General features: G+C 39.5%; 2 protein-coding genes across 4 annotated transcripts; both read left to right on the plus strand.

Moving 5' to 3' along the window:
• The first annotated feature begins 10,246 nt into the window (after positions 1 to 10,246).
• Positions 10,247 to 39,629, plus strand: LOC131416611 (myosin-2). 2 transcript variants are annotated; one of them, XM_058559260.1, is made up of 38 exons: positions 10,247 to 10,450; positions 10,541 to 10,684; positions 12,356 to 12,512; positions 13,626 to 13,653; positions 13,737 to 13,845; positions 13,932 to 14,024; positions 14,245 to 14,308; positions 14,433 to 14,531; positions 15,183 to 15,286; positions 15,818 to 15,956; positions 16,320 to 16,438; positions 16,527 to 16,676; positions 17,814 to 17,984; positions 18,110 to 18,424; positions 19,047 to 19,112; positions 19,902 to 19,989; positions 20,080 to 20,197; positions 21,322 to 21,445; positions 21,534 to 21,670; positions 29,193 to 29,448; positions 31,047 to 31,289; positions 31,381 to 31,557; positions 31,640 to 31,785; positions 31,865 to 31,955; positions 32,042 to 32,431; positions 33,090 to 33,216; positions 33,898 to 34,016; positions 34,158 to 34,354; positions 35,051 to 35,234; positions 35,312 to 35,477; positions 35,569 to 35,693; positions 35,864 to 36,172; positions 36,260 to 36,463; positions 37,010 to 37,135; positions 37,226 to 37,396; positions 37,480 to 37,584; positions 37,705 to 37,800; positions 39,477 to 39,629. In XM_058559260.1, exons 1-38 carry the CDS (start codon positions 10,247 to 10,249, stop codon positions 39,627 to 39,629), a joined length of 5,814 nt encoding a protein of 1,937 aa, XP_058415243.1. The 2 variants fall into 2 exon arrangements, with proteins under 2 accessions (XP_058415243.1, XP_058415244.1); XM_058559261.1 differs by having other exon boundaries at positions 18,110 to 18,419; positions 19,045 to 19,112.
• Positions 39,630 to 44,215: 4,586 nt separating this feature from the next.
• Positions 44,216 to 68,073, plus strand: LOC131416612 (myosin-1). 2 transcript variants are annotated; one of them, XM_058559262.1, is made up of 38 exons: positions 44,216 to 44,423; positions 44,522 to 44,661; positions 44,777 to 44,933; positions 45,485 to 45,512; positions 46,267 to 46,381; positions 46,467 to 46,559; positions 46,693 to 46,756; positions 47,425 to 47,523; positions 47,616 to 47,719; positions 47,872 to 48,010; positions 48,222 to 48,340; positions 48,429 to 48,578; positions 50,466 to 50,636; positions 51,444 to 51,758; positions 51,850 to 51,918; positions 53,034 to 53,121; positions 53,204 to 53,321; positions 53,621 to 53,744; positions 53,833 to 53,969; positions 54,067 to 54,322; positions 56,469 to 56,711; positions 56,803 to 56,979; positions 57,807 to 57,952; positions 58,032 to 58,122; positions 58,210 to 58,599; positions 59,186 to 59,312; positions 60,914 to 61,032; positions 61,190 to 61,386; positions 62,645 to 62,828; positions 63,099 to 63,264; positions 63,354 to 63,478; positions 63,891 to 64,199; positions 64,287 to 64,490; positions 64,950 to 65,075; positions 65,166 to 65,336; positions 65,607 to 65,711; positions 65,834 to 65,929; positions 67,921 to 68,073. In XM_058559262.1, the coding sequence occupies exons 1-38, from the start codon at positions 44,216 to 44,218 to the stop codon at positions 68,071 to 68,073; spliced, it is 5,823 nt and encodes a 1,940-aa protein (XP_058415245.1). The 2 variants fall into 2 exon arrangements, with proteins under 2 accessions (XP_058415245.1, XP_058415246.1); XM_058559263.1 differs by having other exon boundaries at positions 44,216 to 44,419; positions 44,518 to 44,661; positions 51,444 to 51,753; positions 51,851 to 51,918.
• Positions 68,074 to 71,549: the final 3,476 nt, after the last annotated feature.

A 71,549-nucleotide genomic window follows, 5' to 3' on the forward strand; every position in this document is an offset into this window, starting at 1 on the left:
CTGCCTCTAGATCTTAGGTGAAATGAGAATATATTTGCTTCTTTTATTAACAGAGCTTTTAAAATATTTTGATAACCATATTTCAGTATAACTTTATTTCTTTTTAAATCTTACATGTTTCATTATATGCATTTAAAAACATTATTCTGGGAAGGGGTCTATGGCACAGAAACAGGTGGAGACAGCATTAACAAGGTACAGTGGTCAAGTGAAGTAGAGAATGCATGGAAGACAGTGAGCAGGGTGTAGGGTTGAAGATAAAAGTAAATTAAGTTTGGATTGGTTGGGTGGGGCCTTAAAATCCAAGGAGAGAATCCATAAGGTTTGGTGGATTAGTTGTCATCCAAGAAATGTAATTATCACCCTCATTTCTGACTAAAGAGCTACATCGGGGCTTCTCAAACTTTAGTGCAAATAAAAATCATATGGAGAGCTTAATGAAAACACAGATTCCTGGGCCCCAACTGCAGAGATTCTGATTCAGTAGGTCTTGGGTGGGGGCCCCAAATCTGCATTTCTAATAAGCTCCTAGGTGACTCTGATGCGTCCTGTCCACACAGACCCACTGTGATTATCTCTGAGGTACTTAATGACTTACACACAGAAAAATCAAGTTCAGAGACAGCTCTACGCTGTGTTAACACTTTCCTGCATTTGGCATTATGGTGCAAGTACAAAATGAGAAGGAAAAAAGTCCCATGGCTAAATATGTGGAAAGAGAACAATAAAGTCAGACTTAACGCTAAGACGCTTTATCATGCCAATGTGCACAGTCACTCTTCAGGAGAAGGGTATAGCATACAGGGTGTCCCAAGCTTATGTGACCACAGAATCTCTTTATCATCAGTCATGCTGGACTAAGTGTCCAAAGGACACATTTTGAGTAAAGCTGGTCTGTGGTCCCTCTAGAAGAATTCCCCCAGGAGGAGAATACCAAGAGACCATTAAAAGCAGTCTACAGATGAAGACTGTTTTGCTCATAAGCCTTTGCCCACGGGTCCTGAGTAGCTCAACCAACATTACAAGATTCAATTGAAGACAGTTTCTAGGAGTTCAATTTCCTTATTTCACCTACATTATTGGTTTTCCTGAATGCCAACTTAGAATAATTTGTTCTAGTAAGACCTAGGGGGGAGGTCCCATCTAAACACCCAGCTACCCCTTGATGAGTCTGAAGCATCCAAGAATGATGAGTGGCTCTGTCATTCCTGTCTTTCTCCTAACTGCACAGGGCACTTTATATTAAGCACATGCATGCATGCTGGGCACACATAAACACACACCGCACCCACACGTGTGTACACACACAGGCATCTAATCTTTAATCCATCACTTCTTCACACAATTTTTACTTTGAGGACTGTTCAAGATTGGCCAGCTAACATTTTCCCCTGATGATATGACATATCTTGAGAGTTTCAATGGTTATTTTTGTTCTTATTGCTCAAGAGGGAAAGAACACAGAACATGAGGCTTGAGCCTCCCACAGGGCAATCAAAACAGAGTAAATTCCTGTGTTCATTGACAGTTTTTAAAAGGGACAAAGAATGAGAAAATCCACTCAAATTTCTGCCGTCAAGTTTTTTGGATAGACCAAAAGAACAACCAGGTCTCCACAGAGTTTGGTTTCTTGAAGCTTGGCCCTTGGTTGCATTCCTTTTGAAGTATGCTTCTCGAGTCATGCCAAGTCCCAGCTTCTGCACAGGACTAGTACTTTGGATGACATTACCATCCTTTCCTTCAAATAAAAAAAAAGCCTTCTTCCTTGAGACCTAAAAATACTCCTTAGCCTTGGAGTGCAGCCTTGTTTTTATCATCACCTGTCCACTGGACCAGTTGCTTGACTGGGACAAGCCAAAAGCAAAAAGAAAAAGAAGCAGATTTGAGGAAGCTGACCCACATTTGGGTCTCCTTGAAATGTCCAGCTCACAGAAACAGCAAAAGTCTTTCCTCCTTCAACCATGAGAATTCCACTCCCATACCGAACTCACACTCCTCTTTTTCTTTTCTCTTTCAAGGTTTTTTTTTTTTTTTTTTGAGGAGGAATGATCTTGACAAGACAGAATAAAAATTATTTTGATTGAGTTTTTATTCTTGGAGCTAGGATAAAGAAAATAGGATTGGGTTAATTGAAAACTTTTTCCAGTCCTAAAAATTGACTTAAAAAATCTCATCATAGTCAAATAAAATAAAATTTTCTCAGAGAAACATTAGGTGGATTTTATGCTAAACAACGTAAGAGATGATTTTAGAGCTCAACGGTATTGCATTTTAAATTCATGGAAGTGTTGTTTTGGTCAGTAGTCCCATATTTGGGGGCTTGAATATTTATTTTATTCAAGTCAAACTCTTGTATCTAGCATTCAAGGCGCTTTGCTGTCACATGCTGCGAGTGGGCTTGGGAGGGCAGCATAGGTGCTGGGTAGAAGTCACAGCCGTTTCCAGCTTCAAGAGACATCAGGGGGAGGAAGGACTGGGTCAAGGAAGGGGGCAAAGGGTTAGGTGCTCTGACAGTATGATCAAGTGTGGTCAAGGAAGAGGTCAAGGGCAGAAGAGGAGTCCAACAGTGGAGAGGCCATTATGGTGAGTGTGGATATGGGGGATGGAAAACCAATTAGAGTGCAGAAAGGGGTGAAACATAAGGAAACTAAAGGATCAACAGTCTGGGGACAAGGGCAAAAAGCTCCTGCAGCAGGTGCTCTGGTCAGCTTCATTTGCAGTTTTGGGACAAGACATTTTGTTCTTAATGAGTTAGTCACAGAAATGGCTTCTGACACATCTAGTCTCCATCTGTCTCCCTAGACTTCTCCCTTACATATATGTTAGACTCTAGTCAGACAAGACACCTCCCCTCCCTCTTCCTCAGATTTCAAACTTTCCCTCTTCCCACCTTTATTCATTCTGTTCCTGTTCTTGCACCTAGAACTTCTTTCTTCCTGAACCTCCACCTGTTGAATCCTACCCATTCCTTCATGTACCATTTCAGATGTCACTTCTATGAAGCCTTCCCTGATCCTTCAACTAGATGCCTTCCTTTCATTAAAGAAATGTGTATGTACTGTCTCAGTCGGTGCACTAATCTTAAGGCGATTGAGAGGATAAGGTAGCAAAGGGTTAAGAGGGAGCAGCTATTCCATCCCATCTCATCTGGGGCTCCACACTTAAAATGTTCTGCATTCCAGAATAACTACTGGTATATTTGTATTGGTATATCATCTTACCTTCCCCACAATATTGTAAGACGTCTGTTCAAAGCCAGCAATTTACTAACTCATATCCTAATGGTCAACCTGGAGGAGTTAAAGCAATTCTGGAATGAACAGCACTCAGAGTTACATATATTAGGCATTAAAGCAATGTAGAGTGGAGCAGGAAATCTTTATCTGAGTTCCATTCTGATTAGGCAAGCCATTTCTCACCCCTCTGAATCATGGCTTCTTCAAATATAAAATGAGGAGAGTTTATCTATCTTTTTTTTTTTGAAAGAAAAAAATGAGATAATGCTCATAAGATATTTATAGGCTATAAAATGCTATGGAAATAGTGGAATTATCAAAATAATGTTCATTTATTCCTTAGTCATTCAACTAACATGTGTTTATGCCTACTATTTAATAAGTAGGAGGATAATAGAGACCATATACCCACTGATTACATACCTCTTAATTGCATAATCAAACTAACCTGATACAAGCTGTAAGTGAATGTTAGGATGTCCAGAAGTGAATGCATTCTTCTCTACATCACCAATTAAGAAATAATTTCTTTTGACTTTCACTCTTTTGTTGTTCTTTTTCCAAATTTCTAGAATATCCATATACCTATATTACTTTTATAATTAGGAAAACAAACAACATTGGTGTAGTCTTATGGGAGTCAATTTTGCTTCTCTCAAATTTCTCTGTGAAGAGTCACCAACCTCCCCTTATCTACACACAGATTATGTGCTTTGTGCTGGTAGAACTGCTGGGTGTTAGACACCAAGTATGGTCCATCTTCCTCTCTCCTAAGCACTTAATAGGAAGCTTTACATACAACAAGCCTTTGGATTCTTATATTTTAGTATGGCACAGTTCCAGCAGCTTCCTGAACAATTCTACCCATGAGTGCTCACAGATACAAGCTTTCCCTCTCCTGCATGTATTTCAAATTAGGACTAAATAATGTAGTATTTGAAAGCTCAATCTGCAACTACAAAAAAAGAGCCATGTGATATATGACAAAACCAAATTATAAATGGCTTTTGAATGATTCTCACCATCTCTCTCAATAACTTCAAATTATGAGCACTCCCATAGGCCTCTTGCTAGCCATTTTCTTTCTTCTTTGTAAAGCAAATTCTCAGGAAATTCTATGACTGGACATTCAGAAGTGTAGATTTCTACTGATGGGACTTCATACATGTGGGTTGCTGGTGCAAAGGTATCAAGTTTGGACCAGAATACCAACGCATTCCTAGAAAATGACATCAGCACCCATAGTTTTCAACATGTAGGTTGATGGACCTGGAGTCTAGTCTATGAAAAAGAGAGAGAAGTGGCCACTGGGAAACTTACATCTTGGATCCTGCTCCTCTAGGGCTTAATCTCTCATCTCTAACGCTGTGGTCCTATTTTTTTCAATTCCACCTATTCTTTTCTTTCATTTTTTAGAGGGATCCTCTTTTGACAAATCATCGTTTTTTATTTTTAAAGCAGTAATACATGCACCCAGCACAAAATTCAAAAGATACAAAAGGATATAGTGTGAAATGTCAGTCTCCCTTCAACCCTGTTACCAAACATTCAGTTTCCCTCCTCAGAAGTTACCAGTTAACCAATTTCTTGAGCACTCCTTCTTTTTCATTGCCACCACCAACTCCCTAGACCAGGCTCTCATTTCTTCATACCTATCTTAACAGCTTACACCAGTTCGTGTCTTCCCAGGCCAAACTACCCTTCCTTTACCAGTAGAATAGCCAAGAAAAATGTCTGGGTAAGACCTGAGCTGGATGTTGATATACATAAGACATATTCATGATACGAAAGAGAGGAGGGCATTCCATGGTGGCAGTGGGGAGCTTACGTAAGATCCTGGCATATAGTAATGCTCTGTAAATGTTCACTGGGTAATTGAAATGATCAATGAAGCAAGTATGTCTTGTTATAGGAATCAGAAAGGAAACTACTTCACTGCAACAGAGAATTCAGAATAAGAACTAGCAAAAGATGGGGGCCATAGTAATCACAACTGTTAATATCTATTGAATTAGTAATGAGTGCCAGACACTGTTCTTATCTTATTTATTCCTCAAAAACTCTATGACATATCACTTCATTATCGATTCTATAGATCATGAAACAGAGTCTTGGGAAGGTTTAGTAAATTTCCAAGGATACCCAGCTGGTGTGTAGTCAAAAGTCAAACCCAGGATCCAATTTCAGTTGTCAGGGACAAGAGTGATTAGGATAAAGAAACCTGGAGCATCTGGAATTTGTAAACTAGAATTTGGGGGACACTTTCCATATGTTCACACCATCCTAGCTGTTGATGAAGATCAAATAGATGCATAAAATATGGCTCCTTCCTTGCAAAGAACTTGTACACTGTATTTTTTTAAACCTGCCATCACATTGTTTTGAACGTGACCTGAGCCACTTCATTCGTGCTCTCTTGGTTTCCCAGTTATATTATAACCTCCTGAAGACAGGGTCAGTGACTGATATTCCCTTTGAACCTCCTTGCACTACACAGATCAGTATTCACTCTTGAATTCCCTCTATTCCCGAGTTGTCACTAGACTTAAATGTGACAGATAACCCAAGGGGTAAGCAATGGAAAGTCAAAAGCCCCTGATTCTTTTTTTTTTTTTTTTTTGTGAGGAAGATCAGCCCTGAGCTAACATCCATGCTAATCCTCCTCTTTTTGCTGAGGAAGACCGGCTCTGAGCTAACATCTATTGCCAACCCTCCTCCTTTTTTTGTTTCCCCAAAGCCCCAGTAGATAGTTGTATGTCATAGTTGCACATCCTTCTAGTTGCTGTATGTGGGACACGGCCTCAGCATGGCTGGAGAAGCGGTGCGTCAGTACGCACCAGGATCCGAACCCAGGCCGCCAGTAGTGGAGCGCGTGCACTTAACCGCTAAGCCACAGGGCCGGCCCAAAAGCCCGTGACTCTTTAGAGCAGTGGTCAAAATATTGGTGAAATCAAGAAAAATGCCTGAAGTGAATGTATACCTTTGACTTGTTCGCAGAGTGGAAAAGCAGATTATTCTGACTGACATATGTCTTAAGCCCTAGTTCTCAGAGAACATTTTACCAGTAGCAAGTTATGAGTCTCAAGTCCCCAGGTGGCATAGGGAACAATTAAGGTGTATTTTTCAACCATTGGGAATGAGGCTTTGCATTTTCTTCTTTACATTAAAAAAAATTAGACCATTTCTACCTTTAAAGATAGTATTCCCCGAAGGAGTTTACAAACTGAGGAAGCAGAGTATGTAACCATGATATGACTTAAAAGTGAAAAGATACTTTGTAAAGAAGATAAAACAAGAAATATTTAATGAAGCATAATGAAAATGCCGATGGGCATCAGGAATTGAACAAGAGACTATCAAAATATTGCTTTGGGCACTAAAATGGCCGCTTAGTATGGGGAAATAGAAACGCAGCTCACCTTAAAGCAGAGCTGCTCAACCAGTGTGTCTTGGGATCGAAAAGGTTATAGATGTGCCATAAAATGTTGATCCCATCAGTCTTGAGGTTGCTGGATGGGTAGGGGAGGCCAGAGCCTTGGGATGTGGTCTCTAGCTGTGAGAAGCCTAACCAAGGGTTCCTCAGAGGGTGGCCCGGGCTGAGTTAGAGTTTGACAGTGTACTCTACAATCCCCAAAGGAGGCGAACACAGTGGTGGCATTTCCCATGTGCTGAGTGGAACCAAAGAGGGCACTGATTTCAGCAGCCAGCTGAGTGTGATGTTGCCGGCTGTAGACAAGAGACCCCTGGAATTTCTGGGATGATTGGTGTTTCAGGATGCCTGGAACAGGGCTTGGTGTTTCAGGATGCCTGGGACACGGCGTGCAGCCAGAGTGCAGCCAGCCAGCATAGGGGTGCTGGAAGGCCAAGTAAGTTGTCCTGGTGGAGACAGCTAGGACTTTGAATATTTCAGGCGCTCTGTGGCTGATGTCCCCTTTTAGTGGTGACTAACCAAGCTGCAGGGTGACTCCTTTAACACGTGGACTTTTTGAAGATTAGAGCTTCATCGCCTCTTGAAATATTTGACATGAAAAAAAAGAGTTCAAGTGAATTCCAAATTTATTCTCATCATCCTAGAAATTTCAACATTATATTTGTCAATGAAGGAAAAAGAAGAGCTGGTAAATTTTTAAAATATAATTTCAACAGTTGTAAAAAAAAATATGGTTTTACTTTTTTATTGCTTTCTTGTGCAAAGTTTCCCCTGATGGTAATTATCAAGAATGCAAAGACTGTATGCCATCATTTTAAAAATTTGATCAGGAAATGTGTGTCATTATTTCAAGTATAAAGCCAGATATAAACAAGTTTTTGTTCCTGGAATCTAGCTGAAATTTCTCCTTAAAAGTTTAAAACAGATGTTATTTGGAAGTTTTAGACATATTCAGTATTTAATATTTTCCTTAATTTTGTATATATTTATTATATTTGTATCACATAAAGAAACATAAAGAAATATAAAGAAATGTTCTCACCAGCCCCTTTATAGATATAGCCAAATCACTTCCACATTACTCTAGCGTACTACGCTAGTAACATTTTTTCTCAGTGTGCTGACATGAAAAATGTCGAGAAGCACTCGCTAAAAGTACCTTTTATCTCTAAAAAATCTTCAGCCTTTCTTCTTGCGGGCAAGTCAAATGAGTGGGTGGACAGGAGAGAGTGTGCTGTGTGGAGGACCAGCTTGGGCAAAAGCAAACAGGGAGAGAGTAAGTATATTTCCGAAACGACAAGAATATTGGAACAAAGAGAGGACTTTCTTTCTTTTTAAATTGTTGAAGGCACATAGCTTCATTTCACAGGGCTGGAAAGAAAGGATCAGCAGGTGAAAATTAACCCTCACAAAATTAAAATAAATATTTGTGTTTGACTCCTATCATTTAATATGTTAAATATGAAAAGTGGTGCAAGGCCAGCCTGAATGGTGTGCCCAGCAAGGCCAGAGAGGATTTATGAGAGAAGCCAGGTATTCTGGCTGCCCAGCCACTGCCTTTATCCACCAGGCTGAACTTTCCTTTCATATCATCTTCTCAAATTATCCATAGAAGATTTATCCACATACTCAATAAGAAAAATATGTCTAATTATATCCAACCATTCTTAATATGAATGAGAATTATGCAGGGACGCAAGACTGCCAAGACTTTTTTTGCCAAACAATTCCTTTTGACTTAAGAAAGAAGAGGCAGCTGCATTGTTTCCATAGCTATCCATATAAAAGGGCCCTTGGAATGAGGCTGACTTGTCCTTCTTTAAAAAGCTCCAAGGTAAGTGGGAACACGACTGGACTTCCCAGAGGGACACTGGCCACACCGCCCGGTGCTGGCCACAGCTGCTCATTCTGGTACTGCTTCTTCTGAGACTGCACGTTATACACCTTTGTTACCTACTTTTGTTACGTTCTGTTTACCACAGCGAGTAAGGCTGCAAACGGGATTGGTTTTGTCTTGTTTTTGGTTAACTAATTAAGTGCTTTTCCCTTTCCTTTCACAGAACTGTCTCACTTCCAGGCTACATCTCCTCGCTTGCTAACAAGGTAAGATTGGACTAACCAGTCCCTGGAGGAGAATGCGAGAGCCTCTGAGATGGATCTGTGTCACTTAGCAACCTTTGAGAAAGTGCTTGTCTCAGTAGATACCTTAACAACTGTGCTTCAAGAAAGGTGCTGGAGAGAGAGAAGGAGGACTTGCCTTGTAGGACAATGCGCATATCCTCAGTTAGGACTCAAGCACTGGTAGGGTGACATTTCAGCAAGAGAATAGTTGTTAAGAGTATTATTCTGTTTCTGTAGGAAAAAAGCCTGCACTAAGATTCCCTTGTTAAAAATCTCAGATTTGATAAAAATGTATCCTGCTATTAGAATTCATTTAGTAAACATGATATCTAACAAACAAGAAAGGAAGTACCTAGGAAAATGCTTCCTTTAAACTTCTTTTAAAAAACTTTAAAAAATAAAGTTACCTTACCCAATACTGAGTGTTGTATGAAACCAAAACACTGAAATTTTTGTTACATATATAATGAGGGTATTAGTCTGCCCCACTATTACACACTGCATTTCTAAAGAGAGAGACTGGTGGATAGCTGATTAAAACGTTTCAAGTAATTTGATCACATAATGACTGCAGTAGCATCTTTGCCAAACCTTTCATTCTACTGATACCACGGGCAACCTGCAGATAACAGAATGCAGCAACCCTAACCTGCATCTGCGGAAGGAAATTTGGAATAGCAAAGGGAGCTCTTCAATGCAGAAGAATGAGGATAACATTTGCTATGGCTTATATCCTCAATTAGTTTAACTGGGTTAAACTGATTAACTGGATTTAACATGCAAAGAAATTATGATAGGGAAACTCTACTAAGCACCCAACCAAAAAAAAAAAGGTAAACAAATTTATAATCCTAAAAAATCCACTGAACGTGAGCACTTCTGGCTGAATATCTAAAGAAGGAAATCAAGTTCTCTTACATTATATGGCTAGAAATGAAAGTTTGCTACATTATAATAAATGACATTTTATATATAAATGGTACCCTGAAAGATTTCAAATTGCTTTCTCAGTTATCATTTTAATTTTTTCAAAGTGTCTTCACTATCTCTCATGGGTTGCGAATTAAGAAAGGTAGATATTGTAATCCCTATTCTAAAGAGGCAGACATCGGGGCTCAAAAAGATCAAGTGCCTTACCCGAGGTCACAAGCTCCTTAGCAGCATGCTGAGACTCCAACCTATCTCCCTGGTTAGAATGCCAGTCCTGGAGGATAAAAGAACATAATGGACGCAAGGCCCCAAGTACAATGTTGGGTACAGTGACTTCCAATGCATCTGAGTCCTTGTGATTATGTTTGTTTTAATAACTCTAGCATAGTGTACAGTGGACATACCCAGTGGAATTTCCAACTGGGCCCATGAAATATCATCAATATAGAGATTTATTGATATACATGACAGTCCAGAATCTCTAGTGTGAAATGTTTCATCTCATTTAGGACCTCTGAGTTCAGCAGCCATGAGTGCAGACCAAGAAATGGCTGTTTTTGGGGAGGCTGCTCCCTACCTCCGAAAGTCTGAAAAGGAGCGCATTGAGGCCCAGAATAGGCCCTTTGATGCCAAGACATCTGTCTTTGTGGCGGAGCCCAAGGAATCGTTTGTCAAAGGGACTATCCAGAGCAGAGAAGGAGGGAAAGTGACGGTGAAAACGGAAGCAGGGGCGGTGAGTAGAGACCCAGGAGCCAACCACATTTTATTGATTTTTCTTGTTTGGTCACTTAATTGACATAAAGTTATCTTTCCTGTTTACCAGACTCTGACAGTCAAAGAAGATCAGGTTTTCCCCATGAACCCTCCCAAATATGACAAGATCGAGGACATGGCCATGATGACCCACCTGCATGAGCCTGCTGTGCTGTACAACCTCAAAGAGCGTTATGCAGCCTGGATGATCTACGTGAGTGCCTCCCACTAAAGTGGCCCCTATCATCATCACCATGGACCCTGCCAGCCCATTGCTTCCACTGTTGTATAAAAGGGTCACAAGTAGTGACCCATTTTGCTTTCACTAGTAGTGTAACTAGTTAAGTTTCACTGTTGCCATTGTAAAGCATAACCCAACAGCCAGCACTTCATCTTTTGTCTTCTCAACCAAAGCCAGTCAAGGCCATTGTCCACACGGACTGGGTTTGCCACAGATCCCTTGAACAAACATTGAACTAGCTACTACTTATGCCTATTACCACATGCCTACAATGCCTACATCTCCCCCACCCAATTCCAGCTGCAGAATCACCCAGAGGGAGAAGATAAACTTGTTTTAACACCTAAAAATGTTTTTGGTTTTTTTTGCTGAGGAAGATTTGCCCTGAGCTAACATCTGTTGCCAATCTCCCTCTTTTTGCTTGAGGAAGTTCGCCCTGAGCTAACTTTGGTGCCCATCTTCCTCTATTTTGTATGTGAGTCACCACCACAGCATGGCTGCTGATGAGTGATGTAGGTCCGCGCCTGGGAACCGAACTCAGGCTGCTGAAGTGGAGTGCACCAAACTTAACGACTAGGCCGTGGGGCCAGCCTCTTAAAAATAATGTTTTTAAAGATCAAATTTCACTCATTTTCACTCCTCCAAAATAATAGCAATTTGGATCTGTATATTCTGGTTCTTTCTATGTGGAATGCCATCCCCTTGATGAAACCTTTCCAACTTCCCCAGGCAGAGTTGGACGTTCTGTTCTGTTGTTTCTATCCCTGCAATAACAGTGATCACATTTTTCCACCATCATTCATTTACACATCTGTCTCCTACATAGACTGGGAGTTCCTCAAGGAATATCGTCTCATTTATGTTTCACTTCTAGTGCCTCGCAGAGGCCTAAAACACCATACATACTCAGCAGATATTTTCTAATGGAATCTGTTATGTTACATTGGTATTTTTGTATAGTTTAGCCAGTGCTGATATTCAGCTGGACACCTCTACAAGGTACCTGGTATTTAGAATCAGCGTCCATTCCGATTGGTTGGTGTGTGACTTAGACCAGTTGTCAAAGATTTTGAAAATCCGCCTATTGTAATCATAATGTGTTTACATCATCTTGTGTTCTGTTTCTTTATAACCGAATAGCATTTTGCAATATTTCCTCAGTCTTGCTGCATACTTTCATGTTTACCTTTTTAAATGCCTGCATCATGTTGTCTTAAGAACATTGAACATAGTTCACCTAACCATTCTTGTATTGCTGAGCACTTAGGTTGTGTCCAAATTTATGTTCATGAATTTGAACTATCTTAATGCTACAATGGAACTACATGCTTATTTCCTAAAATACAGTAAAATGTCTCATACTACACATACAAAAGAAAAACTTTTGGAGCTCCTGCTATGTGAAAATCACTGTGACAAATCCCAAGGGGAATAATAAGAAGGCTAAATTATAGTCCCTTCCCTCAAGGATTTTCCTATCTCACTGTTGAAACTTCCAACTAGTTTTCATGCTGTTGCCTTAAAGAAATGTAGAGTATTTACTTAAATTAGTGCTCCTTTTAGATAAAATTCATTTAATAAGTGAATTGCACAAATAATAAGAAAAGCATTTGGGTAGTTATTCTTTCTTATTCCCTTGCACAGACCTACTCAGGCCTCTTCTGTGTCACTGTCAACCCCTACAAGTGGTTGCCAGTGTATAACGCCGAGGTGGTGACGGCCTACAGAGGCAAAAAGCGCCAGGAGGCCCCGCCCCACATCTTCTCCATCTCTGACAACGCCTATCAGTTCATGCTGACTGGTGAGTGGAATGCTTTACATGTGCATCTTTTTACAGCAGAACCATAGGAGAAAGAGACTCTAACCATCTCAACGCATTCTTTGAAATGGTCCCCTTTAGTCAAGGCTGGTGTATTTGTGAGGGAGAAGGTCCAGGAATGAGAGAGTATAAAAGATGAATTGCAATCCCTAGTATTATATAAATGCTAATTATCTCTTAAACTTTTAAAAGTCAACAGAGATTGGCCATAGTTACATAATTTACTTTTGAATGACTCAGAAACTAAATAAGCTTGAGCAAAACTATAAACATATCTACATGTGTCTGTACACATGCACACATTCATACACACACAATCACACATACAAACTGTGTTTCCAATACCAAGAGGCAACAAACAAAAGAGTAAAATTTGCCCCTGTGGCCTTATCCTCAATATCAGAAATTGTGACCAATGAACAGTCTCTCTCTATTAAGGATGGCATAAATGCTCTTGCCCTTTGCCCAGAACCAACCTGAACACACTCTAGATTTTAACCTGTATCTGGTGTTAAAACAGTTACACCATGAATCTTCTTCCCAGAATATTGTCTCAGCTAGACCAATCTAAGGTACTATGGCACCTTGAAAAAAGGGCCTAGAGAACTGCCCTTCAGAGAGTAAAACACCCAAACACACCTTTACCTTTCCCTAAAAATATGACTAAAGCCGTGATTACTTCCAAAGCTACCACCTTTACTATATTTACTTCTTCTCACACAGTGAAAATATCTCCAATGCCTATTTTTCATTACTTTTTATACCTACAAGAAATATGTCACTCACTTAAGTTGTCATCTAAATCCAACTGAAGATTCAAATCCACTTTTGATATTTATTTAGTATAGAGTATGAAAAGAAAAAGTCTGGTGCTTCCTTGCAGTGTTCTGTTTAAATGGTTGCATGTACGCTAAAGTCAGGGGGAAGGGAGCCATAGGGAGCCAGAGGGAAGGATACCAGAAAAGGTGGTAGCCCTAGGGCCCACGAAGCCCTAGGGAGTGCTGAAAAATACTAAGTTCATTCCATTTTACTTTACTTACCATTTACAAAAATACAAGAAATCAGTATTAAGTGTCTATAATTTCTCTTTTGTAGACCGAGAGAATCAGTCAATCCTGATCACGTAAGTAGATTTTATGATTTCTTTTCATGGCTGTGACAGCTGCGAGCTTTGGGACCTCATCTGACTTAGTTTTTGTTTGACAGTGGAGAATCTGGTGCAGGGAAGACTGTGAATACCAAGCGTGTCATCCAGTACTTTGCAACAATTGCAGTCACTGGGGAGAAGAAGAAGGAGGAAAGTGGCAAAATGCAGGTGAGTCTGACTGCCATGGTCAGACTCTGGCTCTCAGGTAAGAAGTCCCTGAGCCCCACATGCGAGGACTGCTCTTGCCTTTGCAGGGGACTCTGGAAGACCAAATCATCAGTGCCAACCCCCTACTGGAGGCCTTTGGCAACGCCAAGACCGTGAGGAATGACAACTCTTCTCGCTTTGTAAGTCTCTTGGACACTATTATGGACACTGTTCACTGTTTAAAATTTACGGGATGTTTGTGAATACATTCTCTGAATAGGAGATACACCTTTTTCTACCTGATACAAATAGTCTCTGAATTGATTTAATATTAAAGCATTAGCATTTCAAGTGTTTTGACTTTCTTAAAGATGTAATACGATTTAAAAACAAAGTAGTAATATTAGCTTTCCTTTCAAGGGTAAATTCATTAGAATCCACTTTGGCACTACAGGAAAACTGGCTTCTGCTGATATTGAAACATGTAAGTGCTTGGATATCCTTTACAATCATTTCTGTTTCTATGACCTATAAAATAGGCCAAAACTAAAATTTGCATCTCACGTGAATTTTTACCTTCTTATTGTTTCTTATTTGTTTCCTTCCAGATCTGTTAGAGAAGTCTAGAGTTACTTTCCAGCTTAAGGCTGAAAGGAGCTATCATATTTTTTATCAGATCACATCAAACAAGAAACCAGAGCTAATTGGTAAGAAATGTCACAACTCCTCTACAGAATTACTGCATCAGCACCTATCAATGCATGGTCCAACCTAGTAGTCCATGACTGAATTCCGTCAATTTTATATATCATCTTGATTCTGAAAATAGCTTTGTAAGTTTGGTAAAAATTTGTGTGTGTGCATCAAAATTCAAAAGGAAAACTGAATATAACACCTCCAAATCCTATCACTATGAAATAACCACTATGAACACTTGGATGAATATCATTCTAGTCATTTTCTGTACATATATCCTTACAGACAAATACATAGATACAGTAACTGGAATCATAGTTACATGCCCTCTGTAATCTACTTTTTTGATTGAGCAATAATGTATCATGACTTTTTCCAAGTCAACAAATATAGCTCCACATTATTATTTCTAATGGTTGCATAATGTTACATTCTAGAGATAAACATAATTTATTTAACCATACCCTTTTAAGGATATTTAGGTTGTTTCCAATTTTGTACTTTAAATAGTCAACACTGTTGATTATCCTTACAGATATAACTTTTCCCAATATGTGATCATCTTCTTTGGCACCATATAATGGCTTAGAATTTGTCTAGAAATCTCTTGCCTTAATGAAGAAGATAATTCTGTTTACCTTTGCTCTGTTCCATGTACTTAGAAATGCTTCTGATTACCACCAACCCATATGATTATCCATACGTCAGTCAAGGGGAGATCAGTGTGCCCAGCATTGATGATCAGGAAGAACTGATGGCCACAGATGTAAGTTGAACACAAGAAAATCAGAATGATTATGTTGGGTCAGAGCAGTGGTCCCTCCAGACAGATATTCAGTTTCTAATAGAAATAGCAAAAGAGGATTCAAGGATGAGCATAGATGTGCCACCTGGAGTCAACTGAAAAGATTAAGATGTGCCCCTACAACATTTTACTTTCTCTTAACAGTCTTTTAAAGATCTATCGTTTCTGAATTTACCTAAACCATTTTTAATAAGCTACTTACATTAGATCCATACCACTTCTCAAAATAACAAGTTCTTTAAGTCTACTATCCCTGTTCTCTATCTTAAGCTCACTTTTAATCTTCAGGGGGTATGCACCTGTAATTCTAATGCTCTGTGCTGGTCTTTTGTTGACCAACTCCCAGTACACCCAATCTAAGGAGTTCCTTGCCCCCCATCAGTACTGGTAGTTTCCTCAGTTTGACCAACAAGCCAGGAATGAGAATGTGAACTATTAATAGTAACTGTGTGGATCATAACCTAACAGTTATCCTATTGGTTATATTGGCAGAGTGCTATCGATATTTTGGGCTTTACTAATGACGAAAAGGTCTCCATTTACAAGCTCACGGGGGCTGTGATGCATTATGGGAATCTAAAATTCAAGCAAAAGCAGCGTGAGGAGCAGGCGGAGCCAGACGGCACCGAAGGTACCAACTGAGTCATGCACCTGATTTCATGTTCGTTTGAAAATCACATTTTTAACTTGTTACCCTTGAGTTTTCCTAGGAAGACAAATTCATTTTTAAGAATTGAGTATTAAAGTACATCTAGATAATATATTATGTGAAGCATGGCTATTAGATGGATGTTCCCCATAATTTCTGAAGTTCTTTAGGGCACACTACCCATAATCAAGGTCTTGAACTTTGCCAAAAAAAAATGGGCAAGGATACTCAAAAAGATATTCTTAAAACACTGCACAAAATGCCTGTAGCTTAAAAAAAATTTTTTTTGAGGAAGTGGGTTGCTTTGGGCCATAACAACATTGTTCTTTCCTTTCTTCCTTTCAGTTGCTGACAAAGCAGCCTATCTTCAGGGTCTGAACTCTGCTGACCTGCTCAAAGCCCTCTGCTACCCCAGGGTCAAGGTTGGCAATGAGTTCGTCACCAAAGGCCAGACTGTAGAGCAGGTAGGCGCATAATTCAAATTCACCACCAGGGACGCAAGCATTTTATAGTCCTCCAATAACCTCAAGAGATATATCTTTGTCTTTCAAGGTGTACAATGCTGTGGGTGCTCTGGCTAGAGCCGTCTATGATAAGATGTTCCTGTGGATGGTCGCCCGCATCAACCAGCAGCTGGACACCAAGCAGCCCAGGCAGTACTTCATCGGGGTCTTGGACATCGCTGGCTTTGAGATCTTTGATGTGAGTTGGTAGCTAGTTGGTAAGGGGATTTTACAATAAGGCAATGAAAATATCAATAAGAAGAAATTTGTGAATATTATGACCTTTTCTTACCACTGTCAAAAAGTTATGCTAAGACTTAAAAGAGAGTGATTGGGCAGCTACTAATCATTTATTATAGTGGCAATTCCACTTCTATAAGAAATAATGCACTTAATGAAGACTGTTTAACTTGCTACATGATCCAAAGGGAATTAGGAATTAGCTTGGCATAGTTCCTGGGGGGGGGGGGTGTCCTAAAAATCCCACAATGCAAAATGAAGTTAACATAAAAATATCAAAGTAAACCTGTGCAACACATGATATGCTCTGAATATATGGTAGAAGAATCATTCAAAACTACTTAGGCAAATAATAAGAGCTGAGAGAAGGTTAGTAATTTAGACTCAGCATTAATAAACTCAATGCAATTAACTCAATTCTCATTAATGCGATATCATGGGATAAAAATTCATATTTAATTATGAAATACATTTTTCCTGTTTATAGTTTTTAAGAAATTTATCTTTTTCTTTCTAATTATAAAAGCAAAACTTGGGCGTTGCAGAAAATATGGAAAATCAAGGAAAAGAATTCCACATTAATTCTGCTATTTATATCTAGCTAATGTTAACATTTGGGCATTTTTTTTAAATACAAGTGCATGTTAACATACCGTACATAATATTTGCTATCTTATTTTTTTTCATTTCACATTAAGGAAGAACAAGGGTGACAATTATTGTTCACTTCAGTGCTGACCATGATAACTTCCACACAACATTCAACTCCTCCCAGCCAGCTTCTAATGGGTTGCAAATTAGCTCTTAAATGAGTCAACCAAAAATGCAGAAGATAATGGGAACAAATATGGAATGATTAAGTAGGAACTCAAAAAAATACCTGAGTAAACTTAAGCAAGTACAGGAAAGAGTAATTTTAATGATTTAGGATTTTGTATAAAATGGTAGCAGAGCAAACAGTACATTTCACAGGCCCCCAATGATTTTGATATCTATAATCTAAAGGCTAGTCAACATGTATTTTTAAATTAAAAAGTCCTACATTTAAAAATGCTCAATTTGCTAAAGAGAAAAGTAAACATATCTATTTATTTAGTTCAACAGCCTGGAGCAGCTGTGCATCAACTTCACCAACGAGAAACTGCAACAGTTTTTCAACCACCACATGTTCGTGCTGGAGCAGGAGGAGTACAAGAAGGAAGGCATCGAGTGGACGTTCATTGACTTTGGGATGGACTTGGCTGCCTGCATTGAGCTCATCGAGAAGGTCTGTTTTGCATTTCGGAAACTATGTTTTGTGCAAACTAAATTATTCATTGCATCTTAATTTAACTCTATGTACAGAAAAAAAAGTTTAAAGACAATTATAACTGTGTTGTGGTCTGCTTTTAGCCTATGGGCATCTTCTCCATCCTGGAAGAGGAGTGCATGTTCCCCAAGGCCACAGACACTTCCTTCAAGAACAAGCTGTACGAACAGCATCTTGGAAAGTCCGCCAATTTCCAGAAGCCCAAGGTTGTCAAAGGCAGAACTGAGGCCCACTTCTCACTGATTCACTATGCCGGGGTTGTGGACTACAACATTAATGGCTGGCTTGACAAGAACAAGGATCCCCTGAACGAGACCGTGGTCGGGCTGTACCAGAAGTCTTCAGTGAAAACTCTGGCTCTCCTCTTCTCTGGGGCTCAAACTGCTGATTCAGGTAACGCTCAAAATCCAACACTTTCTCTAGGTATTACAAAATGTGATGTTATATTGAGGCTGGTGATCTCATAGCTCTGGCAGAAGGGTTGCAAGGCCAAACCCACAGTACCCAAGTTTTGAGGAAGTAGGCTGCTTTGTAATTGTACACTTGTGGCTCATTCCAGCACTGACAGAGGTCCTTCTACAAAGGGCCAGAGAGGAACTATTGGGATCTTAACCAATGAAAAGCCTTGGCTTCTATGATTCTCTTCTGCTTCTTCCTCCACATCTGCTGGATATTGAGTATCTGGGGGTATTTAATGCAATATAGTGACAAACTTCTGCCTCTTGATTCTAACTTCTATTGATGTTTTAAGATTATTGTTTCCCCAAATGTCCTAATATTGAGGAGTCCATCCCTACACTGTGAAGTGAATGCCCTTCACTTCATTTCCTAATGGAGAAAGAAAACACAGAAAAGTGAACGCAAACTTAGTTGACAGATAAGATTCATTCAAACTCATACAGAGAGGCCAGTAGTGTCAAAAAATGCTCTACTTGAACAGAAAAATTAGCAAAAAGGCAAGAAATAGCCCTTTCAATTCAAAACTATATTTGAATGACACCTTTTATTTTTTCTCCAGAGGCACCTGTCAAGAAAGGTGGTAAGAAGAAGGGCTCTTCTTTCCAGACCGTGTCTGCCCTTTTCAGAGTAAGGAAGAAACTGTTGTTGACACTCCCCTGTTACTTTGGGAATTTGTTTTTAAAAGCACAGGCTCTTCTTTCCACAGTCGTTTAGGAAAGGACCGACATTAACTAATGACTTCTGTTAATTTAGCTTTGGAAAGAAGAGCTTTCAATTACTCAGGAATTATTAGCTCATCTTTCATGCTAAGCCAAATAATCAAGAATATTTTAAAATAAGCAATAACATGTACTCAGAGAGACTAAATCATCAGTAAACTAATGAAAATCTTAACAGCTAGCCTATAAGGAACCTAATATGGTATCCTTGTTCTTAATCCAGTCGATTCTCACTTATAAACTGGTAGGATGGGTTCCCTTATAGATAATCTTTATTCCCTGAAAGTTGATAGAATTGGAAAGGGGGAGCTATCTTTAAAAGAAAAAGCCCAAATGTGGTGCAGGCTTGCATTGCCTTATTGGAGAACCATGGAGTTTAGTAGAAAAAAGTAGGACCATCTAGCACGGGAGGGCAATGATGTTGTAAATATATGTGGGTGGCCAGGGACCAGGGTAGGAAGGGGGTGCTTGTATACACTAAAAGGAATCACGTGTCAGGCTGCTTTATATGTGTAACTGTTGCCAACTCAAGTGGAGAACAAGGTACCGAGAAAGAAACCGCATCTCAGGAGAAGCCTATCAAGGTGTTAACTTAAGTAAAAGTGGTCCATATTAGTCATTCGACTCAGCTACAGACACCATCAAATGCTCATAACCATGTCTAAAGTCTGAGATAGGATTTTGTCTGATTTTACAGGAGAATTTGAACAAGCTGATGACCAACCTGAGGAGTACCCATCCTCACTTTGTGCGGTGTATCATCCCAAATGAAACAAAAACTCCTGGTAAGAAGTTCTAGACTGACAGCTCAAAGCATGACTGCTATACCTCCTTTTTACAAAACTCTGTAGTGAAATAAATATGTATTTATTTAGGGGCCATGGAACATGAACTTGTCCTGCACCAGCTGAGGTGTAATGGTGTGCTGGAAGGCATCCGCATCTGTAGGAAGGGATTCCCAAGCAGAATCCTTTATGCAGACTTCAAACAGAGGTCAGACTCTCCTAATTATAGCGTATTGTAAAGTTTAGTATAAATATATTTAGTGCTAGCAAAACAATTTAGTGAAAAATATGCCTCTATTATTTTTAATTTTCCACAAAAAAGGGTAAAAAACTATAAGCCTCAAAACACCTTTAAAATATAGACATACCACATATTAAGCACTCCACAGACTTTTCTTTGGATTTGCCAAGCTCCTGGCTTAGCTCATAAATGTACACACTAACTTCAATTATTATGAGAACTACCATTTTTGAGTGCTTAATATGTTTGGATTATCTCATTTAATCCTTACAAAAACTCAGAAGACGTCAGTTCTATCAATATCTCATTTTATAAATGAATAAGCTGAGGCTCAAAGAGATTAAGCCACTTGCCCAAAGTCACATGGTTATTAAGTGGCTGAGTCAGGAACTCTCCCATGAATGTATAGCTACCAATAAGTCATTTTCTGTCACTTCTTTTGCATCTTCCATCTTTTTCTCTCACACACTAGTTTCCCAATGTTTCCCAGAACCATGTCACAATAACAGCTCACAGCTCCTCTTTCCCCTCCCTAGATAAGTCCATCTTGAGAATCAAATAAGAGGCAAAGGGGACAAGGGGCTGGGTGGCAGCTGCAGGGAGCTGTCCTAAGTCTGGGTCCGGTGGAGTTGACAGAGAACTTCAGTGCTCAAGACCTGAAGCACCCCTATGTTTTATTTCAAGTAATTGGGACAGTTCCTCATACCAAAGTGTATCTCCTACCAGGTTCCTCAATAAAAATTTGCTTTCTTGGACTCAGGATCTTATAAAGCAAATGCACTCAGGAAGGAGAACATGTTACATTTTATTGGTCATCTACACCTTAACGTGAACAAGATTATTGAATCCTTTCCTGAAAACAAGGTCTGATGATGCAAAAAGGAAAGTTGCAACTGTGCAGGACGGTAAAGTGGAGTAAAAATAGATAGTCAATACTAGACTGACCATCCATGTATACAACATCCTTCCTGTGAACAAAGAATAATAATTGTTTTAAAAGCTCTGATTTTTTCTAATGGATCATTTAATGTTTAGCTACTATTAGTGTCCTCAGTAAACCAAGTTTTAAAAAACTATACTTACTTTAATAGATACAAGGTATTAAATGCAAGTGCTATCCCCGAAGGACAATTCATCGATAGCAAGAAGGCTTCTGAGAAGCTCCTCGCATCCATCGATATTGACCACACCCAGTATAAATTCGGTCACACCAAGGTAATAGTCTCTAAAGTCGGCCTGATGCTATCCCTGTCCCTTTGAAGTTTATGTAAAGTTTCTGATCTGCATCTCTGTCCACACACAGGTCTTCTTCAAAGCTGGTCTTCTGGGGCTCCTAGAGGAGATGCGAGATGACAAGCTGGCCCAGATAATTACCCGAACCCAGGCCAGGTGCAGAGGGTTCTTGGCAAGAGTGGAGTACCAGAAGATGGTGGAAAGAAGGTATAAAAACGTATTGTTTATTTAGTCACATCTTCCTTCTTCAGAAACACATTTGAGATGGCTTACAGTTAAGACTCAGATATGATAAGGCCACCAATGTAAGAAGGAATGAATAAGAGTCCTGTACTGAAGTGGGGACATAAATGTTCCAGAAAACTGAAGGTAGGGGTCATCACCATGGAATACAGCCTGAGCATTCAGGTAAAAGAAAGAGAAGCATAAAGTGTGTGCAGTTTTTATCTAACAAAAGAAAATATACCAGTGAGTAAGCAGAAACAGAATTGTGCCATAGCACTTGGTTCTAATACAAATTTATTGGGTAGACCATTAAATAAGATACATTGAACTGCACAGCAGACTATTTTCAACAGTGGTTGTATACAAGCTGCAGAAAAAACTTCTTTCATCTGATTATTTCTATTATCAAACTACTATGATTTAAAATATTAAGGGCATTTATCTGTGAAAGATTTTTTTCAGTAAGTTAATACAACGTCACTGAGGTACATAGCTTTCTAGTGATCTAATGGGATGCAGGGACAGAGTTCTAAGACTAAAAAGCCAGGCGTCTCAAACTGCAGTATGCATATGAATGAGACCCATAGTGAGAAATGCATTTTATATTGTCACCTGTCACCCAAAATATATGTGTGTGTGTAAATACATAATTTACATGAAACAAATTTTATTTCTATCACTGTAGTTATGCTAATATTTTCTATTGTATTCTATTTCATTAAAAATAATAAGTTTGATCATGACCCATTATATATATATTTGGGCAGTTAATTGCCTGTATATGAGGGTAATTAATTTTTTAAAATAATTTAGATTAAAACAAATGTGATGATATTACAGAGTAGAATGCAAAATTCACACAACATTAAGATATAAAACCAGAGATTATCAAAGAAATTCTGAGTTTTATCCCATGCCCCACATCCCTCAAGCATCCAGTTCCCCTTCACTGCTCTTAGTGATGTTCTAGTAGGAAAGTCTGAGAAGCACTGATGTAGAGCAGTACTTCTCAAAGGGTGGTCCTTGGACCTGCAGCATCAGTTAGTTTTAACTAACAAACTAGTTAAAAATGTAAATTTTTAGGCCCCACCTCAGATCTTCTGAATCTGAATCTCCAGGGATAGGGTTCAAGAACCTGTATTTGAACAAGCCCTTCAGATGTTTCCTATGCACACCAAAGTTTCAGAAGCACTGATGTAGAGATATGAGTGATTAACAAGTCCTTGACCACCATCCCAAAACATAATTTCTTTCATCCGTACTTTTTTTTTTTTTTTTTTGATTTTTATTGATATTTTAATGGTTTCTAACATTGTGAAATTTTGGGTTGTACATTTTTGTTTGTCCATCACGCCATATATGACTTCCTTCACCCCTTGTGCCCACCCCCCACCCCCACTTCCCGGGTAACCACAGTCCAGTTTTCTCTGTCCATGTGTTGGTTTATATTCCACATATGAGTGAGATCATACAGTGTTTGTCTTTCTCTTTCTGGCTTATTTCACTTAACATAATACGCTCCAGGCCCATCCATGTTGTTGCAAATGGGACGATTTTGTCTTTTTTTATGGCTGAGTAGTATTCCATTGTATATATATACCACATTTTCTTAATCCAATCGTCAGTCGAGGGACACTTAGGTTGCTTCCACTTCTTGGCTATGGTGAATAATGCTGCAATGAACATAGGGGTGCATAAGCCTCTTTGGATTGTTGATTTCAGGTGCGTTGGATAGATTCCCAGTAGTGGGATGGCTGGATCATAGGGCATCTCTATTTTTAATTCTTTGAGGAATCTCCATACCGTTTTCCACAGAGGCTGCACCAATTTGCATTCCCACCAGCTGTGTATGAGGGTTCCTGTTTCTCCACATCCTCTCCAACATTTGTTGTTTTTTGTCTTGGTGATTATAGCCATTCTAACGGGCGTGAGGTGGTATCTTAGTGTTGTTTTGATTTGCATTTCCCTGATGATTAGTGATGTTGAGCATCTTTTCATGTGCCTATTGGCCATCTGTATATCTTCCTTGGAGAAGTGTCTGTTCATTTCCTCTGCCCATTTTTTGATCGGGTTGTTTGTTTTTTTGTTGTTCAATTGTGTGAGTTCTTTATATATTATGGAGATCAACCCCTTGTCAGATGTATGTTTTGCAAATATTCTCTCCCAGCTGGTTGGTTGTTTGTTCATCTTGATTCTGATTTCATTTGTCTTATAAAAGCTCTTTAGTCTGATAAAGTCCCACTTGTTTATTTTTTCTTTAGTTTCCCTAGTCTGGGTAGGCATGTCATCCGAAAAGATTCCTTTATAACCAATGTCAAATAGTGTGTTGCCTATATTTTCTTCTATGAGTTTTATAGTTTCAGGTCTCACCTTCAGGTCTTTGATCCATTTTGAGTTAATTTTTGTGAATGGCGATAGCACATGGTCCACTTTCATTCTTTTGCATGTGGATGTCCAGTTTTCCCAACACCATTTATTGAAGAGACTTTCCTTTCTCCATTGCATGTCCTTAGCACCTTTGTCGAAAATTAGCTGTCCGTATATGTGTGGTTTTATTTCTGGGCTTTCAATTCTGTTCCATTGATCTGTGTGTCTGTTTTTGTACCAGTACCATGCTGTTTTGATTACTATTGCTTTGTAGTATGTTTTGAAGTCAGGAATTGTGATGCCTCCTGCTTTGTTCTTTTTCTTTAGGATTTCTTTAGCTATTCGGGGTCTTTTGTTGCCCCATATAAATTTTAGTATTCTTTTTTCTATTTCTGTGAAGAATGTCATTGGGATTCTGATTGGGATTGCATTGAATCTGTAGATTGCTTTAGGTAATATAGACATTTTAACTATGTTTATTCTTCCAATCCACGTGCATGGGATATCTTTCCATTTCTTTATGTCATCGTAGATTTCCCTCAATAATGTCTTGTAGTTCTCATTGTATAGGTCCTTCACCTCCTTGGTAAGATTTATTCCTAGGTATTTAATTCTTTTTGATGCAATTGTAAATGGTATTATCTTTTTGAGCTCTCTTTCTGTTAGTTCATTATTAGCATATAGAAATGCAACTGATTTTTGTAGATTGATTTTGTACCCTGCAACTTTGCTGTAGTTGTTGATTGTTTCTAACAGTTTTCCAACAGATTCTTTAGGGTTTTCTATATATACAATCATGTCATCTGCAAATAGTGAGAGTTTCACTTCTTCGTTACCTATTTGGATTCCTTTTATTCCTTTTTCTTGCCTAATTGCTCTGGCCAAAACCTCCAGTACTATGTTGAACAGGAGTGGTGAGAGTGGGCAGCCCTGCCTCGTTCCTGTTCTCAGAGGAATGGCTTTCAGTCTTTCCCCGTTGAGTATGATGTTAGCTGTGGGTTTGTCATATATGGCCTTTATTATGTTGAGGTACTTTCCTTCTATTCCCATTTTATTGAGAGTTTTTATCATAAATGGATGTTGTATCTTGTCAAATGCCTTCTCTGCGTCTATTGAGATGATCATGTGGTTTTTATTCTTTGTTTTGTTGATGTGATGTATCACGTTGATTGATTTGCGGATGTTGAACCATCCCTGCGTCCCTGGTATAAATCCCACTTGATCATGGTGTATGATCTTTTTAATATATTGTTGTATTCGGTTTGCCAATATTTTGTTGAGGATTTTTGCATCAATGTTCATCAGCAATATTGGCCTGTAATTTTCTTTCTTTGTATTGTCTTTGTCTGGTTTCGGTATCAGGGTGATGTTGGCCTCATAGAATGATTCAGGAAGTGTTCCATCTTCCTCTATTTTTTGGAATAGTTTGAGGAGGATGGGTATTAAATCTTCTTTGAATGTTTGGTAAAATTCACTGGAGAAGCCATCTGGTCCTGGACTTTTATTTTTTGGGAGGTTTTTGATTACTATTTCAATCTCTTTACTTGTGATTGGTCTATTCAGATTCTCCATTTCTTCTTGGTTCAATTTTGGGAGGTTGTATAAGTCTAAGAATTTATCCATTTCTTCTAGATTGTCCAATTTGTTGGCATATAATTTCTCATAGTATTCTCTTATAATCCTCTGTATTTCCATGGTATCTGTTGTAATTTCTCCTCTTTCATTTCTAATTTTATTTACTTGAGCCTTTTCTCTTTTTTTCTTAGTTAGCCTGGCTAAGGGTTTGTCTATTTTGTTTATCTTCTCGAAGAACCAACTCTTTGTTTCATTAATCCTTTCTACTGTTTTTTTGGTCTCAATATCATTTATTTCTGCTCTGATTTTTATTATTTCTCTCCTTCTGCTGGCTTTGGGCTTTGTTTGTTCTTCTTTTTCTAGTTCTGTTAGGTGTAATTTAAGGTTGCCTATTAGGGCTTTTTCTTGTTTGTTAAGGTGGGCTTGTATCGCTATGAGTTTCCCTCTCAGGACCGCTTTTGCTGCGTCCCATATGGTTTGATATGGCATGTTATCATTTTCGTTTGTTTCCAGATAGTTTTTGATTTCTCCTTTAATTTCCTCAATGATCCATTGGTTGTTCAGTAGCATGTTGTTTAATCTCCACATTTTTGTCACTTTCCCAGTTTTTTTTTCCTGGTTCATTTCCAGTTTCATAGCCTTATGGTCTGAAAAGATGCTTGTTATGATTTCAATCTTCTTAAATTTATTGAGGCTTGCTTTGTTTCCCAACATATGGTCTATCCTAGAGAATGTTCCATGCGCGCTTGAGAAGAATGTGTAGTCAGCTGTTTTTGGGTGGAGTGCTCTGTATATGTCTACTAGGTCCATCTCGTCCAGTTTTTCATTTAAGTCTAATATTTCTTTATTAACTTTTTGTCTGGATGATCTATCCATTGCTGTAAGTGGGGTGTTAAGATCCCCTACTATTATTGTGTTGTTGTTGATTTCTCCTTTTAGGTTTGTTAATAGTTGTTTTATGTACATTGGTGCTCCTATGTTGGGTGCATATATATTTATAAGTGATATGTCTTCTTGATGGAGTGTCCCTTTTATCATTATATATTTCCCTTCTTTGTCTTTCTTAACCTGTTTTATCTTGAAGTCTACTTTGTCTGATATGAGTATGGCAACATCTGCTTTCTTTTGTTTGCCATTAGCTTGGAGTATTGTCTTCCATCCTTTCACTCTGAGCCTGTGCTTGTCTTTAGTGCTAAGATGTGTTTCCTGAAGGCAGCATATTGTTGGGTCTTGCTTTTTAATCCATCCTGCCACTCTGTATCTTTTGATTGGAGAGTTCAATCCATTTACATTTAGGGTAATTATTGAAATATGAGGGTTGAATGTTGCTGTTTTGTCACTTATTTTCTGGTTCTTTTGCATTTCCTTTGTTTCTTGTCCCATTTGTTTGGGACTGCCAATTCAGTTTGGTTGTTCTGTCTTATGATTCTTCTAGTTTTCTCTTTGTTTATCATATGTGGTTTTAATTTGATTATTTGTTTAGTGGTTACCTTGAGGTTTGGACGAAAAATCTTCTGTATGAGATAGTCCATTATCTGATAGCCTCCTATTTCCTTATATTAAGTCAATTCAGTCACTTTCCTCTTCCCCTTCTAAGTTGCTCTTGTTATACCTTATTCTATCTTGTGTTGTGGCTGTGTGTTTACAGTGATGAGGTTAAATTTATTTTTGGTGAATTTCTTCCTTTGATCTTTGAGTTTAGTATTTAAGTGGTTGCTAACCTATTCCGGTAAAGATCTACTATTTCTCTGATTTTGTCTACCTACTTTTCTCCTTACTCCAAGCTTTGTGTTCCCTTTCTCTTCTTGTTTTCAGGCCTGAGGGCCTTCTTGAGTATTTCTTGTAGTGGCGGTCTCGTGGCCATGAACTCCCTTAGCTTTTGTTTATCTGGGAGAGTTACTATTTCTCCATCATATTTGAAGGATATTTTTGCTGGATAGAGTATTCTTGGCTGAAAGTTTTTGTCTTTTAGTATTTTGAATATATCATTCCAGTCTCTTCTGGCCTGAAAAGTTTCTGTTGAGAAATCCGCTGAGAGCCTGATGGGAGTTCCTTTGTACGTTATTTTTTGTTTTTGTCTAGCTGCCCTTAATATTGTTTCTTTGTCGTTGACCCCGGCTAGCCTTACCACTAGGTGTCGTGGTGAAGGCCTTTGTCTGTTAATATATATAGGAGTCCTGTTGGCTTCACTTACTGGTATTTCCTGCTCCTTCCCCAGATTTGGGAAATTTTCAGCTATTATTTCCTTGAATAGGCTCTCTGTTCCTCTTTCCCTCTCCTCTCCCTCAGGAATACCTATAATTCTTATGTTACATTTTCTAATAGAGTCCGATATTTCTCGGAGTCTTTCTTCATTTCTTTTTAGTCTTAGTTCTCTCTCTTCTTCCATCTGGAGTATATCTGTATTCCTATCCTCTAAAGTACTAATTCTTTCCTCCATATTGTCAGCTCTGTTCTTTAAAGATTCCAGATTCTCCTTTATCTCCTCCATTGTGTTCTTCATCTCCATCAGCCCTGATAGGTTTTTCTTTATGATTTCAATCTCTTTTGTGAAGAAACTCCTAATCTCATTTAATTGTTTGTCTGTGTTGTCTCGTATTTCGTTGAGTGTTTTTATGATAGCTATTTTGAAATCTCTGTCATTTAGTTTATGGATTTCTGTGTCTTCGGGGTTGATTTCTGGGTGCTTGTCATTTTGTTTCTGGTCTGGTGATTTCATATATTTTTGCATTGTGGTTCCTCTGTTGTTTTTGATTTTCCTCATCCTGGAAGTCTCTGGTTGCAATTTCCACCTGCCGCCACTGTGTGGTGGTAAAGGGCTGTGTAGTCTAAGCCCCCTGTGCTCTGCCCCAGTTTTTCTGCTGCGATCCGCAGTTTTGTTTTGTTTTGTTTTGTTTCTTTTCCCCACTGCGATCCACGGGTCCAGTCCAGTTTATTCAGGTCTGCCTCGGACCGCTAGATCTGGTCGAGCTGCAGACTCCGGGTTGTGGGGAGGGGGGAGCTCTCTCTTTTGCCCTCTGGGTCCCTGACGTGGGAGGCTTCTCGTTTGCCCCTCTTTATCCGCTCTCTGGGTTGCTCAGATGTTGATGGTAGCCCTGTGGCTCCTCTGAGCCCTCTGTGCGGGAGTTTCCCACTGGCTGAGAGAGCCCGAAGAGCTACAGTTTCCCGCCGAGGGCCGCCCCTCCCCCCTCTCTGGGAGCCGCGCGGACCGGATCGCTGCTCTGATGGGGAGGGAGCGGAGTTCTCCTTACCTCTCCTCACTTCCTCCGGGGGCCCAGCACGTTCCGCTCTCAGATGTGCGGCAGTGTGGATCCCTCCGCTCCAGCTTTTGACTGTCTGGGATTCCGTTGTTGGTCTGTGGCTGTTACTTTTGTTGTATTTTGTGGGGGAAGAATTCACGGGAAAGCTCACTCCGCCATGATGCTGACGTCACTCTCTTTCATCCGTACTTTTGAAAGTAGCTGAGGAACATGGTGGGGGCAGAACCTCCAACTCTCATTGCCAAGATTTCTTCTCAGTTCATCACCCACATAATATCTAATTTGCATCAATTAAATTTCAGAGAGTCTATCTTCTGCATCCAGTACAATATCCGAGCCTTCATGAACGTCAAGCACTGGCCCTGGATGAAACTATTCTTCAAGATCAAACCTCTGCTGAAGAGTGCAGAAACTGAGAAGGAGATGGCCACCATGAAGGAAGAGTTTCAGAAAATTAAAGACGAACTTGCCAAGTCAGAGGCAAAACGGAAGGAACTGGAAGAAAAGATGGTCTCACTGTTGAAAGAAAAAAATGACTTGCAGCTCCAAGTTCAGGCTGTAAGTAGTAGTATCCCTGGGTACTGCTAACCAGGATGCAAGTGCTAGAACTCTGGCCACGAGCGGCAGTTAGTTGGGTAGTCAGCATGGGAAACACTCACCAGAGGGAGAAAGTTAAAGCACTCTGATGGTCCTTATAATGTCCAGGTATTCCTTAATAAACTCCCCCAAACCAAACTCCCCCACACCAGGACCAGGGCACTGAGAGGTAGAACTGACCGTTGTTTTCCATTCTACATAATTTCATCAAACTCTAGGATTTATGACTTCTTTTCCCTTTGAAGACAGTCCTCAAAACTGATTTTTAACATGAAAGTATCCCAAATAAAATATTAAAAGGAGGATAGCATGAAGAGAGTGATTTTTTTCTCTGAAATTTCCTTGAACTTCTAGATGTCCATGGGTCTTAAATCACAATATGTACAGCTGACCAATGGCAGTATTCTACACCAAATTTTATTGGATTATTGTTTGTTATTGATCTCCAAAACTCAGATTCGCTCTTTCCAATCCATCTCCATAGTCAGTGCCTCATCATATCATACCAGGATTGCTGCATCAGCACCTAAGTTGCTCTGCCTGCCTCCAACTCTGTCTTCTTCCATCCAGTCTGCTCACTGCTCAGTGCTCACTCCTAAACTAATCATTTTAGAACTGCTTCCATCAATTCTGAAATGTAATTTATAAGACTGTCTTTCATTTGGAGTGAATTGAATTGGTCTGGTATAATTTACTCTTCACAAAATCATATATGTATTTTTCCTGTTGATTAAGATTGGTCTCTTCTGTCAAGTTTGAGTGGTATAATGATTCCCTCTTCTAGATGACAGAAGGAAAAAGAGCTGTTTTTCTGCCCCCACCCTCTTCAAATCTATCCTGAATTCTCTTTTGTTGTCCCTTGAGAATTACTGAGAATCTGTCCTACCCCACTATATTCACTACCAGGCTACATGCAGCACATTTTTTATTCTTTTATGTATTCAAAGGCTGATAGGGAGGCTCACTGATGAATGTATGTATCAATTTCTCTCTCCTTTCCTGCCCACCCCCAACCATCTTAATTGGAAACACAGCAGTTCGCCAAGAATTTCTTGATTACTTTATGCCTCAACTTGAATTTAGAGCATCATAACCAGGATCATCCATCAGTACTACAAAGAGAAATAGTTCAGTAACAGCTACATCCTGAATTTCTCCTGCTGGAATGCCTTTTCTCCTCCTGTTCCTTCCCCCAATAAACTGGTTTCTACAAGACCAAATCCCACCCAACTCTCAAGGCCCGACTCAAATGCCACTTCATTCAAGAAACCATCTCTGATACAACTTCTGTGATCTCTTATGTCACTAATTGCTTTCTGAATTAATGGTAGCTTTTGGGGGAAAGGCTTTCTGATCTACTGTAGAATATACTTTTTTAAAGGAACAAGACAATATCTGGTACATTTTGGTTTTTCCACAATGTGTAGTATCTTGCATTGCACACAGTAGGTGGTTCATAACAATTTAACTCCAAAGAACCAACAGCAGAGATTTACACCATTATTATTGTGAAATATTTCATTATTTCTTCCCAATTTTCATTTTGTTTCCAACTCAAGGAAGCTGAAGGCTTGGCTGATGCAGAGGAAAGATGTGACCAGCTGATTAAAACCAAAATCCAGCTGGAGGCCAAAATCAAGGAGGTGACTGAGAGAGCTGAGGATGAAGAAGAGATCAATGCTGAGCTGACGGCCAAGAAGAGGAAACTGGAAGACGAATGTTCAGAACTCAAGAAAGACATTGATGACCTTGAGCTGACACTGGCCAAGGTTGAAAAGGAGAAACATGCCACAGAAAATAAGGTATGAATCATAATCTGCTGTCCCATGTAGAGGTTCTGCCATCCAACTAAGCTGCTTTATTGCAGAGATCATTTCTTTTTAATTTTTCAAGGTGAAAAACCTCACAGAGGAGATGGCAGGCCTGGATGAAACCATCGCTAAGCTGACCAAGGAGAAGAAGGCCCTCCAAGAGGCCCACCAGCAGACCCTGGATGACCTGCAGGCAGAAGAGGACAAAGTCAACACCCTGACCAAAGCTAAAACCAAGCTAGAGCAGCAAGTGGATGACGTAAGTCTAGGATTTTCAAGGAAATTATTTTCTTCTAAAGGAAGCTAAGCACTCCTTTTCACTCCACATTATTTATATTTAGCTTGAAGGGTCTTTGGAGCAAGAAAAGAAACTTCGTATGGACCTAGAAAGGGCTAAGAGGAAACTTGAAGGTGACCTCAAGTTGGCCCAAGAGTCCATAATGGACATTGAAAATGAAAAACAACAACTTGATGAAAAGCTCAAAAAGTAAGTATGAACTGCTTATGAACTTGATTCCAATGGTGGATATGGACTCAACTGCTATCTTTTGCTACTTTTCAAAAAGGAAAGAATTTGAAATTGGCAATCTGCAAAGCAAGATTGAAGATGAACAAGCACTTGCCATTCAGCTGCAGAAGAAGATAAAAGAGTTGCAAGTAAGTTCATATTTCCATTAGTCTGGCTCAAAAGAGGCACAGCTATGACATAAAGAAGCTAAGTTTGTGCTTTTCACCACTCCCAGGCCCGCATCGAGGAGCTGGAGGAGGAAATTGAGGCAGAGCGGGCCTCCCGGGCCAAAGCAGAGAAGCAGCGCTCCGACCTCTCTCGGGAACTGGAGGAGATCAGCGAGCGCCTGGAAGAAGCCGGTGGGGCGACTTCAGCCCAGATTGAGATGAACAAGAAGAGGGAGGCTGAGTTCCAGAAAATGCGCAGGGACCTGGAGGAGGCCACCCTGCAGCATGAAGCCACAGCGGCTGCTCTTCGTAAGAAGCACGCAGACAGTGTGGCTGAACTTGGGGAGCAGATAGACAACCTGCAGAGGGTCAAGCAGAAACTGGAGAAGGAGAAGAGCGAAATGAAGATGGAGATCGATGACCTTGCTAGTAATGTAGAAACAGTCTCTAAAGCCAAGGTACTAGAGCTTCTGGGAAATTATTATTAATAACAATAATCTTTTATGTACACATCATAGTTTGCACAGGGCAATTTACCCACATTATGTTATTTGTTCTTTGCAGTAATCCAGGAGGTAAGCACAAAAGATATTAGTATTTGCATTATTTCCACTTAACATATGAAGAAACTGTAATTCAAAGAAGTTAAGTGCTTCAGCCCCATCACACTGTTAATAAATGACAGCACTACCTTTTGAACATTGGTCATCTGTGTTCTCTCACTCTGCAGTTGGAGAAAACAGCTCTCCAATATTCTCAATTATCCAATAAGCAGAGCTTCACTGTACATGAAGTATTTATGAACATGCTTTTAGGAAATATACCATACAATTCTTAGAATATCTTAAATTTAGAACATAATCTTTAAATTTTTTTATTAATATTGAATAGAGCTCCACAATTAGCTTTTTTAAAATTCCAGTATACAGTATTTTCAACGTAGGGCCACAATCATAAATATAAAAAAAATTTTCTAAATATATACATATTACATATAAGAGAATTTGATTTATTTTATACGTCAAAGTAAATATGTTTCTGTTTTAGAAGAAATTGAGCTATAGCAAAATTACATTAAAACGTCTTCATTGCCTTCTTTTACTTTTTCTCATGTAGGGAAACCTGGAGAAAATGTGCCGCACTCTGGAGGACCAAGTGAGTGAGCTGAAATCAAAGGAAGAGGAGCAGCAGCGGCTGATCAATGACCTGACAACCCAGAGGGGACGCTTGCAGACAGAATCTGGTAACTGTCCTCTTCTATGGTGTCTAAGAGTAGAGATGATGTGGTTAAAAACAACTGATTTGTGATGTGAGAGCCTAATAAAAGCAGCTGAGAACATGTGTGATTTACTACATAGCTCAGACTCTCAACCTACTCGCAAGGTCCCTTGGGGACAACATTGGAGATAAAGACTTCAACAGGACTGGATCAAGCTCTACTCCAGAAAGGCCACACTGAGGCGATGCCTGGGGTTAGGTGTCACACCAGCATGGGTCCAGGGCTTTTTTTCTAGACCATGCTTCTTTTCATCTATGCCAGAGTGAACCAAATTCCTGAATAGGGCAATGGATAACCCAATCTCTCAACAGTCTTATGAAACTGGGACTATGTAGAATTAAACATTTTAACTCCCTTCTTTGACAGTCATCACTAGGTTTTGCACAATATCATATAACTCTGAAAGAATTAGTTATGGAGAGAACAAAAATAATGTAAGATATATTTATTTATTCAGATTAATACATAATTTTCACCATAAAAGTCATAAATTTGACATTAAGCATGAAGATGTCAGGAGAGAATTCAATCATCTGAGCACTCAATTGCAGGGGAGGTGTTAAGAGTTAAAATTTACTTCTAATATAAGCTTGCAAAATTCTTTCTTAACTTTAAAAAAATGGTGCCATTTTGTTTGCCTATCAGGTGAATTTTCACGTCAGCTAGATGAAAAAGAAGCTCTGGTGTCTCAGTTATCAAGGGGCAAACTAGCATTTACTCAACAGATTGAGGAATTAAAGAGGCAACTTGAAGAGGAGATAAAGGTAATTATCATTAAAAGACTCATTTTCTTCCCACAACCTGACCCTAATTGGAGTCCATTACACCAACTTTTAAAGGGTCTTGAAACTTAAGAATTCAACATTTAGATATCCAGTAAAATGAATGTGTAACTATCTCCACAGGCCAAGAACGCCCTGGCCCACGCCCTGCAGTCCTCCCGTCATGACTGTGACCTGCTGCGAGAACAGTATGAGGAGGAGCAGGAATCCAAAGCCGAGCTGCAGAGGACACTGTCCAAGGCCAACAGCGAGGTTGCCCAGTGGAGGACCAAATACGAGACAGACGCCATCCAGCGCACAGAGGAGCTGGAGGAGGCCAAGTATGTGCACAGATATGAGAAAATGTGCAGAAAACTTTGCACATTGAATCATAAAGATACAGCCTTTGAACATTCAGTGCATTAGCCCACAAATGTTCATTAATTCGCTTCTCATCAGTGCCCTAAGAATAAGACATGAAAAAAGCAAACATGATCCCTGCCCTTCTAGCCTAAAATCTAGTTACGGAAACAAAGAATAACCAACAATTATCCAGATAATTGTTTGCCAAGTACACCAAGCTTATTGCTGCTTCAGGATTTTGCACTTGCTGGTCCCTCTGTCTGGAATACTCTACCCCCAGACCTCCCTCTAGCTCACTCCCTGACTTCTGTCAGATCTTGACTCAAATGGTACCTCCTCGGAGATGCCTTCTCTGAATATCTAGAATAGTTGCCCACACCTTACTCTATTTTATTTTTCTTCATTTCACTTATATCTGCAATATGTTATTATGCATTTTCTCACTTGCTTATTCTTTCTCTCTCTCACCTGTTTGGAAGCTTCGTGAGGCAGAGGCCTGTTTTGTCTTGTTCACTGCTGTGTACCCAGTGTCTGGTTCATAAAAGGAGCTCACCAATATTTGTTGAATGAATGAATTGATATTATTATGAAGTTTCCAGTACTTTTCAGTGTGGTAATAGTTCATAATCCTTGTTTTGGTTCACTTCTCTCTACAAACATATATAATCTTCAAGGAAGAAGCTGGCCCAGCGGCTGCAGGCTGCTGAGGAACATGTAGAAGCCGTGAACGCCAAATGTGCTTCCCTTGAAAAGACGAAGCAGCGATTACAGAATGAGGTCGAGGACCTCATGCTTGATGTGGAGAGAACTAATGCTGCCTGTGCAGCACTGGACAAAAAGCAAAGGAACTTCGATAAGGTAATTACTGCAGTAGCCTCTGCTCTGTACTATTTTCCTCTATCCTTTACAGCAGATAACCACTCTTGGTTTTTCAGATCTTGGCAGAATGGAAACAGAAGTATGAGGAAACCCATGCTGAGCTTGAGGCCTCTCAGAAGGAGGCCCGTTCTCTTGGCACTGAGCTGTTCAAGATGAAGAATGCCTACGAGGAATCCTTGGATCAGCTAGAAACTTTGAAACGAGAGAACAAAAACCTGCAGCGTGAGTCCCTTTCACTTTCAATAACATTCAAACTTTTCTCTTACGTCCTCTGTCTGACCAAATCTCTATCTGTCTTTTACCCAAACAATAGAGGAGATCTCTGACCTCACGGAACAGATTGCAGAAGGAGGGAAACGTCTCCATGAACTGGAGAAAATAAAGAAACAAGTGGAACAAGAAAAGTCTGAACTTCAGGCTGCTTTAGAGGAAGCAGAGGTACAGGTCAAATTATACATTATAAACAAATAAATTCAGAAAAGAATTAGGCCCATCCACATAGATTGAATAACAAGACAAACAGCACAAAATTAGTAGAAGGAAAGGTGTGCAGAAAAACTTCCAAATGCTTCCGTTCCCTGCTAATGTCACCTCTTGCTGTCATTAAGGCATCTCTTGAACACGAAGAGGGAAAGCTCCTGCGCATCCAGCTGGAGTTGAACCAAGTCAAGTCTGAAATTGATAGGAAAATTGCTGAAAAGGATGAGGAAATTGACCAGTTGAAGAGAAACCATGTCAGAGTCGTAGAGTCCATGCAGACCATGCTGGATGCTGAGATCAGAAGCAGGAATGATGCCATCAGGCTCAAGAAGAAGATGGAGGGAGACCTCAATGAAATGGAAATCCAGCTGAACCATGCCAACCGCATGGCTGCAGAGGCCCTGAGGAACTACAGGAACACCCAAGGCATCCTCAAGGTAAATGGGTTCAAGAGATGGTCCCAGGGTGGTTAGGGTGACTGCAACTCTGAGAATGGGGTGTCTCAATGATCGTTCATTCCACAGGACACCCAGCTACACCTGGATGACGCTCTCCGGGGCCAGGAGGACCTGAAGGAGCAGCTGGCCATGGTGGAGCGCAGAGCCAACCTGCTGCAGGCTGAGATCGAGGAGCTGCGGGCCACTCTGGAACAGACCGAGAGGAGCAGGAAAATTGCAGAACAGGAGCTCCTGGATGCCAGTGAGCGCGTCCAGCTCCTGCACACCCAGGTGAGATTCAGCACAAAGAAATTACCTTCAGCAAATGTTTATGTGTCCCAGAAAATATAAGCTTGAATTTTTTATAAGATAGTCAGGTTTTATACTTCTACCAAATTTTCACTGTATTATTGAGAAATCTTTTGCTGTTTTATTTTGCATAAATTATTATTGATTCACTTCCTAAAATATTCCAAAGGTGCTCATATTCTTTTGTGCTAACATCTTTATTGAACCTCATTATCAATACTGACATTTTTATTGTAGAGAAATGGAATGTTTGAACATCTGTTATAATTTTATCCCTGTGAATGAATCTCATTGGTAAATGGCAGCTATAAAATTATAGAGATGTTTGCTCTAATTATGAACTATGTACTTGAAGATGCCGAATATTCTATAACATTTCTATTTCATTTAATTGTACTACATAACAATATAATATTGAAAGGCATTTGACTTGCAGATTTTTAAATGAAATTTTTTTTCAAAAAGTGGCTACCACTAAGTACTTTGGTAATATGATAAAAAAAAAATGTATAACTTATTTTTAAACAGAACACCAGCCTGATCAACACCAAGAAGAAGCTGGAGACAGACATTTCCCAACTGCAGGGAGAGATGGAGGACATTGTCCAAGAAGCTCGCAATGCAGAAGAGAAGGCCAAGAAGGCCATCACTGATGTGAGCAGAGGGCAACACCGTGGTGGTCAAACTTGCATCTTGATGTGCTATCTCAGCTTCCTCAACTGATTTTGCTTTACTGCTAATTAGGCAGCAATGATGGCTGAGGAGCTTAAGAAGGAGCAGGACACCAGTGCCCACCTGGAGCGGATGAAGAAGAACCTGGAGCAGACAGTGAAGGACCTGCAGCACCGTCTGGATGAGGCTGAGCAGCTGGCCCTGAAGGGCGGGAAGAAGCAGATCCAGAAACTGGAGGCCAGGGTGGGTATTTTAATATCTCTCTATTTCCATTTGCTTCCAACACCTTACTGGATCAAAGTTCTTAAGAGCCTACTTATTTGCAGGTGCGTGAGCTGGAAGGAGAAGTTGAGAGTGAGCAAAAACGTAGTGCTGAAGCTGTCAAAGGTCTGCGCAAACATGAGAGGAGAGTGAAGGAACTCACTTACCAGGTACAGCACTAGTTTTTATCAGCTAAGCACTCCTCCATGTATATGTGAAACACTTACATGCAATGATACAACAGTCATGTGCTTTTGAAGTAAGGCCCTATGGTTTTTATAATCTTTCAGACTGAAGAAGATCGAAAAAATATTCTCAGGCTTCAGGATCTGGTAGATAAACTTCAGGCGAAAGTGAAATCTTACAAGAGACAAGCTGAGGAGGCTGTAAGTATCCTTAAGATTGAGGGAAGAGAGAAGTCCTCTGTTAAGAAAAGCTAACAGATAATAATTAGATTTACTAATCCTTGTAGTAATAGGCTGTTTGCTTTATACAGACTGCGTACTTTTATTTGCTATTTATTGCTTATTATTTGTAATATTAACAGCTTGATTTTAAAAGTAAAATTTCAATCTACAAAGAAACCTCAAAAAATTTCAAAGCAGAAATACCACAGGCCACATTCTCTAGTCTCAGTGTGATAAACTTGCAAAGCGATGATAAAATCTAAATTAAAATTCCCAAAGACTTAAATGTTAAAAAAATGTACTTTCCTAAATATTTTTGGTTAAATTGCAAATAAAAAACATAATTACTGAATAATTATTCATTATAAATAAAATTTCAAGGAAGATGTTACTTTTATAAACCTATAGAATGCAGTCAAAGCTGTCCTTGGAAGATAATTCATAGCTTTATATGCTGTCATTATGAATCAAAAATAAAAATAAACGAATAAACTGACGGTCCAATAAAGAAGTTACAAATAATAAAATAATGAAAGGAAGAGGGACTGTTAGAGATAAATGTAAAAATTGATGAATTAGAGTATACTATTTTCTAATTTGATAATTTCAGTAATATCTGACAATTTCTGGTGAGTTAATAAAATAAATACACTTATAACTAGCTTAATCAAGGAAAAAAAGAAAGAAAATACAAACTCACAACATTAAGAATGAGAAAGGGGACAAACCATACAAGTAGAGGATTATTTTTTTTAATGTAAAATATAAATCTGTCAACACAGTTGAAAGCTTAAAGAAATTGATGATTTTTATAGGAAAATATAAATTACTAAGTTGGCTGAATAAGTTATTTCTGAATTAGTTCTAAAAATGGACTCAGGTCCAGATGGGTCTTTCAAAATTTCAAGGAACGGATAATCCCCTAGCTATGTAAGCTGTTCCAGAGCATGGGAAAAGACAGAAAGCTTTCCAAATCATTTTAAGAAGCTTGCATAACCCTCATACCAAAACCAGTCCAAGAGCGAACAGGAGGGAAAAAACTAAAGGCAGTTTTACCCATAATGTCATTATAGCAAAGATAAATTACTAAGTCACTGAAACCCTTACTTTATTTGGGGTATTGTCCATCAGTGATTAAATCAGCTAAACTAAGGATTACTTAATATTAGGGAATCTGTCAAGAGAATAATTACATCCAAAGCAGAAGAAAAAAAGTAATTGTTTTGAAATGTGCCAAAATAATATATGATAAAATTCAACACTTATTTCAATTTAAAGGAACTATTAAGAAATTTATCCTTAATATGATAAAGAATATCTAATTCGAGCAAATGGTCATCATCTTATAGCAAGCATTAACAAGTATGACTTTAATATTCTTAACTTCTTGCCTGCTCTTACATTTTTTCTTGCTCTACTTGTGGCATATATCTTTCAATATGTTTTGCTTGCAAAAATAGGGATGCAATTATTTATGAGACACCAAGCCACAAATAAATTATAAAGTTAATTTCAATGATAAGAAAAATCCAGGAGATGGTAAGACAATAATGTTTCCTGTTGAATATTTTAACTTCTCTGTAGATGCCCTTCGGCCTATGGAGTCTAGAATGATACACAATATGGTTTCCTTACAATTCTATTTTTATTCTCAGGAGGAACAATCCAATACAAATCTGTCTAAATTCCGCAAGCTCCAGCACGAGCTGGAGGAGGCCGAGGAACGGGCTGACATTGCCGAGTCCCAAGTCAACAAGCTGCGGGTGAAGAGCCGGGAGGTTCACACCAAAATCATAAGTGAAGAGTGATCATGCCTTCATGCTATGGAATGACTGAAGAGAGGCACAGAATGTGAAGTCTTTGGTCATTTCTATCTGTAATTACTGTCTATTCTACCCTACTGCAAAGGAAATAAAGAGCATAGGGTACTTTGCAAGTAATATCCTTAGACTGGTCTTTTCTTTTTTCTTTTCTCTCTCTCCTGAAGCCATGTCAAAGCTTGAATAATCACAAGGCTATTAAGAATCACATTCAACCTGCCACTAAGCAGTAGTTAGGTTTTCAATTTTATTTTAGATCTATAGTAATACTTTAAGACTACAGAGTTGTCTCTTATCAGGAAAGCCTATTCTGATGAACAGAAATCTAGAAGTTATTTTTATTTCTTTCTAACCTTTCCCTAATATTAGGTTATAGTAGGATCTTAGAAAGCTCCTGCTTCCCCTAATATGAACCTAATTTTTCAGGTCTATGCAAAGGATGGCAGCAGCTATATTCTCACATAGGGGGTTCAGATTGAACTATATCATTAATTCTCCTTGCTTAATAACTGTTATCAAGAATACAAATCCAAAGTATTACTATTAGCCCATGAAGATTTTCGTCATTAATACCAATATACTGTATATTCACAGTATGTGCATTGGGCAATGGGTATGACATGAAAGAGTGAGATGTGACCCTTCTCCCTAATGAAAGCTACAGGGTGGCTATAAAGTCTGGAGACAAAGAGAATATTATTCTATATATCATAATGTAATATCAATAAGTTGTTTATTAGCCTATGTTTCCAGACTTTATGGCCTCCTGTATAATCATGTAAAGAGTCAAAATAAATGATTAAAAGTGTCAATAAAATATGAATCCCAAAATAGATTATTTAAATGTATATTCAATACACAGAATGATGAGTATGAGTTTGGTGCAAAAACTAGATATGGTAGCAGTCTGAATTACTCAGAGAAGTTTTCCTAGAGGATAAATTGGATTCAGTTGAGATGTATAGCCAAAAATATAACCTTCCTGGACAGCATAAAGGAAAAGCTGAATGGCAGCTTCCCACCTGAAGAGCAAGCCCGAATATATTGTTTTAAATGGCATTGTGAGAGAACAATTTGAATAGATGTGTGGGAAGCAGCTTAACAGGTATTCCAGATTCACACTGTCACACTGGCCTCAGTGTGGAAGAGTGTGGACTCGCCCTTCTCACTGCATCGGCCCCTCTTTCACTTTGTTCCCACATCACCTGTAAATGCTTAAGCGCCTCGCAACTTGGCAGTAATGACTAAAACAACATCTTACTTGTTACTTATTGAAAAATCTATCCAGAGCAGGTCAAAGGGCTGTCTTAAAATTCCCATCAAATCTTGTTCAGAATATTATTAAAATGTTCTCTCTTCCTGAGAATCACTGCCCACATTTTTCAGATGCCTAATAAAGAAAACAGACATGTAAGAAAGTAAAACGATGTACCTGTGGTAACAAAGCAGGTTAGGAGTTGGCTAGGAAAGCCCCTCAAACACATGTCTCTTGTAAGACCCTTCCTGATGGCTTTAAACTACTCCAGGTAGAAGAGCGTCACCAGCAGACCTGCGAATCAGGTGACCAGGTCTAGACTGCTGTGTGATCTGTGAAAACTCTCTTCTATTCTTTGAGTCTCAGTTGCTTTATTAGTAAAATAAGGAATATGAATTAGATGGCTGCTTACAGTAATAAAATCCTGTGGCCATTACAGCCAGTATCTCCAGATATCTGCTTTCATAAGGCAACCGATTTCCATCAAATCAATTGAAATTTAAGTACAATAATACAGGAATGGCTGCAAAACAGGGTATATTAAGCAAATTTGGTCTCAGTCCCAGACAGACAATGCTGACTTAGAGAGATGCAAGGGCACAAAGACAATTAAACAAATTTTTTAATTAAAACTTAGAATAGGAAACAATGTTCAGGTATTATTTGTAAGCAAAATGTGAAATATATACCATGGGTAGCTGATGGAGAAGTCAAACATGCTGCATATTTAGACAGAGAAATGCCCTGTTTTCTAATATTTTCCTATGCTGAGTTTCATAGAGGAAACAGGATTTCACAAGCAACTTGTATTTAAAAAAAAAATGAGAGAAGCAGGATATCTCCATGAGGCAAGGCAATACAGTTTTGGAACAAGTTTGAAGTGGGAGTGGTATGATTTGATAATGAATCAGAGGCGGCTGGAGGAAACAAAAGAAGTCATCTATCTTTGGCTGCTCTTCATGAAGCAAGCTTTAAAATTAAATTTCCAAGTATCCTTGAAAAAGCACAATAAATTGCAAAAAAAAACCACATCAGGCCTTCTTGGGAAGAACTAACAATCTGTTTCTAACTCTCTGGTAAAGAGCAGAAATTTCCCTTCCTAGTATAAGATTTACAATCGTGCAGGCAGCTGAAAAGACTTCACACAGGCCACTCAACAAAACAGAAGAGCAGCAAGCAACAAAGTCCAGGGATTCCAGAACAGGGCTGTCTTGAAACAACACCTTACATTATCCCAAAGGCAGATCACTTTCAGATTGCCAACAACTCAAATTATTTATAGGAGATTGATTCATATACTTAACCCAATGTGAGAGGAAATGTTTCTAATTATATCCAAACATCTTTAATATGAGCAGAATTGTGCCTGGAGACCTTCATTGCCAAAAACATGATTTGCCAAATATGTTTTAGGAAAGAGGAGGAGGCTGCATGTTTTCCATATCTGATCCTATAAAACTACCCTTGGAATGAGTATGACCTGTCTTTCCTCATAAAGCTTCAAGGTAAGTGTGTATGAGGACAGGGCTCTTCGGAAGGACGGTAAGGGATGTCTGGCTGCCTGCATGTATGCCACACATCCTGGCTCCTGCTCCCACTGCCTCTGGCAGCCCTTACAGTGAAGCACCAACTTATTCCTTAGCAATTTTAATTAGATGTTTTAGTGTTTCCAGTCATTTCCCGGTTCTCAGTTAAGAATTATGATATAATTGGGAATTGTTAGACTTTAATCAGAAGAAATTTGCTCTTTTTCTTACAGTTCTGACCCACTTCAAGACTGCATCTCTAAGGTAAGATACTGATTTTTTTCTCATTCCTCACAGGGTATAAGAAATCTTCCACAGTGGTTTGCAGAGTGGTCAGGGGGTTACAAATTAAAAGCATTTCAATTCATGGCTGCATGCTCCTCTTGAATAACTCTGAGGGGGCCTTTAGAAACTGGTTCTCATTAATTTATATCCTTTGGAATATATAAAAAGGCTTTCTTAGAGTCTTTAAGAGTTTTATATACAATTTTTTCTATTTCCAGCATTGCAGATTGTCTTTTAAATAATTGAATTATAACATGCAATACAACATTTCAGAGTGCTATTATTCACTTATAGAGGAAATGTAAATTTCCTGTGCTACAGCTTTTACTCAGCACTACATAATATAAAAAACCTTGAGATGCTGTCTAAATGGATAAATAGAATGGACTGAATCCTTGCCTTAGAGAAGTGGCTAAAATCTGCATATTGTTTCACAATCTGTAAAATGGAAATTTAAAAGATATGATGTTGAAAATGATTGTAAGCATTTTTAGCAAGACACAGCATTTTAATTGTGTTATCCAAATCACTGTAGTTTGAATGGAAAAATATGGAAAAGCTTACCCAAGTGCTTTGAGTTTTCCTTGAAAAGATATCTTTATTATTATAAAACAGATTACCTATGAATATTATTGAATGTTGGTTAAAAGAAAAGCTTCTGTGAAATTTTTATGAGAATATTAGTAATAAAGCAAGAAAATATAGGTAATAACATTTTATAATAAGTCTTTGAGCATACTAAAGACAGGTGAAGAAGCTGAGTTTGTCAAAATTAGGATACAGGAATGAGAGAAACTGATGTATAATAGAATTTTTTTTAACAAAATAATGCAAAACAAGCTCCCCACATTTCTGCTTTCCTTTATTAGGTAGTCTTTGTAAATCCCAAATCTATGAGGGAAAGATTTTCACTATATACAAAATAGTTCCCCTATAATTTTGGCAACATATTTCTATTATTCTTCCAATTCACAAAGTCAGCTTTGACTTTGACTTTTTAACCTTCCTTGTACCCAGCATGTGTTCTAAGAGGTGTGAAGGAAGCTATAGAAGGAAAAGTGCTCCCTGCCTGCAAAACGCTTATAATCCAATTAGAAGATAAGAACTACACATGAAAGAGCTGGAAAACATCTTGCCATGATTTTGGCTTTGTGTTTTGTATAAGGCAATGAAAGGCAGCTTATAAAGATTAATCTACATAATAAATGAGATAGAAAAAGCAGCTATATCACACAGTAGGTGAGCCAGACCCAACAGCCTCTTTCCAAACCCATGATGAAGTATCTGTCAGCACTGGCACAGAACACAGAGACTGACATTTCACCTCCAGCCAAAACAGGGAGGGGCCATACCCAGCATGATGCTAAGAGCTCAACTGGTCAGTTAGTAAAGAATGTTTTGTTTTTTTAAATATGAATCTAATGGTCCAGTTTCTGAATTTCTATAATATCTTTTCTTCCTCGGCCAGGTGGGGCCTTTGACTGGGCCTCCATCAATAACTTGCAGCCATGAGTTCAGACCAGGAAATGGCTATTTTTGGGGAGGCTGCTCCTTACCTCCGAAAGTCTGAAAAGGAGCGAATTGAGGCCCAGAACAAGCCTTTTGATGCCAAGACATCAGTCTTTGTGGTGGACCCTAAGGAGTCCTTTGTGAAAGCAACAGTGCAGAGCAGGGAAGGAGGGAAGGTGACAGCCAAGACTGAAGCTGGAGCTGTGAGTAAAACATCTGAGATGATTCGACTGTGTCTCATCTGGGGTTAGGTTAGCTGACATTTATTTTTTGACCGGGCCTCTCTTATCTGACCCGACAGACAGTAACTGTGAAAGAAGACCAAGTCTTCCCCATGAATCCTCCCAAATATGACAAGATCGAGGACATGGCCATGATGACTCACCTGCATGAGCCTGCCGTGCTGTACAACCTCAAAGAGCGTTACGCAGCCTGGATGATCTATGTGAGTTCATTCTCATGGCTTTCTGTTCATGCAGTAGTCGATATTTTTGAAAAACAGTAGATTTTTAAGGTCCCCATGAAATAATTATATTCCTTTTGTTTTCTTTTTCGGGCAGACCTATTCGGGCCTCTTCTGTGTCACTGTCAACCCCTACAAGTGGTTGCCAGTGTATAACGCCGAGGTGGTGACGGCCTACAGAGGCAAAAAGCGCCAGGAGGCCCCGCCCCACATCTTCTCCATCTCTGACAACGCCTATCAGTTCATGCTGACTGGTGAGTGGCTCTACCACCATTTTTATTACCACCTATAATCACAAAATGTCAAAGCTAAAAAGACCTATAGAAATAATTGAATTCAACCCCCTGGTTATACAGAAGAGGTGACTAAAGCACAGAGAGATATATACTGTCAAAACAAAATCTGAACCTTGGCTTGATTACCTCTATTTTAACCTATTAAACTATAGTCTAAACCCTAAGCTTATTACTCATTTTTCAATTACATGCATTAATCAGCAGAAAGCCATGCCACTGAAATCTACAGATGACAACTAGGGAATGTGTCTGGCTTTGGAAGGAACTCTTTATTTTAAACCAGAAGGATACACTCCCTGTGGGGTCTTAAAGAAGTTAAGAAATGACATTTCATGTTTCTCTTCCGCAACTTAAGAGGCTTAAGAATTATATGACATATAACCTTACAATAATATCCTGAAAAACTCCATTGAAAAGACACTTAAACTCAATGCCCTAACTGTTTCCCTATAGAAAGTTTTCTTTGCATAACTGATATATATGCTGATTGTCCACTGTTTTTCTTCTAGATCGGGAGAATCAGTCTATCTTAATCACGTACGTATTACTACTCTGAGACTTACTAGTCTTTGATTCTCACTGGGAAAATGACAAACCAAAAGAAGAAATTAGTTAATGCCCCCATCGATACTAAAGCAGTGCAATGATCAGATTGAAACTAGATATTGTTTACAGTTTATTGTAGGGTTTAGATTGCATCAGACTGTAAAACAACAATGCCCTATATTACATCATTTGCTAGCCCAGTCTTGACAGTTCCACAGAACTTTCCTGGGAGTAGAAGACATAAAACCCCTTCCCTGTGCACAGCCAGACCTGTTACAGGGCAGTGAGCAACAAAAAGCCTTCTGAAGGCTGAGCAGTTTGGGAATCTTACCAGTGGTTCATTTTTAAGGCCTACTTGAGGAATGTCTAGTCCTTCAAAGACCTAACTTGGGCCATGTCTTTAGTCTAAGGAAGCTGAAGAACACTTGCATTGCTTCAGACAGGTTTTTACTACTTGTTTCATTTACTATATAGTTGTTGAGTGGCTGCTTTTTGAACCCTGCAAGCCCACGCATTTTAAGCACTCAAGAAATACGTGTTACATGAATAATGAATAAATTTCTCTACTTCCCGTCAGCGCAAAGCAACAGAAATAATAGGAATAATATGTAAGCTGAAGAGAAAGATCTAGGAGACTCTGACAAAGACGTATAAAGATAGATGCAAAAGGCAGTAAATGCTGATGGTGGAAGTAGTTTCACTTGTCATATAGCTTACTTTCTCACGTTTGGTCACTGTTTGACAGTGGAGAATCTGGTGCAGGGAAGACTGTGAACACCAAGCGTGTCATCCAGTACTTTGCAACAATTGCAGTCACTGGGGAGAAGAAGAAGGAGGAACCCACTACTGGCAAAATGCAGGTGAGTCTGACTGCCACGGTCAGACTCCGGCTCTCAGGTAAGAAGTTCCCGAGCCCACATGTGAGGACTGCTCTTGCCTTTGCAGGGGACTCTGGAAGATCAAATCATCAGTGCCAACCCCCTACTGGAGGCCTTTGGCAACGCCAAGACCGTGAGGAACGACAACTCTTCTCGTTTTGTAAGTCTTTTGGTCAGAGAGGGGTTTTCTCAGCCCTAAATGCCAGGGGAAGCATGTCTGCATTATTATTTCAATCTCATCATTCTTGTGTGCTTTAAGTTTTGTATATAAGATTATCTTTTTTACTTGCAAGGGTAAATTCATCAGGATCCACTTTGGTACCACGGGGAAACTGGCTTCTGCTGATATAGAAACATGTGAGTAACAGAACCTTCTAAAGAGAATCCAAGAATGACGAATGATGATTTGGAGGAAAATTTGCAGCTCTCGCTGAGCCTGGAGCCTGTGAACCACCAGTCTGCTGACAAACATGCCCGTGGTTAATGCCAGTCTTATCCACAGTCCACTGTGTGCTTAATCCACTTCAGTCATGAGCCTATGATTCCGTTTAAACTGCCAGGAGATGTTGGGTTTGTCTGAAGTATTCCAGCCTCAGAGTGAATCTCAAATTGTTCTAATAAGAAACTAACACTAGGGGGTAAATGAGTTACCTATAGACTGAATATATATGATTTCTTCCTAGTCTGAGCCCTGATGAATGTGGCTCTTAGTAGCCTTCTATTATAAAGGGAGTAGAGACCCTAAAAAGGAAGAGGTTATCAAGAATCAATTATGTCCCCAATGTGAAGGATCTTCTGTATGAGAAATGAATATCTTTTGGTTCAGGCATGCTTTAGTATCTTTTTAGAGGTAGTAAGAGCAACTGCAATGGTGTCTGTAGAAACATAATATGTGGAACCTCATGAGAACATTCAGCTGAAATCTCAAGGGGCCAATGAGATATAGCTAATGACCTCAAGTTCCAAAATCACTCCAGGAACTTGATAATTTTTCACCCTAATCCAATGTCTCCTTTCCATTGCAGATCTTCTGGAGAAGTCTAGAGTTACTTTCCAGCTAAAGGCAGAGAGAAGCTACCATATTTTTTATCAGATCATGTCTAACAAGAAGCCAGAACTAATTGGTAAGAAAGAGCTTAAATTTATAAGCCAGAAGTTAATCGTTTTATTAACATCTTCTAACATAAAACACATACTCTGAATTCCGTGTATTCAGAAATGCTCCTGATCACCACCAACCCATATGACTATGCCTATGTCAGTCAAGGGGAGATCACAGTCCCTAGCATTGATGACCAAGAAGAGTTGATGGCCACAGATGTAAGTTACAGATGCAGCTTTCTTTAAAAATCCTTTATATACGGGAACACAGTAACAACCCGTTGTAGGTGTGGTTAAGGATATAGTATAAATTGTCCTAAAAAAGTTACAGTCTTCTGCCGTAACGTTCATCCTCTTGTCTCTCCTGGTAGAGCGCCATTGAAATCCTGGGCTTCACTTCTGATGAAAGAGTGTCCATCTATAAGCTCACAGGGGCAGTAATGCACTATGGGAACATGAAATTCAAGCAAAAGCAGCGTGAGGAGCAAGCGGAGCCAGATGGCACTGAAGGTACCAAATGAACCTCCATGTGGGTTTAATGAGAAATACAGGCAAAATGTCCATTCCAAACTCATGCCTCCTTTACAGCTGAGCTTCTGATGGACAGACGCAAATTTATCCCCCACAGACTTTCTATGAAATGATTCACTCCCTACTCTGCCCCTGTGGATTGTGAAGCCCACAGTAGGTCATGTTGGGTACCTGAATTGTGTCTCTGCAGTTGCTGATAAGGCTGCCTATCTTCAGGGTCTGAACTCTGCTGACCTGCTCAAAGCCATGTGCTACCCCAGGGTCAAGGTTGGCAATGAGTTCGTCACCAAAGGCCAGACTGTAGAGCAGGTAGGTGCATAATTCAAATTCACCACCAGGGACACAAGCATTGTACAGTCCTCCAATAACCTCAAGAGATATATCTTTGTCTTTCAAGGTGTACAATGCCGTGGGTGCTCTGGCTAAAGCCGTCTATGATAAGATGTTCCTGTGGATGGTCGCCCGCATCAACCAGCAGCTGGACACCAAGCAGCCCAGGCAGTACTTCATTGGGGTCCTGGACATCGCTGGCTTTGAGATCTTTGACGTGAGTTAGCAGAAACTTTGTAGCAGAAAAAGTTTATAAATCTTGCTGTCACACTCCATATTAGAAAAGGTCTATGAAAAATAGCTGCACTACAAATTAAATTGACACATGAAAGAAAAGCAAAAGTCCATGAAAGGGCATGAACTTTGGGCTGAGACAGATCTGGACTCACACTCCACCTCTGTCAATTCCTACCCATGTGAACCTGGATAATAGGAATGGTATTGACCAACCATTGGGCAAATTCAACTAGGACCTGTATGTAGAGCACCTAGCCCTCCAGATAACACACTCACTCCTAAGATCTTTCTGGCAGTTACAAGATTTCTGAATTTAAAGCCCTAAGTACAGTCCCCAAGCACATCGTCAGCACTCAGTAAATGATAAAAAAGGTGATGAGGGCGACAATGGCAGCAAAGATGGCACTGGAGAAGACAATGACAAATTCAAAAAAAGATTTTGAGATTCCTATCTGCCCTGCAACATCCAGGAATAGAAGATGGAAATGGCATTGTAAAGAAACTCAAATTCATCTGCATAAGAAAGAACACCTCCCATATAGTTTAGGAAACAAGGTTACCCATGTCCTCTACCTGACAGCAGTCTTGGATGTCTGATCCTCAAATCACATTTCTACACCTTTCTCTAAGAGTGGACTGACAGACACAGGATGAGATTTCCAGAAATTCCCAACCCACATGGGAAGAGAGGAATAACCTGCACCAAGCAGGAACAGGGAGAGCAATCCACATGTCTTCAAATAAGAAAACTAATGACAGTGCAAACTTGCAACCTCTTTGAGTTTTTTAAATAATAGTTTTACTGAGATATAATTCACATAACATACAATTCACCTACTTAAAGTACTCAATTCAGTGGTTTTTAGTACATTCACAGATATGGGCAACCATCACAATGGATTTAGAACATTTTCCTCCCCCTGACAAGAAACCCCATCTCCATTAAGCAGTGACCTCATTTCCCCCTCCCCCATCCCTGGAAACCATTAATCTGCCTTCTGTCCCTATGGATTGGCTATTCCGGACATTTCATAGAAATGGAATCAGAGAATACGTCGTCCTTTGTGACTGGCTTCTGTCACTTAGGATAACATTTGCAGGGTTCATCGTGTTGTAGAACCTCTGTGACTTCTGTGTATGGTGATACTGCTCTTGGACAAAACCACTCCCAATCGTGTTTACATCGAGGTGTCTTGAACAGTGGGGCAGAGCAGATCTCCTCAAGTTCTGGGAGGCTTACCAACTCTGGCTCTGTTGCCAAGGCGCTGGAGCCTGGAGCCCCTGCCCCAGCCCTTCCTAGCATGATCTTGCACAGGTTCTTCACCTCTCTAAGAGTGTTTCCCCATCCAAGGAAGGTGCAAACTGTACCACCTTTAAAAGGTGGCTGTGACGATTACATGCAATAATTCATACAAAGCCCTTAGCACAGTGTCTAGCATGTAGTAAATATTCAACAAATGTTAGCTGTTGAATTGGTATTCCTATTATTAATAACATACAGACGGGAACAGTCAGATGGAGCGAACTTAGCTAGTTATACAGCATAATGATAAAGAGAGAAACTACTAAGAAAGCTCTGATCAACAAAAATAGATACTGCAAAAACCAAACAATTATTTTATTGCATAATAAAGCATCACTCAGAGCCTGTTTATTCCTGTTGAAGAGATAGTTCCAACAAGTGTCATGACACTTTCTAGCCAGCAGCAGCAAAAAAGATACAGGAGGGAGAAAGGGGCTTGCTATAGGCAGGACGAAGCCACACCATCCTAAAAGAACAGTTAGGCTAACCAACTAAGAAAAGCCCCTTTCCAAGAGAAGCGTTTATTATAAGATGAATCTTAATTTGTATTTTCTACTTATTTAGTTCAACAGCCTGGAGCAGCTGTGCATCAACTTCACCAACGAGAAACTGCAACAGTTTTTCAACCACCACATGTTCGTGCTGGAGCAGGAGGAGTACAAGAAGGAAGGCATTGAGTGGGAGTTCATCGACTTCGGGATGGACCTTGCTGCCTGCATTGAGCTCATCGAGAAGGTTTGCTTGCTTTTTGCAGATCGCAGATCAAACTGCTGAACAGTACTTAAATTAAAAGCATAAAACTTTGGTATAGAAATGGTAAAACATTTCTATTTGTAAACAAAATAGGAAAACTTCCTTCTTTTGCCCACTCTGAGATAGGTATTCTGGTCGAAGGAGACTGAATATTTTCTATAAAGTCCAGAACTCTACATAGCCCCACAGTTTGCAAGGCAAGCCTTATATTTAAAGCCATGTTTCCTCAAAAAAGGGCATTGATGAAAATAGTTTTTAATTCTTATTTCTTTGCCATCCTTGGTTTCATTATGACAGGCATTTGAAATATGAATTTCTAGTACTCTAAAGCAGAGGTTCTCGAACTTCAGTTGTACCCAAGACTCACCACAAGTACTTAATAAAATTGCAGATTTTCCTAATCTCACTCCTTGAAATACTTTTTGGTAAGTGTGGGATGGAGCCTTGGGATCTGCATTTTCATCAAGTGATTCTGGTGCTACTAGTTTGCCAGTCACACTTGGAGAAATATTGCTCTAAAGCCTTTGGGGCAAAGACACAAACTCCACAAGAGCAACGCCCTCCATTTATCTTACTCTCCATCATATCCGGGAGCACAACACAGCACCTGCATCTTGAAAGGCACTCAAGAAATATTTGTTAAATGAACAACTTCTCAACAAAGACATGAGTTTTCATTGACTATAAGGAATTAAAGGATGAATTTACGCAAATAAGATCCTAATGTTACATATTATTTCTACAAGCAGACAAAGTTCAAATGGCATTTGTTTCTTTTTATTCTTTTAGCCTATGGGCATCTTCTCCATCCTGGAAGAGGAGTGCATGTTCCCCAAGGCCACAGACACTTCCTTCAAGAACAAGCTGTACGAACAGCATCTTGGAAAGTCCGCCAATTTCCAGAAGCCCAAGCTTGTCAAAGGCAGAACTGAGGCCCACTTCTCACTGATTCACTATGCCGGGGTTGTGGACTACAACATTAATGGCTGGCTTGACAAGAACAAGGATCCCCTGAACGAGACCGTGGTCGGGCTGTACCAGAAGTCTTCAGTGAAAACTCTGGCTCTCCTCTTCTCTGGGACAGCATCTGCTGATTCAGGTAATTTTCAATAGAATTAATCTTTTACTTAATGTATAAAACACAATCAGAGAAAGCCTGTATGATGATTGCTTGTGTTTCCCTGCCCCCCACTTAGATGCTGCTCCGAAGAAGGGGGGTAAGAAGAAGGGTTCTTCCTTCCAGACCGTGTCTGCACTCTTTAGGGTACAAACTTCATTTTCTGTCTCTAATGAGATTTAGGAAATTAAATTTTACTTTATTGTGTGGCGAAGAGGATGTAATCTTGTAAGGATTCTAGAACTGGATGTGAGTCAAGAAGAAGGTCAGTGGCTAGTGGCAGAGCTGAGGCTCAGGGAGGTTTGGGGTAGTTTGGCAGAGATATCTCAGTAGATAGGACACAGACATCAGGAGGCTGAGAGTGAACTGCAGAAGTTAGTATCAGATCGTAAAATTCAATTTGGGGGCTGAAAAATGAAATAATTTGACACTTAAAAGGTCCTACTGGGATGGGATTAAGCAAAACATGAGATTTGCTGGAGACTTTGAGAGTTTACAAATGATGTAGGTGCTCTGGTGTACACTGGCATAGAATTGAAATGAGTAGTTTTGAAAGCTGAGGACAGAAGAATGGTAGTGGGAACTGGAGCTAAAAGAAGGAAATAAGAAACCAGATGCAATAAGAAAAAGCTTTTTAATGAAAATTTACTTTTCTTTCAACAATCTCATTATAATAACTGAAGATCTAGTTATTCTGAAAAACCAGGATTTTCATAGGTTGGAAAACTTCTCACACTTAGTAATATGGCTGTCAGTTTTCTGCCCGTTCCCAGAATGAGGCATTAAAAGGCCACTTTCTATGGAACCAGCAGGAGGACACAACTCTGTAACTATGATAAGGAATCAGTATGTGCTAGAGAAGCAGATACAATTGAAAGTCAGGTAAAGAAAGAAATGGTAGATTTGGAAAAGACACTGAATTATTTGTAAAACCAGACCACTTATCTAGGCAAAAGAGTATGGGTGGAGTATTTCCAGATGTATAAAATGTCACTAAATTTACAACATATGCTAGAAAATTCAACAGCAGCGAAGGACATCTTTAACAGCTAGTAGAAAAATATGTTTATAATGCACAAAAATAGGAACTAGAAGGACATGTTGGGAATGTGGAAATTCCAGAGATAACCCTTTGCAAATTCAAATCTGGATATTATTCATTACAATTGAACCAATGTCATGGATTGTGATGATTATGTCTGTAAATATGAATGTATGAAAATAGTGCGTTTTGTAAACTAAATATTCAAATGGTTCCACAGGAGAATTTGAATAAGCTGATGACCAACCTGAGGAGCACTCACCCTCACTTTGTACGGTGCATCATCCCCAATGAAACCAAAACTCCCGGTAAGACACTTCTGAGATCCAGATGAGCTCCAGTGTGTTTGTTTTAGACCATGAAATAAGGTGTGTGTATTCTTCCTTTTAGGGGCCATGGAGCATGAACTTGTCCTGCACCAGCTGAGGTGTAATGGTGTGCTAGAAGGCATCCGCATCTGCAGGAAGGGATTCCCAAGCAGGATCCTTTACGCAGACTTCAAACAGAGGTCAGACTTTCTCACTGTGAATTATTTTAAGAGGTTTTTGTCATTTGCTTTAATTTTTCAATGAAAGAATCCTTTATAACTTCTTTTAAAATTGAAGAGAAGAGAAACAAATTTAACAGACTCTGTAACGACATACCAAAAGTTTGACACCCTTTGAATACACAGAGAATATATAAAGAGGTAGATATGATTTCTTGTTTATGTTTGTTAGACTACAAGGGCTATGTTGTTTCTATAGTTAGGCAGGAATTTCCTGTTGGTGACAACAACTATATCATTTATTTGTTTGGCTTAAACAGATACAAGGTATTAAACGCAAGTGCTATCCCTGAAGGACAATTCATCGATAGCAAGAAGGCTTCTGAGAAGCTCCTTGGGTCCATTGACATCGACCACACCCAGTATAAATTTGGTCACACCAAGGTAATATTCCCTAAAGTCTGCCTGATGCTATCCCTGTCCCTTTGAAGTTTATGTAAAGTTTCTGATCTGCAACTCTGTCCACACACAGGTCTTCTTCAAAGCTGGTCTTCTGGGGCTCCTAGAGGAGATGCGAGATGACAAGCTGGCCCAGATAATTACCCGAACCCAGGCCAGGTGCAGAGGGTTCTTGGCAAGAGTGGAGTACCAGAAGATGGTGGAAAGAAGGTATTAATGGGACTACTTTACTAAACCTCATAGCCTAGGCATTTTAATTCTGCTTCCTGTTATAACCTGACTTTGAATGTTTCTGTTCCTATCACAGAGAGTCCATCTTTTGCATCCAGTACAACGTCCGTGCTTTCATGAATGTGAAGCACTGGCCCTGGATGAAGCTATATTTCAAAATCAAGCCCCTCCTCAAGAGTGCAGAGACAGAGAAGGAGATGGCCAACATGAAGGAAGAATTTGAAAAAACCAAAGAAAGCCTTGCAAAGGCCGAGGCCAAAAGAAAAGAGCTGGAAGAAAAAATGGTTGCTCTGATGCAAGAGAAAAATGACCTGCAACTCCAGGTTCAAGCTGTGAGTATCAGAACCCATTTCTTGCAATCTGATGCTAAAATTTCAGTTCAGCGCTTGCTAGGGGAAAGTCTAAATTCCACCGTACTAGGAACTGATCGTCAATCTTTCCTAATTCACAACTTCTTGGAATGTTCTATAAAATCTCATATACAACATCACTAAGAAGCACTGTGGTGGGATTCCTTGTTCTTGAGAAGGAGAAAATAAAACCATTTTTCCTTTCCCTCTATTGCTTTTCCTAGCAGAATATGGGCAGGAAATAAGGTGATCTTTGCTCCCTAAGATTCTCTCTACTGAAAAATGCAAACCATAGCAGTGAACAAAGAACAATATTGACAGTGAAGAGGAAGGAGACTTTGTGATGAAAACGTATTAACTTGAAACGAATATTCTGGACTTTTACATCTATGGCCCCCTGGCAACTTTCCTTTAACTCTATCTTTAGAAACTCCCTAGTACCTGAAAAATTAGGATCATTGCAAGGATAATGGCAATACTTTCTACAAATAGTGTCAATTTTTATGCAAAGCATGAGAGATAGGGTTGATGTTCCTGTTCTGATGTCCCAATAAATATCCCAAGGCTTGGGAAGAAATATTTGATCAAACTCCACTGTCAAACCCATTTTTGTGACTCAAATGACAATAGAATTTTAGTTGCTGCCACTGAAATCTACTATAGAGACATTAATGGTTACCCTCTAGTTCTCTGAATTCAGAAGGGAATCTCTGTTGGTTCCATTGGGTGTATAGGTTTTGGACACATAACTAGAAAATTTAAAGAAAGATTAATTGTAAATACCTAGGTTGGCACTGTGACTTTCCTTGTAGTTTATGTAGACCAAGGTTTTCCAAATTGAAGAGGGGTTCCTCACACCTTCAAAAATCAAGGGATACTTGTAGCAGGTATCTAGGCTTGATCCAAGCATACCCCTCTCCTTTTAGTACAGTATGACCTCTTTTCAACATTATCCTATCAACTATCCATTTAATAAATATTTGATGAAGTTTCAAGCACTAGGATACAACTTTGAGGAAGAGACATAGTCCCTGCCCTCACAGAGTTTATATTCCAACTCCTATTTCTTCTCATGAGAAACATGCTTGCCACTTCTCCAAGCACCACCATTTTAACATGCTTCGTTCCCCTTAGTTCGTCCAGCTGCTCCCTTTAATTCCCAGCTATTCTATCACTATAGGACATGTCTTTTCTTTAAGTCACTTTTCTGCTATTACCCCTCCCCCCAGCAACTTGCTAGATACCCCACCATTTTGTTTGTTTTTCACATACCAAACTTTTCTGGAAAAAAGTATTAAAGAAAACTAACTGATCTGAAATTATATGCCAACATATTAAACACAGGTTATCATGTAAGAGAGGAAAAAGTTTTACTCAACTCTCTTAGGGTCCCTGGCTGAGTCTAAAAATTAAACTGACAAAGATGGATTAACAGGAGAAAAACATACAAATTTTATTGAATTTTTACATATACATGGGAACCTTCACAAGAGAATGAAGATGCAAAAAGTGACCAGAAAAGGAAGCTTTTATACTTTCTAGACAAAGAAACAATAAATTTATGAAGAATTGACAAGACAAAGGGGTTTGGGCTAGGTGTGCTAAATGGTGAAGAAATAACTAGGAGGATAAGGGTTAGTTTAAAAAGGTTTCTTTATACAGCCTTCTCAGCCCCCAATTCCCCATCTCTGGTGATAAAAATGTCTTCTTTCCTCCTAGTACAGAAAGGGTACCTTTCACATGGGAGTTTTATGACCTGTTTCAGGGAAGAAAGGTGAGGGGAGATCAGAGTGGGCTTCCTCCTTCTGTCGTTTTCTCAGACTCCTTCAGCTTACGATATCCAGTATGCCAAGGTGCCATATTTTGGGATAGGGTGCCTTGAACCTCATCATTAGCAAATATAATTGTATCATAATTTCACCAGGAACCATGACTTAAATTTCTTTTTTTTTTTTTAATCTCCAGTGCCATAATAAGTGCCTAATAAATATTTCCCAAATGATGGAAAGCAAGTGAAAATTAACCTAGGGCTTTAAAATACAATTCACTTGTTTGGTTTCAAAATCTTAATAAAATCTGAAAATGTCCAGAGAACTAAAATCTAAAAGCATCTACTGTCCATTCTCAGGAAGCAGACAGTTTGGCTGATGCAGAGGAAAGATGTGACCAGCTGATTAAAACCAAAATCCAGCTGGAGGCCAAAATCAAGGAGGCGACTGAGAGAGCTGAGGATGAAGAAGAGATCAATGCTGAGCTGACGGCCAAGAAGAGGAAACTGGAAGACGAATGTTCAGAGCTCAAGAAGGACATTGATGACCTTGAGCTGACACTGGCCAAGGTTGAAAAGGAGAAACATGCCACAGAAAATAAGGTATGAATCACATTCTGCTATCCCATATAGACGTTCTGCCATCTAACTAAGCTGCTTTATTGCAGAGATCATTTCTTTTTAATTTTTCAAGGTGAAAAACCTCACAGAGGAGATGGCAGGCCTGGATGAAACCATCGCTAAGCTGACCAAGGAGAAGAAGGCCCTCCAAGAGGCCCACCAGCAGACCCTGGATGACCTGCAGGCAGAAGAGGACAAAGTCAACACCTTGACCAAAGCTAAAACTAAGCTAGAGCAGCAAGTGGATGATGTAAGCCTTACATCGTGTAAAAAATTATTTTTTATTTTGCAACAAAGTAAGCATGAGTTCACATTCTCATGATGTAATGAGTCCTTTGCAAGCACTTCCGATGAATAAGTGGTATGGGACATCATCCCTGCTACAAGGACTAAGAGGGATACACAAGAAGTAAAAAAAATCAAAGTTAGTTGTGAGTAACAGACAATATAGGTAAAAAGAATTAGGGGAAAAGAAGGTTAGAGAGTCCACCAAGAAAAGCAAACAATATGGATCTTTAGCTGGGGTTGAAAGGCGAGAGGCTATGGCAAGATGAAGAAGACAGAGGGTGCTCTATACAGGGAGCAGAATAAGAGCAAAGAAGCAATAATGATCCCTTAGGCTTTCTCTCACAGGAACAAAGGGGATTTTGAATAAGGAATGTGAAAGATAAATTTGGCTTTAAACAGGATCTGATACAGAATAGAGAACCCACTGTAAATGTCTGAGTAAGAGAAGAATTGACAAAGGTCATGGTTTGGAAATATTGCTATGGTGTCCATCCCGTGGGGTGAAGCGCTGATCACAATGGATTCCAGTGGGGAGATACTGAAAGCGCGATGTTTCCCTAGTCATCTACTGTAAAAATATGGTAATGAGTTGCATTTCACCTTTTAAATAATGAATCTTTGGCCTAGGTAAATAGCAATGAGAATGGAATCAATGATAAAAATTTGCCTAATTCAAAGAAAAATCAAAATAATTTCCTGATTAGATATGAGTTAAATGTTTGCAAATTCAACCTGGGAAAAAAGGTGGTAACATTCCAGGAACTGTATTCACGGATTATTAACTTTTAGCTTGAAGGATCTTTGGAACAAGAGAAGAAAATTCGGATGGATCTAGAAAGAGCAAAGAGGAAACTGGAGGGAGACCTAAAATTGGCCCAAGAATCCACAATGGATGTGGAAAATGACAAACAGCAACTTGATGAAAAGCTTAAAAAGTAAGCAGCAAGAACAAAAGTTTCATGGGGAAATTACTATTAATATTTCTGTGACTGACATAAAGTGCTTTTCTAATAGAAAAGAGTTTGAAATGAACAATCTGCAAAGCAAGATTGAAGATGAACAGGCCCTTGCAATGCAACTGCAGAAGAAGATCAAGGAGTTACAGGTAAGTACATGGTTTCCATCAGTCTAATTCAACATGAAAAAATTACTAACACAAAGAAACTAAGTTTGTGCTTTTCACCACTCCCAGGCCCGCATCGAGGAGCTGGAGGAGGAAATCGAGGCAGAGCGGGCCTCCCGGGCCAAAGCAGAGAAGCAGCGCTCCGACCTCTCCCGGGAACTGGAGGAGATCAGCGAGCGCCTGGAGGAAGCTGGTGGGGCGACTTCAGCCCAGATTGAGATGAACAAGAAGAGGGAGGCTGAGTTCCAGAAAATGCGCAGGGACCTGGAGGAGGCCACTCTGCAGCATGAAGCCACGGCAGCCACCCTGAGGAAGAAGCACGCGGACAGTGTGGCTGAACTTGGGGAGCAGATAGACAACCTGCAGAGGGTCAAGCAGAAACTGGAGAAAGAGAAGAGTGAAATGAAGATGGAGATTGATGACCTAGCTAGTAACATGGAGACTGTCTCCAAAGCCAAGGTACAATCGTGGTTTAAGTCATAAAGAGACTTCTGTAAGACAGGAGTGAGTGAGCCTTTCAAGAGTCACTAGTAACTGGCAGGAGGAGACTAGGTCAGCACAAGGCAGAAGACTGGCGGGAGGGAGGGGCAACTCAGGTGTGATGGGGCAGAGCGCTCATCGCCATACCCAAAGAATATGCAGAGTGAAAACTTAAGCTCTTTCAAGTAAAAAAATACAGCTCAACTATAGATTTTGAGATTTTTAAAACACCTCACCTTGATTAGGCTTTTTGTTTTTCCCTTAAGCACAAATACATAATTTGTTTCTCCAAAAAAATCTCGCGAGCTGAATCAAGCATCATTATTCTTATATCACAGATAAGCCAAATGAGTAAACAGTTAAATTCACAAAGCAATTTAGTGGCAGCACGTTTAGACTATGTAACTTGTTACTCTTTCCATCACAATCTAAGGACTCAGTCGTTTTGTTTGTAAAGGCAGTTTATTCTCAAAATATATGAGAACTGTAGTTCCCGTGGGATGCTTGGATTATTTGAAAATTTCTATGGTCCAAATACTTGCTTGAGATGTCTTGTTAAACGCAGGGAAACCTTGAAAAGATGTGCCGCACTCTGGAAGATCAACTGAGCGAACTTAAGAGCAAGGAAGAAGAGCAGCAGAGGCTGGTCAATGACCTGACGGCCCAGAGAGCGCGCCTGCAGACAGAAGCAGGTGGGTTATTTACCAGTGTTGACCTTGAATGACAAATTTACCTTGGATGTTCAATTTGCTGAAAAACTCTGCATGGAGTTACCTGAAATCACATATTACCTCCCTGGGAGGTACCCACTCATAATGAACACATTATTGACCGCTGGCATGGACGTCTTTCTTTCTTTCCTTCTTATTTGTTTGGTTTTAATTGTTGTTGTTGTTGTTTTTAATAAAGAGATCCAGACTCTTTTGTTTTCTAATATTTTAAGGCAGATTTCATTCTAATCAAAACGTTATCAAATAAAAAGTGTATCCTCACAGAATTTATTTTCACTTTTCAAAATGCTTCCACAAGTTATTACTTTACTATCCTCATTAGTTTGTATAATGTTATCCCCACTTTAAAGATGACAGATTATAGTAGTGATGAAATAGCTTGCCCAAAAATGCTTACTCTGGTCTTTTTCCTGAAGTCTTGCCAACTGCTGGTAGTTACCACCGTTTTGCAGGGAAATACTCAGGACCACAACCCAGCCCAGGAGCATTCAAGTGAGGTTCGTAGGATTGATTATCCAAATTGGAGAGTCTCTGCATTTACTCCTTCCTCTAGCAACTTGTCCAACTTTCTACCAAAGTTCCACTTCCCCAAGTGAGAGGTAACAAGATAGAAATTGCATTATGGGTCATTTGGACTATTAAAGTAATAGGCAATCAAAGTGTTGGAAAACAACTTTACTTTTTTATATGCATCCAAATATTGTTCTTTCTACAACAAAGTTCGAAGTAAGGTTTTATTATTGTTATACTGGTGATAAGTACACTTTATGAAAAACAGAATTGTATTCTCAAAGAATCAAAAGGCTCCTTGTAGTTTCTCTTCCTCGATACATGTTTACTCTTAGTAATTTAGTAGTATGAAAAAAAAAGAAAGTTGGTATTCTTATTAAATGTTAAAGAGATAAGGCTTCCAGGTAACCACTTCAAAAACGGTGCTGAAAGGTTTTTCTCTCTTTTTAACATAGTGTACTTTCTGAATTATGGTGCTTAAAGAACTGGAGACAAATTTAAATGCCATTTAGTTTAGGAACTAATTAGCTATCCATAAACCAACTCATTCTGGGGATGGAAGGATACTTCATAGTTTCTAAAGATAAAAATGCTTCCAGTATTTTCTTTTGAACATCACTTCTACTTACAGAGGGAATTGCTCAAAGTCTCCTATTTTCCACAGAATAAATTCTTTGTTTCCATCAAATTTCAATGGAAGGTACACTAGTATGACACTATTGCCTTACACAAAAAGCACTGGAATGTTTTCCGGTTTGATTTACATTTCTTTTCACATGTTTCTTCGTCAATTTCTATTGTGATCAAATAATGTTAAATATCTCACAAAATCTTTTGTGTGGTTCATAAGCATGTAATCTGCCTCAAAGTTTTCCATACTTCTCATTTTTACACAGATTTGCTCATCAGGGTTGAAGTGGATGTTGGTGGTTTGTTATAATCCATGCTCTCCATCATGTTTCAGCCTCAGCTCCCTTTCCTTGCTCCAGTTTGTAATTTAGAGCTTTAGTTATCAGAGTAAGGTTGAGTTTTCTGGTTCTTGGTCTTTACAGGTGAATATTCACGCCAGCTAGATGAAAAGGACTCATTAGTTTCTCAGCTCTCAAGAGGCAAACAAGCATTTACACAACAGATCGAGGAACTGAAAAGGCAACTTGAAGAGGAGATAAAAGTAAGCCCTACTTGTTGTTGTTCTCACTATCCTTGTTTTTGAGGTTGTTTATTTTTAGCTTACTTCTACATATTTTCTTCTGGCTGCCTACAGGAGCTTACAGACCAAATATCACTTTACAGATATAAAGTTAAGTCACCAATCTCTATGTTCTCAGGCCAAGAGTGCTCTGGCCCATGCCCTGCAGTCAGCCCGCCATGACTGTGACCTGCTGCGGGAACAGTATGAGGAGGAGCAGGAAGCCAAGGCCGAGCTTCAGAGGTCAATGTCCAAGGCTAACAGTGAGGTTGCCCAGTGGAGGACCAAATACGAGACAGATGCCATCCAGCGCACAGAGGAGCTGGAGGAGGCTAAGTATGTTCTAGACTTAGTCAAAATGGAAATATCTCTGTTAACAATCAAAGTGCATCTGCTATAAGTACTACATGAGCAAATGTCCATTGTTCCCAAAACAAATAAAAAACTAAGGAAAAAACATGCATGAACATAAAGCTAACCAAAAAAAACCAAATACTCTAGGTTGTCTGAGGAAAGAAATCAAGCTACAGGGTAGAAAGAGAAAAGATGTAAGACGAGAGAAAGCTGAATGATTATTTTTTAAAAGGGGGGTAACTTTTGACATCATTCTATCTATACAGGTATAGATAGACTAAGAGTTAACTGTATTCTCCTGTGCCTCTCCTCCCTCTTAGCTACTAACAAAAATGTTTGTCCAAGGTGATAGGTATGTAAGAAACAAATAATCAGGCTTTAAAGCACAGCTCCTCCTTTTGAGATGTGAAAATATGTCTATTTATAGGGTAAAAAAGAAATATATTGTTAAAGACTAAAAAATAGACATAAAATTCTGTAATAAGAAAGAATAAATTGTTTTATAAAGGACTAAATATTTGATGCAATCAAAAGTTAGAGGGAGAATCTGGACAGGAAGGGACCTACTTATTCAACAGACAGTTTAAGGAGAGATCTAATCATTTATTTGGTGAATAATATACAACTATATAGTTGGAATTATGTCTTGGTGGATGCCTTAGAAGACATTCTGAATGGAGCTCTCAAAGCAAAATTTATATTGATTTGAGAAAGCTTCTTTTTATTAAAGGATTAATGAAAAGCTAGAAAAATAAAGGATACAATTAGACAGACAAAATCAAGTATATTTCATTTGAATTCAATTCATATAACATTTGAGTACTTAATATGTGTGACAGCCTACAAGGATACAAAGATTAGCAAGATACAAACTCTACCCTCTAGAGATCAAATTTCAGTGGAGAAAAGACATAAATAACAGTAATTCAAGAAAGATATTAATATTCCATAAAGGAAGAATAAACCAGCTACCTTGAAGAGTAAAATGTTAGCTTGGGCTGATCATTGATGGCCTTAAAGCCAGACTATGAAGTATGGCGATATTGAAATTTGGGTTGTTTTCAGTATTTGGTTGGTAGGAGAGTGGGAATGAGCTAATACAGAACTGGGCCTACAAAACGAGCTTGGAAAGCAAAACATTAAGGAGTCTGACTCTGGAAATCACTCTCTTGTACCCACTTCGAAACACTCAGTTCTATTGATGGCCATTCACTTCTATCGTCCTTATTTCACCTTTCAGGAAGAAGCTGGCTCAGCGTCTGCAGGATGCTGAAGAACACGTAGAAGCTGTGAATGCCAAATGCGCTTCCCTTGAGAAGACCAAGCAGCGGCTCCAGAATGAAGTGGAGGACCTCATGATTGATGTTGAGAGAACTAATGCTGCCTGTGCAGCCCTGGACAAAAAGCAAAGGAACTTTGATAAGGTATTCTGCACCAGTTTCTGCCTCAGCATTCAATATATGATTAAGGATAGCCTGCCACCTTCAGTGTGCCTTATTCAAACCATCTGAGGACTGTTCTCAGTAGCTCCTGCTCCATGGATAGGTGGGGGAGGAGAGGGGTCTCCTACTCTTCTCACCCTAATTATTTCAGTCCCAGATCATCTCAACTCTGTTTGAGAGTTGCCAGAATAGATGGTTTTCATCCCATCAAACTTTCTTCGCTAAATTTCTGGACCATTCTTTGCACCTCAGGTCCTGGCAGAATGGAAACACAAGTATGAAGAAACTCATGCTGAACTTGAAGCTTCCCAAAAGGAGTCCCGTTTACTCAGCACAGAGCTGTTCAAGGTTAAGAATGCTTATGAGGAATCCTTAGACCAACTTGAAACCCTGAAGCGGGAAAATAAGAATTTACAACGTGAGTACATGTTACCTTTTCTTTAACAAAAGATTTGAAAGAATGTTTTCCCTTATTGAAAAAATTTTTATATTTTTGTTCACCAACAGAGGAGATTTCTGATCTCACTGAGCAGATTGCAGAAGGAGGGAAACGTATCCATGAACTGGAAAAAATAAAGAAGCAAATTGAGCAAGAAAAGTCTGAAATTCAGGCTGCTTTAGAAGAGGCCGAGGTAAACATTTTATCACACTCTAACACAATTACAAGAGGAATTAGGGTCTACTGAATACAAGAACTCATGAATCAAGAGAAAAAAATAATTTTTAGCCTGTATACTAAGTACACATGGATGGAGGATGTGTAGAGGATGGAGAATTGACCATGCATGCAACTAACATAACCATATGTCAGAAGTTATGGTAGACACTGAGAAAACAAAGATGAATAAGTTAAGGGCCCTGCCCTCAAGGGCATGATCTAGCTGGGGAGATAAAAATATATAAAACCAACAAGCAAACACTGTAGAAACTTAATAACAATGGAATCAAGATGTATTATGGCAGCACAAAGGTAGGAACTAATTCCTATTTCTAGAATATATACACTTCCATTCCCTGCTAATGTCACTCCTTGCTGTCATTAAGGCATCTCTTGAACATGAAGAGGGAAAGCTCCTGCGCATCCAGCTGGAGTTGAACCAAGTCAAGTCTGAAATTGATAGGAAAATTGCTGAAAAGGATGAGGAAATTGACCAGCTGAAGAGAAACCATGTCAGAGTCGTGGAGACTATGCAGACCATGCTGGATGCTGAGATCAGAAGCAGGAATGATGCCATCAGGATCAAGAAGAAGATGGAGGGAGACCTCAATGAAATGGAAATCCAGCTGAACCATGCCAACCGCATGGCTGCAGAGGCCCTGAGGAACTACAGGAACACCCAAGGCATCCTCAAGGTAAATGGGTTCAAGAGATGGTCCCAGGGTGGTTAGGGTGACTGCAATTCTGAGAATGGGGTGTCTCAATGATCGTTCATTCCACAGGACACCCAGCTACACCTGGATGACGCTCTCCGGGGCCAGGAGGACCTGAAGGAGCAGCTGGCCATGGTGGAGCGCAGAGCCAACCTGCTGCAGGCTGAGATCGAGGAGCTGCGGGCCACTCTGGAACAGACCGAGAGGAGCAGGAAAATCGCAGAACAGGAGCTCCTGGATGCCAGTGAGCGCGTCCAGCTCCTGCACACCCAGGTGAGTATAACAATAGAAAGTACAAAATACAAAGGAATGAAAATGAAATTCTTCCTCAAATCTTAGTTCCATCTAAAAATTTATTCATAACATTTCGTGGAGGATAAAGTTTAAAATATTTAATATTTTTGGATTAACAATAATTTTGTTTATCTGCACTATGACATCCAGAGTTGACTGTCTTTTAAAAATACATTGTTACCTACAACTAGGATATACAACTATGTACTGGGGCTTTGGGGAGAAAAAAGAAAAAGAAGAAGATTGGCAACAGATGTTAGCTCAGGGCCAATCTTCCCCCCCCAAAAAAAAATACATTGTCAACTCAGATAATTTCTGGAACAAGGAGGGATACTAATTATTTAATTTAATTAAAGCTTTTTTGAGTTCATTAGAACATAGGGCATCCTAATTTTGCTCTCATGTACTTAATATTTCTAAATTTGATATTTTAACCAGAATACCAGCCTGATCAACACCAAGAAGAAGCTGGAGACAGACATTTCCCAACTGCAGGGAGAGATGGAGGACATTGTCCAGGAAGCTCACAACGCGGATGAGAAGGCCAAGAAGGCCATCACTGATGTGAGCAGAGGGCAACACAGTGGTGGTCAAACTTGAATCTTGATGTGCTATCTCAGCTTCCTCAACTGATTTTGCTTTACTGCTAACTAGGCTGCCATGATGGCTGAGGAGCTGAAGAAGGAGCAGGACACCAGTGCCCACCTGGAGCGGATGAAGAAGAACCTGGAGCAGACGGTGAAAGACCTGCAGCACCGTCTGGACGAGGCTGAGCAGCTGGCCCTGAAGGGCGGAAAGAAGCAGATCCAGAAACTGGAGGCCAGGGTGGGTCTTCTAACAGCATATATCCCATCTCATTCCACTCCAATGCACGATTTTGAATACCTAGCATAGCTAGATGATGTGGGCCACACAGAGATGAATAAGAGATATTCCTTGCTGCCCAAGAGCTTTTACGGGGGACAATTAGACTAGGGCATCAAAAACTACATATAAAGCTGAGTAAAAGAAGCATGATGGGTCATTTGAAGAAGTAGAAATCTACTGAGTGAATGGACTATAGTAAATGTTATTAAAATGCCCATCTTCTTGCAGGTACGTGAACTTGAAGGAGAAGTTGAAAGCGAACAGAAGCGCAATGTTGAGGCTGTCAAGGGTCTGCGCAAACATGAGAGAAGAGTAAAAGAGCTCACTTACCAGGTAAGGAAAATGGCCTGTCTAGGTTTTAACCCCAGTTTGCAAGGGACAGAAAACCAAATGTACAACAAAATGTGATGGTAATTCTACTTTCAAGAAACTCACTCTTTAAAATATTATTTCAGACTGAGGAAGACCGCAAGAATATACTCAGGCTCCAGGATCTGGTGGATAAACTGCAATCAAAGGTGAAAGCTTACAAGAGACAAGCTGAGGAAGCGGTGAGTTCAGAACCCCTTGGGGTGACTGAGCAGCCTCCAGCCTCAGATATGTCCAAGCCAATTTAATTAAAGGGATGAAAGAAAAGAAGGGTAAAATGAGGAAGGATCAAAGGAAAATGGTTCAGTGGAGATCTGAAGAATGAGAAGAAACCAACTCCTTGAAGAGCCAGGGAAAAATGTTCTAGGGAAGGGGAAGAGCCAATGCAAAGCTTTTGAGTGGAAAAAGAGGCTGGTTCAAGAAGCAGAGAGAACAAGGGAGATTGCAGCAGAGATTGGGCTGGAGAGCTAGGCAGGAGGCGGATCACAGGGTCTTCTAGGGCATGATAAGAAGTCCAAATTTTAGTCTAAGTACAATAGGACACTAGAATGCCACAGGAGGGTTTTGAGTCACTCATGCCCTGATTTATGTTTTTTAAAAAGAGTATTCTGGTACTATGTGGAGAATGGATAGTCAGATAACACAAGTGGGTACAGGGAGACATTATAGAAGGCTTTTCGGGTGGTCCCGTGGCTTGGATCAGGGTGGTAATGGAGCAGAGAGAGAGAAGTGGAGAGATGCAAGATATATTTTGGAGGTAGAAACTACAAGATATGCTAATAGGTTACACTTGGGAGGCAAAACAAAGGCAACCAAGGGTAAATTCATCAAGTTTATGGCTTGAATAACCAGGTGGATAACACTAAAATGGGGAAGTAAAAGAGGAACAGATTTGCAGGCAAGAAGGAACTAGGAATTCTGTCTTGGAAACATTCTTTGAAATACCATTATATACATAAGTGAAAGTGTTATGTAAGCAGTTAAATATTAAGTCTGGAGCTCAGAAGGTCTCAGTTCTGTTCAAACCACTAGATTTTCAAGCCTCCACCTTATCTCATTTCCCCAGCCTGTGATTCATCTGAAATAACAATGATATAATATCAATTTCCTAAGTATGGGAGTATGGATATACATACCTATATATCACAAATTCGTTCCTCTGTTCATTTATGGTTTTTATTTTTCCCCTGACCTTTAAGTTCTGAGAGAGAGACCTAACCTGTCTCTAGCTCCTACTTTCCTCATCTGTAAGAGGAAGATGTGAAGTTTTTTTAAAACTCTATTATTTAGTGATTCTAAGTTTCATTAACGTTCTAAATTTGAATGACATATTTTGGACAGTTCTTAAAGAGCCTTTTAGAAAAGAATGATTGCTAGAGACTAAACCAGAAGTGGCCTTCTCAAATTCACTGCTATATATTCAAAATAATCAGAGACCACTCAGACTGTTTTAGGAAACAATAAACTTCTTGCTTAATTTCTAAACTGCAATAAGTGGCAATAATTTATATTCAAGGCTATCAGTTTGGTATAACATAGACTGCATAACTGCATTTTTAAAAGGTCTTGTTAGATTCTCAGGATTCTGGAAAAAAAAAAGAGGCTAGAAAGTTGGCATATTTAGTAGTAGCTCTAAGATGTTTAGATGTTATAAAAGAAGAACTTTTAGAACATCTTGGAGACAAATGTCACCTGTCCATCCTTGTTATCCATGAGTTCAAGACCCGTAAGAGGAGTTAATACCAAAAAAATAAACAAAAATTCAATAAGCATTTCTCGAGTTTTTTTTTAAAAAGGTTTACTGGAGGGGCCGGCCTGATAGTGTACTGGTTTAAGTTCACGTGCTCCAGTTCAGTGGCCCAGGGTTTGCAGGCCCAGATCCCAGGTGTGGACCTATGCACTGCTTATCAAACCATGCTGTGGCAGGCATCCCACATATAATGTAGAGGAAGACAGGCACGGATGTTAGCCCAAGGCTAATCTTCCTCAGCAAAAAAAAAAAAAAGAAAGATTGGCAACAGATGTTAGCTCAGGGCTAATCTTCCTCACCAAAAAAAATAAAGGTTTACTAGAGTGGATCATTTTTAAGCAAAAAAAAATTCAAGACCCACTGATCTAACAAACTAGAAATTCTGAACTTTTCCCCTCATGAATGCATTTCCTTCATTCTCAGGAGGAACAATCCAATGTCAACCTCTCCAAATTCCGCAAGATCCAGCACGAGCTGGAGGAGGCCGAGGAACGGGCTGACATTGCCGAGTCCCAGGTCAACAAGCTGCGGGTGAAGAGCCGGGAGGTTCACACCAAAATCATAAGTGAAGAGTAATTCATCCAAATGCTAAAAGTGACCAAAGAAGTGCACAAAATGTGAATATCTTTGTCACTCTATTTTGTACGTATGATTTTTGCAGATAAAAAATTTATCGGCAGAGAACCTGTGAGTCTCTTTTTTCCCCAATGTGTCAATTTATCTTTTAATGCATCAAGAAAAGAAACAAACATTTTGCTTATATCATATGGAGAAAGATTTAGTCACCAAGAATAAAACATGATGGGAGCAGCCAGGCCAGTCCCGGTTAGTGAGTGCCCTGTGAGAAAGTTGGTAGATGCCCCTGTGGGAGGCAGGTGAAGACTGGGGGCAGACCTTAGGCACACAGAACACAGAATATGTGGTAAACCTCACTTGGCCAAACATCAGCTAGTAATCAAAAAAGCAAATTAATGAAGTAACTGATTTTCTTCATAAAACAGTAGGAAATCCTTGATCCGAAGACTGAGTAAAGATAAATTAAAACACTAATTATCTATATAAAATGAAAGAAAATGTAAAAAATTTGGATTAGACACTCAAAAATATTCAAAATGCAAACTCTCTGCTATAACTACATGAACTATTAAGTTGGGATTAGAAGCCCTTCAGAGGGACTGAAAGGACCAGAGTTTTCCTAGTTTTGGTTACCTACAATATGTTTAGTTGTTTATTTTACTGAGGTTCCTCCCTTGTTATCACATTAGAATGGTAAATAGGAGTTAAGAATGAATATATTTTCAGTATTTGTTCTTCCACCTCTTTGGAAACTTCTGTATCTCGTACAAAGCTTTCTCCCGGTACTTCTGATAGCAAGAGAAGGCCAATTAACATATTTTTTTAAGTCAGTTCCCTTACTCTCATTATTTTATCTTTAGATTGCTACATTGAGCCTTTCTATTGTGCTATAGCCATTATCATCATCATTATTATAATTGGTATTACGACTACAGATTCATATGTGCTGAGGGTAGGACGGCCTTCTACTTACCTCATTTTTAATAGACAGGGAGCAAGTAAAAAAGCAAGTATCTTATCTATTAGGAATATAACAAAGGTCTTACAAGAACAGTACACAACCTATTTAAAAGGAACAATATGAAATTAAATGTTTTAAATTTTATTGTCTAGTAGGTTAAATCATCCAGCTGCACACCTCTGGACCTCAGCTCCTGGGGAAGACTCCCTCTGGGTCGTTACGCACCCCCACTTATTTTCTATCAATCCTTGGAGACAACTGTTTATCCTAATGCTACATCTTGAGCTACTTTAAAATAATTTATAAAACAATTTTAACGGTCCTTAATATATTATCCAATTTTCCGCCAAAGGTTACAACCTAATATTCCAATTCCATATCGCCATTTCGTTGGATTACCGACAATGAAAAAAATGAAGATAAATGGACAAATGTTAAGCAAAGAGGCAGGAAAGGAAGGCAGGGTCCGATAATGGCAGCCAATCTTAGTTGTGCCCTCACTTAATACTGGCCTTCCTGGAAAAGGTGAGATTTCTTATGCCCCTTGGAATATTCCTCTACCTCTTGGCGTAAATTGAAATCTGCCCCTCCCTGATAACAATGCTTCCCTGGAAGCTCTCTTAAGAGATGACCATTATTCTCTCATGCTTTAAGAACTCTAAGTTTTTAAGGAGTTCTGAGCTAGAAACAACATACTCCCTTGATCTCCATTGCTGCTTATCCTCGTGTAGAAAGCTCTTCATTCTTTGAGATTCGTGCTATTCCACTATCCCACATACTTGTTGCTGTCATCTACTAACTTTTCATTCATTAAAGATTTTGGCACCTCTTCTCTCTCCACTCAATTCTCATCACATTTCTGGGAGACTTCAAGGTCCACATGGATGATTCATCCAATACACTGACTCCCACCCTCCACTGCCTTCTCTTCCACTCCACCTCTTCCATAGCCTCGCTCTAGAAAATGCCCAAACTTCAAAGTCACCAAATCAAGTATCTCCTTCCTGATTTTCTAGCTTGTTTGTTGGACAATCCTCAACATAACGGTTAACTTTGACCCCTTGGCACCTTCAGTATTCTGACCTTCTACTTCTTCTATATTCATCAGCCTCTATTTTATCTTTATTTCTCTCCCAACAAATATGAAGTAAAAGTTCATAATCTTTTTGTCCACTCTTTTGACAACACCCTAAACTTCCTTGCCATCTCCTATGCCCCTGTCACACTTGAGTGGAAAGACACTAACCCTAATGAATCCAACAATTCACTAATCCACACTTCAGAGAGAATGGTACCACTATAAACTCCCAATCACTAACCTCACTGGGCCTTCAGTGCTGGAGTTATGTAGTCAACCTGCTCAATCACTATTTCTATCTCAAATCTTCTCCACTCTCCTCAAATCTCCATTTCCCCTCTTTGGTCCCAGAAAATGATCTCATATCCTGCTTAAAAGGAAAAATAGATGCCATTGGATGGAAACTGCCTCACATTTCTACTGCCAAGTCCTCTGTATTCTTCCAGGGTGGAGGTATCTCCTCCAATTTAGGTCCACGTCCTCTGCCTGGCTCTGAATCTCATCCCCTCTCCCCTTCTTAGAACATTTATACAGGGAACTCTCCTTTTCTTTCACTTTTATTCTTACTCTCTCCCACTCTACTGGATCCTTTCTTAAACTTCCCCTTGACCTTCTTTTCTTCTCCAGCTATTGTCTCATTTTTCTACTTTCCTTTAAAACAAACTTTCTCAAAAGTGTTATGTATGCACACTGTCTTAATTTCCTCAGCTCTCACCTACTCCTCAACTCACTCCAATCTGGCTTTTCCTCCCTCCACTCCACCTAAATGGATCTCGCTATGATCCTCAGTGACTTCTTCACTGATAAATCAAATGGACACTTCTCACTCCTTAATTAACCCAACTTCCAACTGCACGTTATACATCTGACCATTCTCTTTTATTGGAAATGTTCTCTTCCCTTGGTTTCCAAAACTCTGCCCTGCCCTGGTTTTCTTCACAGCTCTGGCTCTCCAGCCTCTCTTTCTCTCTCCTTCATCAGCTCACTGTCCTCTGCCTAACTGTCAAATAGTTTTGTGAACTCAGTGTGACATGGCTGAGGTTTCCATCTGTCTTGACATGAGTACAGCCATGTTTGGCCGCTCCATTGACCTACAGCCACCAGCACCAAAAGAAATATAAAAGCTGCTTTCTGCGTGGTGGGAACTGGCCCTTCTCTCACGGAGGGAGTTGCAGGTTGTAACATTTCAAGGCTCTTGGAGCGTCGTAGCACGGGATGGACTGGCCATCTATGCCGGGCTGGGACGATAACCAAAGAGAACAATGCACGTACACAACTACTGGGCTGGGACGTTAGCCAGGGGGCTCAATGCACGTACGCCACTGATAACCATTTTGTGCATGGGAACACTAAATGCTTGCTCTGCAAACTCTGTAATTGCTAACTCTGAAAATTACTGATGGTATAAAAACTGCTGGAAACTGAGACCCAGAGAGA

This window comes from Diceros bicornis, chromosome 18, assembly GCF_020826845.1.
Source record: "Diceros bicornis minor isolate mBicDic1 chromosome 18, mDicBic1.mat.cur, whole genome shotgun sequence".
Classification (NCBI taxonomy): domain Eukaryota; kingdom Metazoa; phylum Chordata; class Mammalia; order Perissodactyla; family Rhinocerotidae; genus Diceros; species Diceros bicornis.

Coding starts and splice junctions, on each gene's coding strand:
- LOC131416611 (XM_058559260.1), top strand. CDS start 10,247: ATGAGTGCAGACCAAGAAATGGCTGTTTTTGGGGAGGCTGCTCCCTAC. Junction 31,786..31,864: donor CTTGATGAAAAGCTCAAAAA/GTAAGTATGAAC, acceptor CTTTTCAAAAAG/GAAAGAATTTGAAATTGGCA. Junction 32,432..33,089: donor AAACAGTCTCTAAAGCCAAG/GTACTAGAGCTT, acceptor TTTCTCATGTAG/GGAAACCTGGAGAAAATGTG.
- LOC131416612 (XM_058559262.1), top strand. CDS start 44,216: ATGAGTTCAGACCAGGAAATGGCTATTTTTGGGGAGGCTGCTCCTTAC. Junction 57,953..58,031: donor CTTGATGAAAAGCTTAAAAA/GTAAGCAGCAAG, acceptor CTTTTCTAATAG/AAAAGAGTTTGAAATGAACA. Junction 63,265..63,353: donor GGAAAATAAGAATTTACAAC/GTGAGTACATGT, acceptor GTTCACCAACAG/AGGAGATTTCTGATCTCACT.